General features: G+C 44.5%; 3 protein-coding genes, 1 non-coding gene and 1 pseudogene across 5 annotated transcripts; 1 reads left to right on the top strand and 4 right to left on the bottom strand.

Annotated features, from left to right (window-relative positions):
• Window positions 1-5,405: 5,405 nt before the first annotated feature.
• On the bottom strand, window positions 5,406-5,924 carry LOC140221160 (uncharacterized). Its single transcript, XM_072290484.1, has one exon. It carries the CDS (start codon window positions 5,922-5,924, stop codon window positions 5,406-5,408), a length of 519 nt encoding a protein of 172 aa, XP_072146585.1.
• Window positions 5,925-32,411: 26,487 nt separating this feature from the next.
• LOC117835485 (subtilisin-like protease SBT5.1) lies at window positions 32,412-34,456 on the top strand (annotated as a pseudogene).
• Window positions 34,457-38,328: 3,872 nt separating this feature from the next.
• Window positions 38,329-38,467, bottom strand: LOC117841140 (small nucleolar RNA Z247). Its single transcript, XR_004637171.1, has one exon. It is a non-coding gene; the product is annotated as a small nucleolar RNA Z247 (small nucleolar RNA).
• Window positions 38,468-39,554: 1,087 nt separating this feature from the next.
• On the bottom strand, window positions 39,555-40,794 carry LOC117838985 (uncharacterized). Its single transcript, XM_034719205.2, has 2 exons — window positions 40,521-40,794; window positions 39,555-40,430 (listed from the first exon to the last, which is right to left on the bottom strand). Exons 1-2 carry the CDS (start codon window positions 40,648-40,650, stop codon window positions 39,679-39,681), a joined length of 882 nt encoding a protein of 293 aa, XP_034575096.1. The 5' UTR covers window positions 40,651-40,794; the 3' UTR covers window positions 39,555-39,678.
• Window positions 40,795-45,110: 4,316 nt separating this feature from the next.
• On the bottom strand, window positions 45,111-48,460 carry LOC117838986 (uncharacterized). Of its 2 annotated transcripts, none has more exons than XM_034719207.2 (4): window positions 47,956-48,460; window positions 47,638-47,838; window positions 45,972-46,808; window positions 45,111-45,325 (listed from the first exon to the last, which is right to left on the bottom strand). In XM_034719207.2, exons 2-3 carry the CDS (start codon window positions 47,776-47,778, stop codon window positions 46,293-46,295), a joined length of 657 nt encoding a protein of 218 aa, XP_034575098.1. In that variant the 5' UTR covers window positions 47,779-47,838; window positions 47,956-48,460; the 3' UTR covers window positions 45,111-45,325; window positions 45,972-46,292. The 2 variants fall into 2 exon arrangements, with proteins under 2 accessions (XP_034575098.1, XP_034575099.1); XM_034719208.2 differs by having other exon boundaries at window positions 45,111-45,300.
• Between the last annotated feature and the right edge of the window lie 23,629 nt (window positions 48,461-72,089).

Here is a 72,089-nt window from a genome sequence, read left to right as displayed (position 1 = left end):
TACGCTTTGTCCTTAGACCTGAGATTGTCGCATGTATTCTAGATGTGGATCGACCTACTTAGGGGCTATCAAACGCTACGCCGTAACAGGGTAGTTATAAAGGTAGCTTTCGGGTTTGTCAAGAAGCATGCTATGAGACATGGTCAATCAAGAAGGGATTTGCCCCTCTCTGATTGAGAGTGATATCTCTGGGCCCCTCGAGTGATCGGATCCGAAAATGCATGGCCATGCTACGTACGGTTAAGAGTTAACCTACAAAGGGATTCCGAATCACAGGATCGAGAAAGAGCGGTCGGCTTGAAGCTAGACCAAATATCGTGAGGCAAAGGGAATAGCATGTATATTATGTTGTGATGGTTCGTCTGATATGATCTTCGTGTGCGTATAGGAGTTGGCACGTCTTGCTAGAGGCCGCTACCGACTATTGGGCCGAGTAGGAGTACTCGGGCCATGTCTATACGTATCCGAACCCATAGGGTCACACACTTAAGGGGCTGGAAGCCCAATTCGGATCTGATCCGAGTTGGATTAGGTTTAGGAGTACTAATGGGCCTCGGATCCAGAGGCCCATCAGGAACCTCTATAAATAGAGGGGTGGGGGCGCCCTAGGGTTTACACCTTTTGGCGAAACACACCTGCCGCGCCTCCCACGCCCTCGCCTATTGCAATGAGCCACGACGAGCCGACGACGAGCCGCGGTACCGGAGGCGATCTTGCTGTGCACGTGGACGAGCTGCTGAGGAGCTGCTGGACGTGATCGACTACGTACGACTACGTTGATCGACTACGTACGACTACGTGATCGTCTTCACTGCATCGACGCATATCTACATCTTCCGCACCAGTAGTGCGTCGAGTGGTAATCCCGTGATCCTTATACGGCAGTTCTTCCTGGTTATACGTGGTAGAAATTTTGATTTGCGCTAGTGTAGCCTACCTCGTATTCCTACAGTAGTTAGATTCCATGCATATTTACTTCAGTGTAAACAATTAGGTAATTTTGAAATTTGTTACGAGTACATGCCTCTTGGATTGGATAGCTTCTTGGCACGTTAAACTAATTACTACCTCAATTGGGCCATTGGGCCGAAGGAAAAGATGATTCTATTCACAGATAATTTTGCACCGTTAAGTAACATGACATTGTATTTTATTGGGTACAGAATTGCGATTTTGTTGGATCCAGATCTAAACCACTTTAGTATTTACTAGATGGCATCTAAAACAGGCTCAATAATTGTGTGGCCCGCAAGCTACCTAAGCTCAGAGAAAATTAGATCTTCTATGCTACAGCTAATGAGATTGTCACCTTGAATTTTACTATTGCATTAGCATCTTATTTTATGGTTTTGTAATATCTGTAGGATCTTTGCAAAGTAACCTACATAGTGGTACAACACATATTAACAATTGACAAATCATAATGACTAATTAATTCATATACCACATGGAATTAATCAACATGAAACAATGTAAAATAAAATCGAACAACACACGATGCCCACATTTTTATTACACGATTGGGCTTAAGTATACTCGGATTTATTAGAATATCCAAACTACATATATTGTTGGGTCCTAGCTTCTTGCAAAGGCAGGACGCAGCGAGGTTGGTGGAGCAGAAAAGAATGCGAGCCGTCCTTTCCATAAATGTAGAACGTAAAAAATTACAACGGGGTGAGGTCCCCCTTTTATACTGTCCGGAGTGCCTCTGCACTTTACACATTTACCCTCACTTAACTCCTACATCCTCAGTATATTCTTTACATTTAGGTCACTTGTAAGTCACATTTTTCAAGCCACCCGACAACTCCGTGATTCCCGCTCTCACAGGACTCCGTGATTTGCGCTTCCATGCCATTCACGGGCATCCGAGCTGCCTTGAGTTTGTGTGCACCTTCTGTTTGTACTTCAAGCCTTCTCTGGTGCCTTCGTCCTCGGGGCAGGAGGTTCTGGTGAGCTTCGGGCATCACGTCATCCCCAACCACTTGCCCCGAGCTCGCTCAGCTTCGGTCGTGCTTGCTTCATTATTGTACAGAATGACAGTAGGGAAAAGGTTACCGGGTTAGGGAAACATCAAGGACTCACCTTACCTTCGGCCTCGACCCTGTCTTTGGGATGCTTGCTCTTTGTGGTGTAGCCGAAGCCGGGAACTTACCCCCGAAGGTTGGTACCCTGCAGGAACTTGAGGCATGGTTCGATCCGAGCGACCTCGAGGGTAATCGTATTATTAGGCGATCCCCAACGTATCCCCTCGCGGGCGAGGTTAGGCACCGGTGACCGAACCCGCAGAGTTAGAGATCTTTGCCCAAAAAATGTCACCCTTGAGCGTCGGTGCGAATCGAGCTAATGGTCAGAATTTCTTCATGCTCACTGTTTCTGTTCCCAAAGCCCTGTTCTTTGAATGTTAGCTTTGCTATTTTTTTGGGGTAACGCACCTTGCACAGAGATTTTTAACTTAGTTTTTTGTTTGTTGTATTAATGAGGTGTGTTTTGTTTGTCTAGTGAAGCTGTCTCACATCATGTAGACTGCTCGACCCAAGACCGCGGAGGAGCTTGCAGCGAAAATTGAACCTCGCGTCGAAGCTGGTCCATCCCACGTGACCGAGGACATCGACATTGAGGCAGTTTTTGAGGAAGGTGAGGTGAAGAGATTTGCTCCCGAGGTAGTGGATCTCACTGCTGGTGACGGGGGCTCATCGAGCAGCGATTTGCTGGTGATGACAAGGTTGGTGAAGATGATAGTGGTGAGGACCTTGGTGGTGTGGATGCGGAAGTAAAAAAAACTTGTGCCGAGCAAGACGGTATGCATTCCCACGATGCACCACGGGCAGTCACTAGTGACCAACAAGTGCATAGAGTTGTATGTTGAAAAAGGGGGGGTTCCGAAGATGAGGCTATCTCGATGCCAAAATATGGTGAGGCTGTGGTTTTCAGACCTTTTCACTGTTAGTTTGAGATTCCCTTACGGTCCGTCCTTGCCAGACATTTTGGATCGGTATAGGGCAAAGCCCGAAGATGAGGGTGGGTGTGAAGATGATGCGGGAACTTTGGTGGGATCTTAGAGTGGTTGAGGTGGGATGGCTTTTTGCAAAAGCACTTTTTGATGTAAGTCTTTGACTATTCTGTGGGCAAGTTGCTTGTACAGTATGCTTGGTGCTTGATTTGGACTAGTTTTGCTTTTTTAGGAAAGATTAATGGTTCCTTTCATTTTTGTTTGTTGCTTCATTCTTTATTTCTGCGAGGTTAGATCGGAGCAGTTAACTTCGTTATGGGTTACAACTGCTTCGTTACTTTGCTCTAAGACTAAAATAGATAAGTCAACGTAAAACTTAGGCTCGAGTTTTGTTGACTTAGAGAGATGACGAAAGTTTTGGTTAATATCGCAACTTATAGTTCCTTCAACCTTGAACTTTTGAAGATTGGTGCTGGGGTGATACTGAAGATTCTAAGTGAAGCCCTTCATGTAGAAGTGTCGCTTGGCTCATAATCCCAAAGCTAGACTTCCTTTTTGCGAAACACGCTAGATGAAGAATTGTTTTTGAAAAAAACGTCACCCCCCCTGCACTGTCTTTCATATTATGGAAAATGATGTTAAGTAGTTGGAGGTTTGCAGGTTTTTGCAAAAACATCACTTTCCTTTGGGGAAAATGTCGGTGGAGCGGACCAAGGTTTTGATCCTCCCCGCGGAAGGCAGATAAGAACTTGTTTTCTTAAAAAAATGACACCCCCCACTACCTATCGTGGGAAGGAGAGAAGACCAGTTTCGAAGTGAGGGAGTTTAGCCGGAGCCGTACTGCGAGACTGCCACAACTTTGAACCTGTTACGCTAGGCCGAAGCCCCGAACTTTGCTCGCGACGGTCAGACAAAAGGGGTGTTTCTGTTGCAAAAATGTCACCCCCTCTCTATCTTTCGCGAGGGAGGAGAGGGTGATGCACCGGAGCTGCGACTCTTGGTCAAAGAATTGTTGTGCTCAGTATGTTGTTTTTTTGCTGCCAAGGTCCTACTGCAAGCGGGAGAAAAGAAAAAAGGACAGAGAGAAAAAGAAGATGCTTTGACTGAAGATGAGAATTTTAGTAAGTTTTGATTGGATTGGGGGAGGAGGCGAGAAATGCACACATTCGCGCTCGTAGTGCGCTTTGCAGCGTTCTACTTAGTATTATTAGGCTTCGTAAGGGCTTCTATTGTTCCTGTGTAAGAACAAGAGGTTACGTAGTCTAGTATATAGGCTTATATTGTTGCCTTCCGTATAAGAGTTCGTAGCTACGCGATTTGTAGCTACGCTCTTACGGAAACCGCGAGGCCTCTCTGATCATAGGGGGAACTTCGTTTTATTATGTAACAAAAATTTTACATGGATCTACGTCATTAAAAACCTTACCTCTAGAGTAGAGCCCCCCTATCAAGGAAAAGAGTACAGTCCCGACTCAATGACATGAAAAGTAAATGATGAGAAAGTAAAACTGTCACTCTCGGCATTGTTTATAGTTCCACAAGCCGAAGATGACAGGGACTTTTATGGATAGTACTTTCACAGGCTATCTATGTTCCAAGAATGCGGAAACTCCACACCAACTTGGTCCGCGAGGTGAAATGACCCTGGTCTGCTGCTTCTTGTAACAATGTATGGACCTTCCCATGCTTCTTGTAATTTGCTGGGGTTCTCCCAATTCTTTTTTCTCTTTATGACAAGGTCACCTACATTAATCTCCCTTTGTACCACCTTCTTATCTCTCCACTTTCTGGTTTCCTTTTGGTATTTGTTGAGATTGTCCGAAGCTCGAATTACTTCGAGTTCGATCATGTCTTTCTCAACCTTAATGGCATCTTGGATATCTTCGGAACACAGCACCCTTAGACTACCATTCCTGATTTCCTCTGGTGTGACGGCTTCGGAGCCAAAGAGCAGTTTGAAAGGTGTGATGCCTGTGGCTCGAGACTCAGTAGTGTTATATGACCAAATTACCTTCGACAGTTCGTCAACCCATTTTCCTTTTTTCTGATCGAACAGGCATTTCTTGATTGCTGAGAAAATCAGGCCATTCGCTCTCTCCACTGCACCTTTGATTGCGGGTGGTAGACCGAGGAGAATGTGACCTTCGTGCCAAGGCTGGCATAGAATTCTTTGAAATCAAAATCAAACTACTTGCCATTATCAATAGTTAACTCTCTTGGTACTCCGAACCTACACATGATGTTCTGCCAATAAAACTTTTGGACCAAAGCCGAAGTTATCATTGCTAAGGGCTTAAGCTTCGATCCACTTTGTAAAGTAATCCACAACAATAGCCGTGAACTTGCAATTGCCCTGGGCTGTTGGAAGTGGGCCCACCAGATCCATTCCCCACCTTTGCAGAGGCCATGATGGTGGTATGAGCTGGATTGGTAGAGACGGCGAGTGTCCCTAGTTTGCTATTTTTTGACAGGCTTCGCAGCCTCGGATGAGGTCTTGGGCGTCGCCTATGGCCCAAGGCCAATAGAATCCCTGCCTGATGGCCTTGCTTATGAGGGCCTTGGAACCAATGTGAGACCCGCAAAAGCCCCTATGAATCTCGACCAGAAGCTCTTTGCCGGTCTCAGCATCTACACAACGAAGCCAGGGTGTTGAAATTCCAGCCTTGTACAGTTCTCCCTCTATGATTGCATATCCTGTGGCTTTTTGCTTGAGTCTGGTAAGCTCTACTTCATCATATGGCTCGAAGTATCCTCTCATGTATGCCATGATTTCAGCTCGCCAGTCAAAATGCCAGATAGCATTTACGAACTTTGAGACTGCCTCTTTTGTTGACGGGGTCTCAATGACTTCGTAAAAGGTGTCCGGGGGGATTGGTTCATTATGAGCTGCCTTTGCAAGCTTGTCCGCTTCGTCATTTTCTAACCTCGGGATGTGCTTGACGGTGAAGCCTCTGAAGTGCTTTTCCATCAGTCTTACTGCTGATAGATATTTTACTAGCTCAGGCTCTCTGGCTTCGCTCTCCTTCTCAATGTGTTCGTTGATTACCTTCGAGTTTGTCTTTACTATGATGTCTTATTGCCCTAGCACTTTCATTTTTCTTAATGCCAGAAGCAATGCCTCGTACTCAGTGGTGTTGTTTGTTGACCTCGTTCCATCAGGGAATTTTAGCCTAACGGCGTAGCTTATTTTTACACCGGTTGGCGAGGTGACAATTGCTGCCACATCGGCCCCTGTATCGCATCAAGCACCGTCGCAGTAGATGACCCAAGGTGCTTCAACTTCGTTATGATCCAGACTTGGAGATGTCCAGTCAACGATGAAGTCAGCCAAGACATGGGACTTTATGGCACTTCTTCTTTAGAAATCAACTATGAACTCTGATAAACCGGATGCCCACTTATCAATTCTACCCGAAACTTCCCTATTGTAGAAAAGGTCTTGAAGGGGTTGGTTTGTGACGGCCACAATTCTATGTCCTTCAAAGTAATGTTCCAGCTTGCGCGCTGCCATTACCACTACATAAGCGATCTTCTCCAGCTCTGACTAGTGTATCCTTGAGCCGTTAAGAGCCTCAAACGTGAAGTAGACTGGTATTTGCTTTAATTTGCCTTCAATTTCTTTCTCTTGGATAAGAGCAGCACTAACTGTCGTGCTCGAAGCTGAGACATACAGCAGCAGTTGTGACTTGGGCTCTGGGGGACATAACTTGGTCATAGACTGCAAGTAGTCCTTGAGCTCTTGGAATGCTTTACTCTACTCCTCCCCCCATTCAAAGGTTCTGGAGCTTTGCAAGACCTTAAAGAAGTGTAGGCTTCACTCTGCAACACGAGCAATGAATCTGTTGTGAGCAGCTACTCTCCGAGTCAACCACTGAACGCCCTTGACCGAAACTGGTTCCTTCATATCAAGAAGTGCCTGAATTTTGTCAGGGCTAGCCTGAATACCCTTCGTTGTGACTAAGCATCCCAATACTTTACCTCTATGCACCCCGAATACACATTTCTCGGGGTTTAATTTCAAATTTGCTGCTCCGAGGTTAGCAAAAGTTTCCGTGAGATCACGGATGTGATCAGCCCTTTTGTCGCTTTTGACGACTATGTCGTCAATGTAAGCAAGTATATTCCTGCAAGGATAGCAATCATTCTTGAAAATGTTTGGCCTGCGTTCTTTAGCCCCTTCGGCATTCTTACATAATAGAATGTTCCAAAAGGGGTTACAAAGCTCATCTTTCCTTCATCCTCTTTTTTTATTCTGATTTGGTGGTAGCCCGAGAACAAGTCCAACAATGAGACCATTTCACTATTAGCAGCATCATCCACGACTTTGTCTATTCTTTCTAGTGGGTAGTCATCTTTGGGACAGGCCTTGTTCAAATCTATGAAGTCAATGCACATTCTCCATCTAGTGTTCTTTTTCTTGATCGGGACAGTATTTGCTAACCACTCTGGATAGAGGATAGGCCTGATTACATTGGCTTCGAGCAACCTGTCTACTTCTACCTTCACGACTTGGGCTTTTTCGTTGGATATTTTTCTCAATTTTTGCTTCTTTGGCTTCATGCCAGGCCTGATGTCTAGATTATGTTCAATTATTTCTCTATCTACCCCTTGTAGGTCACTTGCAGACTAGGAAAAGACATCCTTGTTTTTATTCCAAAACTTGATTAGTTCGTATTCTTCTTCGGGCTCGAGGTTGGCCCCGATGGTGATATATCTGTCCATGGCGTATCCGTCCAGCAAGACCCTTTTGGTTTCGCCGTCATATGACAGCTTGAGTAATTAAGAACCTAAATCAAATAATCAATAGGGTGATTAAGAAGCAAATCAAAGCTAACTCCAATTTGCTGAGGGTTAAGGTCCAAAAATACCTAAGATTTTGAACCAAGTGTTAAAACTCCCTCCTATTGAGAATCACTTGTGAAGCAAATAAAAATAAATTTTATATAAGAACTTAAGTTTTGACCAATATACAAGTGGTAGCCCTTTTCAAATGGAACACCTTCCACTCATAGTACTTCCTCTGATTTTGAGCAAAGAGTGTTCCAAAAATTGAGTAGACGATCGGTCAAATTTCAAATCCAACTACAAAACAGCTTGCCAATGCTCTACCAAAGATCCCACAATCCTAATTCCAAGTCCATCGAGTTCCTCATATGTCGGTCTTTATAAAAGTTATAGCCCACACCTTGAACTCCAACTTTTATTTTTGAAAATGCAAGCACAAAGATCAAACTTGGTGAGAAAACACACGTTAAACACGACAACTTTGCACGACATGCATCACAAGCATCTTTGTGCATAATTGAGCATCATGAACATCGATTTGTGTATAGTTGAGCATCATTTGTGCATAAATGAATGTTTTGGCCATGCATTGTTAAGTGCCTTGAATTTTATTATTTATAGGTGAAAAATCAAATTTGTGAAGGAACCCCGATTTCTTCCATACAACTATGCCCCTGAATATTTTATTTAAATACTAGAAACCATTTAGTGATTTTACAATATTTTTACCAAATTTTTCAGAGATGTTTTCTTGTGCCAAAAAATCATTTAAATTTCAAGTTTAGCTGTTTTGCTTTGTCAATTGTGTGCAAACCATAGCAGATTTTGAGTTTATTCTTGCGAAAATAGATTCTTTGTGATTTTATCTTTCCAATGAGTATTTTTGGGGAATTTTTGGACATCTGTAGCTAGGTTGTTTAAGGGAGCAAAGTTTAATGGCTGAAAAATCCGCGGGCCCACATGGCAGTCGCCTCATCTTCGACCTCACGCCACCTGCACGCCTGTCACTGGTACGCAGCACGAGGATCGTCAGATTGGCCCCTCCCTAGTGCTTGCAGGGCTCCTCCACCCATAGGCCACCAGAGCATCCTCCCACGTGCCTCCCCCGCCGCGCCACGCCTCTCCTCGCGCCTGGTTGGGCAGGAGCCCGCCCGAATGGCATGGGCACCAGGTGGCCGTCGAACTCGGGCGCCGCCCCTCACCACCAATGCCCGTGCCCGGTGCTATGTCACCTTGCCATCATAACTCCTCGCCTCGCCCAGGCTATAAAACGACCCCTCGCCAAGCCTCCTGCCCCTCCAAACCGATCTTCTCCTCCATTAATGAGCTCCCGAGCTCCTCTCGGTTCGTCATCGATTACTCCCATCTCCCTCCATCTCCCTTCGATTCCTCTCACCCAAAGTTGTGCCACTTCCCCAGCTACACCCTCAGCCCCTCCTCTCCCTCAATTGTCCATCGAATCAACGGGAATCGAAGTTCCCCCAAACTTCCAGGAACTTTTCACCCGCCACCACTACCTCTACATGGCACCCCATCTCCCGGCTGTCCTCGTCCTCAACCAAGTGCTCAAATGGAACCTAGGTGAGCTCCTAACCATGATGCTTGCGCCCATTTTCCGTTTGCCTTAAGTTTCCTCGCCCATTCCCAGCGATGTCGAAGACGTTCGCCGCCACCGCGCAGAGCCATGTGCGTTGCCCCCTTTCTCCCCTACCTGTGCCACGCCGAGGAAGCCCCTTGGCCTGGGCATGGCGCCGCTGCCCTCTCCCTGCAGCCCCGCTTCCTTCCCTCTATCCCATGGCCGGCCCAAGTGCCGTGGGTGCTAAGTCCCTGCCTGTCTATGCGTGTGGTGCTTGTTCTGTCTATGCATGTGGTGCTTGTTCTAGAGGTTGAAGAAGCATAGGGACCCGATTGCTTGGGAAATAAAAGATCTAGGGGGTTATCCATAAAGGGTTGGTTTTATGTTTGAAGGTGGAATCTTTCTAGGGGCTAGAGCATAAAAACACAGGGGGTAGATTGTTAATAAAAGGGTAGAACCATGAGAGAGAAGGTTTTTTCTAGGGGTAGCTTGCAAAGTATTTTCGGGTTGGATTTGTTTGCTGAAGTTAAAATGTTGCAAACTTTGAAAATGCATAGAAACTAGTAGAAAAATGCTAAAAATGTGATTCTTGTTGAGTTGGATTCCTTGTGAAGTCTAGTTTATTTTAGAGCTGAGTTTCTGCATGTTTATTTTTGATATTTTGTGCTATGATTTTTATTTGGTGTGAGAGCCATTAGATGCATTATAAATCACCTAGTGCTCCAAAAATGGTGAAACCGCTTTTGTTAGTTCACTTGTGACATGCATGTTCAAGATATGAAAGTTTTGCTACTAGATTAGATGGTTTTGATACTGTTTTAGATTTAAAATGCTTGTTGCCATCTTCATATTGCTAAGGGCATGATAAATAGTGAAAAATTGGTAAAATGATGAAACCACTTTTGTTAACCTTTGCGTTACATCTAAAATCTAGGGAAAATGATGTGGGTACCTTTATGGTTGATTTACATTCCTTTTTAGATTTAATATGTTAAGTCGTAGTTTAACTTGTTTAAGCTATATCTACACATTAAAAATTCATTTTGGAATGAATCCACCTCACATAGTTTTGTGTTTGTCTTCTGCTAGTGAGATTTATTTCATGTTTACTTGTCAACAAAAGACTTGAATCTTACAAATTCATGCTTTTTTAGCTTATTGTGCAAAATGGTTTATTTCGTTGTTCTTATGTGATTTCGTATTGTTGTTAGCAAGATTATTTTGTTACTCAGTGATTTCTTACTGTTTCTTTTATCATTCCATACATTTTGTGAGCATTTGCACTCATAGCATCATCCCTAATGCATGCATGCATTTCATTCAGTTAGAGAGCATATTGTCGGAGAACGTAAACCTTGAGCCAAGGCCAGCATAAAAAAATCGAGCTTGAACCTAAAAAGAATTAAGGCCAACCACTTAGCTTATAGTCGCTTACTGTTTAAAATATGAAAGCGTCACTAGGCGTCACTATCGGTTCCTTTTAAGTTATCTTAGCACTTTAGTAGAACCTATGTTTTACTGTGAGGACCTTCCTAGCCTTGTTGCCATAACTCATCACTCAAGTAGTGTGAGTTAGTAACTTAATCTTGCAAATTTACTTAGTCCTGGTTAGTCATAAAATGACCACTGGATAAAGGAAATGGCAGCAGGATAATCAACACTTTTTCTAATAAGGTTCTTCCTTAATGTGGTTTAATAAACTTAAAATATGATAAATAGTTAAAATGCTCAATAAATGTTGGAAATTTTACAGTAGCCTCTGTTAAGACTTCGGAACCTTCTGTAAAATCTGTAGATTCAGATTGTCCCTAAAACTTGAGTTAAAAATAGATCCCTACAATCTGCCATAGGGTACTGTTTTAATTTTAATTAATTTTGTAGAAGTTCAATGTATCCCAAAATTTTACAGTAGGTCACTAATGTGATTAGGAAGCCTCTGTAAGATTTTTAGAACCATACCTTATCAGGAGCAACCAAAAACATTAGGAAAATTTAATCCCAAAAAGGAAATAAATAAAAACCATTAGGTAATACTAAGGGTAAAATGGAAATTTTAGAAGAGGTACAGAAAAACATTCAAAAACAGGATAAGTTTCCAAATGAATCTTGCGCAACCCTAAAGTGAGCCCACCTTCCTTGTGAAGATCTAAGTTGTAAGAACCTTATATATGTACACAATCACCATCACATACACTTAAAACACGAAACTACTTATCTAGCATATAAAGTTTAATGTTTACCAAAGTGTAGTGGTCGTTGCATTTAATACGTCTGTTTAACTTGAAATGCATCTTGCTCACAAACTCGTGAAAACTTGAACATTTTATATGCATCTCGTGTAGAAGCGAACCTCGCAAATGGAACCTACGAGTTGACGCCTGCTGCCAAGGAAGGATCTAAAGAGCTGCACCACGTCCAGGCTGAGCAGGAGATCCCAGAAGCTGCCAGCAACTCCCCCACTAACATAGTATAGGAAGGCAAGCCCCGGAGCATATCCCAGTTTTCTAAAATTATGCACTACTTGAGCTAGGTATGTTTGTGCATTAAAGTTCATAGGAGTTGTTTGAAACCCTAGTTGCATGATCCTAGGTACCTTTGTTCTAAATACTAGCATGATAGGTCATGTAGTTGCTATGCTAAATAGGAACTCAGTAGAAGTCGAGTGATTTCCTGTCACTCGCGAGTTATAGGAGTTGCCTATTTAATTATGCTGAAACCATAAGGATGATGGGCGGGGCTGGGCAATTGGTTTTGAATTGGTGGATTGCCCCGTCTGTCTAGATGAAAACTGCTAAGGTCGAGATTTGTTAGAACAGTGGTCAAGTGTTTGAAAGTACTAATCTCATACCTAGTATGGGATGGGGAAGCCTAGTACCTGATTGGTCCGGGACGTGGGCATACCTACCCACTCTCTCTGGAACTAGGTTCCCCTGCTGCAACATGTGGGTACAAGTGTAGCCACAGTATGGCCTCATTCCGGGACCGTTGGGGCATTGTATGCCAAGGGATGTGGGACCTGGCCACGTGTCGGGGATTGATAGGGACGGTTGACAAGTGAAGCGAACCTGTCGGGTACGCGGATGTCATGGGGTTAGGTTCACCTTGCAAGGTTTAAAAAATCAATTCGAATTGTCTACCTCTCATAGTTTGAGACTACTTGACTGCACTTCTGCATTGATTAAGAAGAGGAACAAAGGATGATGAATATATTGATGCTTGAATTAAATTGCTTGATTACATGCTTGCTTAGAATAGGTGCTTACCTAGAATGGATAATCAACTAGAACCTACTGCTAAAACTTGAAAGTAAGGACCTACTTTAGAAGCTTTTGGAAAAACAAACCCCTCAGCCTAAAAGTCTTGCATGTCTAGGAGTCGGTGGAGTAGTTACCACTTGATGGGTAAGCCTTGTTGAGTATTAGTATACTCAGCCTTGCTTGTGGCTATGTTTTCAGGTAGTGTTGATTTCGAGGAAATGGTTGCTAGTTTGACTTGGCCGACCTCACCCCTTCGGGTTGGACGGTCAAGTGGAAACCGTCCTCAGACAACGTGGATCATGGAAATTGATATGATGGTCAGCTTTGCCATGGTATTATGTATCAACGTTTAGACTTTCTCTGAGCTTTACCTTCGTTGTTTGAAACCGTGCAAACTTTGTCTGAATTTTTCAAACTCTGAGGTAATAATTGTGAACTATGTTAATGATATGGGAATGTTGTAATCTCTTTAACCACTCACCTTCATGTGAGCAATGCTTCTCGATCCTGAGTATGTGGTTTCTCGGATGAAATCCGACGGATGACTAAGTTGACTTGTTTAAGGGCATGATCGCGTGTTAGGCGACTTAAGTGCGCTTTAGCTAGGTTAATTTAGGCGGTTCCGCCACACGTCAGCACTAATTTTGATCTTTTCTTTGTCCTCTTGGGCTCAACATAAGGCTTCTTTTTCTCCTATTGTTTAGCTTCGCTTTGGTTGGATAGGTGGTGGACATTTTTCTAGCCCGGGGTTGCACCCTTCTCAATGTTTCTTGCTGTCTATTGATCTCGATACACGGTGATGACCCCCTTGAGAGCTGGTATCTTCATACAAAGGAAAAGTTGTCTGATGGTTGTATCAAATTTGTTGATGAAGCCCCGACTGAGGATAGCAAAGTAGGTGTAATGCATTTCAACTACATCAAAGGTGATGTGCTCTGTCCTTGCATTGTCGAGATTTCCAAATGATACTGGCAGTGAAATTTTTCTAAGGGCTTTGACTAGTCTTCCTCCAAAGCCAAGCAATGGGACTTCGGCCAACTAGAGGAGATGAGGGTTGATTTTCATTTCTCTGAAAGTGTTGGTGAATATGATATCCGCAGAGCTGCCGGTATCAACCAAGATTTTTCCTATCTTCCAGATGGCGATGATTGCCTCTATTACCATCGCGTCATTGTGCGAGGCTATTTTTAACTTGAAATCCTCCTCAGTGAAGGTGATTGGCATGTGTGCCCATTCCGGCTTCACGAGGGGGCCCATCGGGTATGATAGCATTCACTTGTCTCAAGTAGTCTCGCTTCTGCGTCTTGTTCCCAAACTCGAGAGTGGATCCACCCGTGATTGGCATTATCATGCCGAAGGTTGGTATGGCATTGGACCTATCTTCCCGAAGTCCAGATTGCAAAGATCCTCCGGAGATTGGCATTATCATGCCATAGGTTGTGATGGCATTAGGGTTGTTGCCTGGTGGGTTTGGTTTAGCTTTTGGAGCTTTGTTTGGTAAAATTGGTGGCAGTAGTTGTATTTCATGGCAAAGTTGACGGGGCAAGTTTGTGCTTTGAGGGGAAATTTGAGGCTAGAAAGTGGGTGAAGATTGCCAGGCTATTGTTGGTGGGAAGTTTGCGAGGTTAGTTGGACATGGGTAGTATGCTGGGTGAGTTAAAAAGGTGGTGTGATGAATAGTTTTGGGTGCTTGAGCTGCTGCTTGTGCTGCTTCTTCGGCTGCATTTTTCTCCGCCTCTCTTTTGGCCTTGACATCAAGTGAGATTGGACACCAGTCTATCCTATGATGGTGTTGCTTTCCATGAAAGGTGCAGTAAAATGGTTATTTGGCTTCGGGGGGCCATTGGTGCGCCCTCTCCCTCTTCTGGAATGGCCACCTATCTGGCCATTGTCGAAGGTTGGTTGGTTTTGGTCGTACTACTGGTGCGTGTTGTTGCGATTTTGCCCCTAATGTGAGTGTTGGTTATCTCCGATTGCCATTACATGGTTGGCTTGATGTTGATTGTGATTCTCATTATGGTTGTAGGGCGAAGGTTGCCAATTTATGTTCTTTTCTGATTCCCTTTGATTGTTTGTTTCGGCCACTCTTCTTTTGTGGTCTTCATCTGATCTGATACACCTTTCTAGCTCCGTGAATAGGGCTTCCATAGTCGTAGGATTCTTCCTTGTCAGCTTTGAAGCTATCGGGCCCCGATTGAGCCCCAAGATACAGGCTCAAATCGCGACACTATCAGCCACGTGTGGTGTTTCTGAGCGAAGCTGAACAAATCTTTTAACATAACTGGCTAGGGGCTCCTTACCTTTTTGCTTGTAGTGAAAAAGGTCAGCTTCGTCATTTAGGGCCCGGTAGAAACCTTAGAAGTTTTGAGTTAGCTTCGTTTTCAGGTCTATCCAACTGTATACTGAGTGTGGAGGACGCAACGAGTACCAGTTCAAGGCTGCCCCTTCGCAGGCAATGATGAACGATTTTGCTAGGACAACATCGTCTCCTCCGGCCGAGGCTACTGCAGCTTCGTAACTCATCAAGAACTGGTGTGGGTCTGTCTAGCCGTTGAACTTAGGCAAGGTAACTGATTTGTAGATGGCAGGCCATGGGGCAGTTTGAAGTCTGATCAACAGCGGGGAGCTCTTGTCAATGACCACGCATACATTCATTGTAGGCGGGGGGTCATGGGGGCCGAAGCTGGGGTTGGAGAATGTGACCCGTGCGGAACCAGTGTTGAAGGCTTGGGTAAGTGGTGGTACTGGCTGCTGCGGTGTGCCCTGGAGGTACTTGAGTTCTTTTAATTATCATTGTAACGCTTCCAATTGCCTTTGGCCTCGTTCAGCATTGCTAGCTTGTTGGCTGCTTCTCTTTGAGCTTGTAACTATTGCGCAAACTGTTCCTTTTGCCTTCTCATTTCCTTGAGCTGGCTCAGGACCTGTCGGTGTTTTAGACCGGCTTCCTACCTAGGGGGTACCCTAGGTGGTCTTTTGTGCGGTAATGGGCCATCAAGAATCAAGGAGTCAATGGTGACGCAAGGGACACGATTTAGATAGGTTTGGGCCGCTAGATCGTGTAATACCCTAAGTCCTGTGAGTTAACTGTATTGAACTTGGATGTGTTGAAAGAGTTGTCTTTGAGGGGGTCCCTGCCCGCCCTTATATACTCAGGAGGGCAAGGTTACAAGTTTGATTCCTAGTCGGGTACGACTATAGAGTTCTACTCGGTGTAGGCCGAGTAGTTTCCATATGCACACCTAACTAGTCTGAGTAGGATACGCTTCTTGCCGCGTAGCCCCCTAGTCTTGATTATGTCTGAGTACGCTCCTTAGTGGGCTGCACAGGGCCTACTTGTGGGCCTGGCATGTATGCCCGACAAGCCCCCGAGTACTTTGTAGTCGAGCGTCATAGTTCCGAGTACTTCGAGACCACCCCCGAGTATGGCGTGGTAACAGGTCTCGAAGTCGGCGACTTCAAATCTAATGTACTTGGTTCGGTAGTGTTCCTTAGTTCTGAAAGTAACTGGCAGGACGACTTGTCCTAGTGGTATGGCTGCATTTCCTGGTACGATTCCGTAGAAGGGTGAGTCTATTGGAGTGAGCATGTCCATGACATCAAGATACATTTTCCTTAGTGTCTTGGTGAAAATGACGTTGAGTCTGCTTCCACCGTCGATGAGTACTTTTGTCAGTTTTGAGCCTGCAACGACAGGATCGAGTACTAGGGGAAATCGGCCTGGTTCTGAGAAGTTTGTCCATTGGTCCTTCTGCTGAAGGTTATGGGTACCTCTAACCATTTTAGTGGTGTTGGGTCTGTTGGTTCGATAGCCATGATTTCCCTGAGTACCAGTTTACTGGATCGCTTGGATGCGGTACCCGGGATTCCGCCAAAGATGACTTTGACTATTTTGGAGGTGGTCTGGAAGTCGCCTTCTCCTCCTTCATCATTATGGACTTTGTTTTTGCCTTTATCTTTTTTCTTGTTGTACTCCTCGGGAGGTGGTGGTGCGGGCAAATCTTACATTACTCGGCACATGCTGTAGCAATCTATTGCTGAGTGTTTGCTGGTTGGGTGCCATGAACACTATTTTTTGAGTAGTTCGGTGAAGCTTGGTCCGTCATCGTTTTTGCGGGATCCCTGCTCCCCTGAGTTAGTCATGGAAGCATTGGTGTTGTCAGGTTTCCGTTTGCGATTTTGGTTACTCGAAAAGTTGTTTCGAGTATCGCTATGTCGGTTCCTATCCTGGTCATGGTTGTTGTCGCGCCTATGGTTGCGATGAGAGCCGAACCATTCTTGTTCTTTGTCTTCTTCATCTGCTCATTGTTGCACCATGACTTTGAGATCTTTGACAGTAGTTGGTCGTCGTCTGCCGAAGTCTTGGTATGTTCGTCGATCATAGAGGCCATTTTGGAAGCACTCGATGACGTCTGCTTCTGAAATGTTGACTATAGTAGCCTTCTTTTTGAAGAATCGTCATAAGTAGTCACGTAGTGTTTCGCCTTCTTTCTACTTTACTTGATGTAGGTCGATCTTGTTGCCTGGTCTAGTCATGGAGTGATATGCACACGCCTATGCAACGCGTGTAGCAAGTTGTGTGGCCCGATCTTCTCGTAGGATCCGCGAACTTGATAACTTGTCGCTGCGTGACCTGGTGAAGAGGCAGTGCACCACGAGGCTGTCCACGCGACGAACTACCGAGACAATCACCCTTCCACGTACCGACGAAACAGCCCACGCAATCACGCCCTATAGACGTGAAGGCACGAACTGGATGAACCGCAGTTCGGCGTTCTACAACTCCCTCAGGAATCGAAAGAACAAGTGTTGCAAGCCTCTCAAGACTCACGCATAAACAAAACTCCACGAGTTTGTGTATTCTGAATTTAGTCAATCAAGATCTGACCTTTCATTGTCTAGTACAAGTTACATATAGAGATAGGGGCGTTCAGCTTGGAGTAAATGGGAGCATGCGCATGCACTAGTGGATTTCGTGGCTGGTTCGCGCGTCTTTCAGCTTCTGGCAGCAGTTACTAAAATGAGCATAACTCTTTATTGGGAAGTCCAAATAATGAACCGTTTGATGGAGTGGAAAATATACTTGAAGATGCTTCCATCCACATATAGACCACCATCTAACTCCTTGTATTCTGTCCACGGTGATGCTTGGAATTCGTACCATGTGTCAGTCATCTAGCTTCTGGTTGCATTCCCATGCAAAGGTGATGAACCACCATTTTATTCATGCACACCATAGGCTTCTTGGTTCAAATGTCCAGAGGCTTGAATCCATCTTCATCCCATGCTGGTTCATACACTCCATCATTCCTAAGGACATTGGAACAAGAACTCAAAAGCATAGGCTCATTCAACATAAACTGATTATTAAACATAAGGTTAGTGTTCACCTGAGAATGAATTTCCTTCTCCAATTGTTTAGCTCTACTTCTTGTAATTGGACCAGCTATATCAAGTGGAGTTTCATGTGAAGATGAGTGAATGCTAGGAATGTCCTCATTAGCCTCCCCCTCTTGAGAAGGAGTCGTCCTCGACTCTGGCTCACCAACAAATGGAAGCAAGTCTTTGACATTGAATGTTGTACTCACATTGGAATATTCAGGTGGCAGCTCAATTTTGTAAGCATTATCATTTATCTTTTGGAGAACCTTGAACGGACCATCACCCCTAGGAGATAACTTAGTCTTGCGATGTTGGGGAAAACGATCCTTGCGTAGATGTAACCACAGAAGGTCCCCCGGCTGGAATGTAACCTTCTTCTTACCTTTGTTCGCCTACTTTGCATATTGTGCTGATTTCTTCTCAATATTTTTCCTTATCTCATCATGTAGTTTCTTGATAAAGTCTGATCTCTTTGATGCATCCATGTTAACTTGTTCCTGCAATGGTAAAGACAAAAGATCCATGGGAGTATGCGGTTTAAACCCATAAACAATTTTAAATGGACAAAAGTTTGTTGTGGAATGGACTGCCCTGTTATAAGCAAATTCAACATGTGGAAGGCAGTCTTCCCACTGCTTCAAATTCTTTTTCAACACAGCACGCAACATGGTGGACAAGGTACGGTTGACAACTTCAGTTTGCCCATCGGTTTGCGGATGACAAGTGGTGGAAAATAATAACTTCGTACCAAGCTTAGCCCATAATGTCTTCCAAAAATAGCTTAGAAATTTTGTATCCCGGTCTGAAACAATAGTCCTTGGCACTCCATGTAAACGAACGATCTCCCTGAAAAACAAATCAGCAACGTGTGAAGCATCGTCGTTCTTATGACATGGAATAAAATGTGCCATTTTAGAAAATCGGTCAACAACAACAAAGATAGGATCCCTTCCCCTCTGAGACCGAGGTAACCCCAAAATAAAATCCATGGATATATCTTCCCAAGGTACATTTGGAACTGGTAATGGAGTATAAAGACCATGGGGATTAAGGCAGGACTTAGCTTTCAAGCAAATTATGCAACGTGCAACATGTCGCTGGACATCACGTCGCATATGTGGCCAAAAGAAATGATCGGAGAGCATGTCCAATGTCTTTTTGATGCCAAAATGACCAGCTAAGCCACCAGCATGTGCTTCCTGCAAAAGAACTTGACGAATCGAGCAGGTTGGAATGCATAGTTTGTTAGTCCGAAATAAAAAACCATCATGCACATAATACTTGTCCCAGCCTTTTCCAGCAATGCAATGAGAGAAAGGTTCTTTAAAATCAGAATCAGCTGCATAGAGTGTTTTAATGGATTCCAAACCAAGCACTTTTGTATCTAATTGTGTAACCAAACCACATCTCCGTGATAAAGCATCGGCAAAAATGTTATCTTTTCCACGCTTATGTTTTACAACATAGGGAAATGTTTCAATGAACTCAATCCATTTAGCATGTCTACGGTTCAGTTTGCCTTGACTTTTTAGATATTTCAAAGCTTCATGATCAGAATGTATGACAAATTCTTTAGGTAACAAATAATGTTGCCAAACTTCCAAAACTCGAACTAAGGCATAAAGCTCTTTATCATAGACAGAATAATTCAGATGTGGACCATTCAACTTTTCAGAAAAGTAGGCAACAGGTTTACCTTCTTGAAGTAGTACACCTCCTATGCCAATACCACTTGCATCACATTCGATCTCAAATGTCTTACCAAAATCAGGAAGTTGTAGCAGCGGTGCTTCACAAAGCTTTGCTTTCAGCTCATTGAAGGCTTGATCTTGTTCATCACCCCACTTGAATGGAACATCCTTCTTTGTCAAATTGTTGAGGGGTGTAGCGATGGTGCTGAAATCTTTAACAAAACGCCTGTAAAAACCTGCAAGACCATGAAAACTTCTAACTTGACTCACATTTGTAGGTGTAGGCCAATCCTTTATTGCTTTAATCTTTTCTTCATCAACTTGAATTCCATCTGCAGAAACAAAAATCCAAGAAAAACAACATGGTCTGTGCAAAATGTGCACTTAGCAATGTTTCCATACAATTTGTCATCTCTCAAAATAGAAAGAACTTGACGGATATGATCAAGGTGTTCATCAAATGATTTGCTATAGATCAGGATATCATCAAAATAAACAACAACAAATTTGCCAATGAAAGCTCTTAACACATGATTCATCAAACGCATAAAAGTTGAAGGAGCATTCGTCAAACCAAAGGGCATCACAAGCCATTCATAGAGACCAAATTTAGTTTTAAATGCTGTTTTCCATTCATCACCTATTTTCATTCGAATTTGATGATAACCACTACGTAAATCAATCTTGGTGAAAATAGTTGAACCACTCAGTTCATCTAACATGTCATCAAGCCTTGGAATGGGATGTCGATATCGAACAGTTATAGCATTGATAGCACGACAATCAACACACATACGCCAAGAGCCATCTTTCTTTGGAACTAACAAAACAGGAACAACACATGGTGATAAGGATTCACGAACATACCCTTTGTCCAAAAGCTCTTTTACCTGTTGCTGAATTTCCTTTGTCTCTTCGGGATTGGTGCGGTAGGCTGGACGATTTGGAAGAGAAGCACCTGGTACCAAATCAATTTGATGCTCAATTCCGCGAAGTGGAGGAAGTCCAGCTGGTACCTCATCGGGAAAAACATCTTTGAAGTCCTGTAAGAGATCAAGAACAACACTAGGCAGCGATGAAGGTAAATTGGTAGTTGAAAGTAGGACCTCCTTGTGTAAGAGCACAAAGAATGGGGCTGTGGTGTTCTTCACTTCTCTCAAAGCACTCCTGCTCACAAATAAGCACGCATTTTGGCGTAGCTGTTTTGAAGTGGAATGAGGCTTTATATGACTGGATGGCGTAGGAGTCTCTCCCTTACTAGTGTTGGGGGCCTCACTCAATTTTCTTTTCTCAGATTCTTCTCTTTTCATGTGAGCCACATCTAAAGCATGTATCTCCTCTGGAGATAAAGGAACAAGAACCACCTTCTTGTCATTGGCAATGAAAGTGTATTTGTTAGACCGTCCAAAATGCACCGAATCCACATCAAATTGCCAAGGCCGACCAAGCAGCAAATGGCATGCTTGCATGGGGACAATATCACAATCAACCTCTCCATGATAATCACCGATGGAAAATGACAAACGAATCATGGCTGAAACCTTAACTGTCCCGGAATTATTCAACCATTGCATATGGTATGGATGTGGATGGCGACGTGGCTGCAAACCAAGCTTCTCAACAAGCAAAGCACTAACAATATTATTGCAGCTCCCACCATCTATGATGAAACGGCACACTTGTCCTTTCACTTTGCATCGGGACTGAAATAAATTATGGCGTTGTCCTTGTTCAGCAGCAACAAACTGAGTGGAAAGAACTCTCCTAGCCACCAAAGAAGGAGATGGTGTATTCATTGTAGAAGGCTCCAAATCAGGAAAATCAGCAAGCAACTCATCAAAATCAGCACTAGTAATCTCATCAGAAGATGGAGAAATAACATCTTGTAACATGTCATTGTGAGCAAAAGTTGGAATAGTTTGAATGGCTAAACAATTCAGACCTAGCTCAAATGTACCATCCTCAGCTGAATACTCACAAGTATCAAGATTTAGGTCTGCAAATACATTGTTAAACTCTTCATCCTCTTCACTTTGAGAATCATAAGAACCATCAGCAAGTGCAATAATGGTACGCCGATTGGGACATTCAGCTTTCACATCCAATTGTTTGGAAGAAGTTCAGATCTAGTATCTCCACGAAAGGAAGATTTGGACGTCGCAGCCCCTTGCTGCTGTGATTGAGGCCATGAAGTAGAATTTTTAGGAGAAAAGGAAGCCTTATGTTTGTAAGACATAGCAAGTTGCCTTTCAGCCCTCTTTGCAAAATGAACCAATTCTGTGAGAGTTGTGTAATTGGTCATATCCACCTTATCAGCAATGGGCTTATTGAGACCAACCAAAAACCTAGCCATAGTTGATTCCTCATCCTCAGTTATCCCTGTACGAAGTAAGCACATTTCCAATTCTTGAAAATATTCATCAACACTGCGAGTACCTTGCACAAGACGTTTCAGCTTCAAATGTAGATCACGAGAATAATATGCAGGAACAAAATGACGTCTCATTTCCCTCTTCATGTCTTCCCAAGTTATACGGTCATGCCCAACTCTATGATATTCAGTACGGATCTGATTCCACCAAGTTATGGCATAGCCTTTGAACTCAATAGCTGCAAGCTTTGCCTTCTTTTCAGCAGGGTATTCATACAAATCAAATATTTTCTCCACTTTGGTTTCCCATTCAAAATAATCATCAGCATTCTCCTTGCCACTGAATGGAGGAATGGACACTGTAACCTTGCTCAAACCATCATCATTGTGATGTCGTTCATGATGACGCCGACGGTGATCACCATAACGACCACGGGCTCCAAAACGGCCAAAGTTGTCACCACCATGATCATCATATCCACCACGGCGACCATAAGGAGCACCTCCATGTTCAGCACTATAATTTGAAAGCGTTTCAGCATCAAAATTAGTAGGATCACCAACAGGAACACGTCGTGCACGACCAAAACCAGCAGCAAATTCTCGGCCACGGCCACCTGCAAAGTTATCAAAACCAGCAGCAAATCCTCGGCCACGGCCACCACCACGGCCACCAGCATCACCACCGCCATGGTGATCATCATCCTCATTATCATGAGGTGGAGGTTCCCCACGCTGTTGCTGAATGGATTGCTGAAGTTGTTGCATTCCTTGCATCAATTGACGCATTTGTTCACGCACCTCCTGAAGCTCTTGAGCAGAAACAGTATGGGAAAAAGAGTCTTTATTACCAGCCATGTTAGTAACAAGGAGACAAAAAATAATAGGACAATGAATATGTGGAATCACTCCCTCACCACTTACAAAACAAGTTCTTTCTCTCCCTGAAAAGAGCAAGAACCGTGGCTGCAATCTGTAGTGGAAGAGTGATTGTAACAGCGATGCTGGTGCAACAACTCACGGTGCTTTTAAGTGGATCTTGGTAGGGTAATATGTAAGTGGAATGCGCTGAAATGTAGTGATGCAAAACCGAATAATAATCCAAGAACACATGTCTAAGTTGCTGAATATAAAAGAAAAGATGCACAAAGAAAGGAACAAGATGGAGGAAGTGGATAGATGAACTGGTTGCACCAACCAAAACTTGTTGCTGCCCAAACCCCTTTTGCTGTGCTGAACCCAATTCTCTTTTATTTCTTTTCTTTCCTTTTTTTTAAAACAAGAACTTGTTGTTTTCAGTCCTTCTTTTGACCCATATACATCTTTTCTTTTAACCTTTGTGACAAACGCAGCACAACTTTCAACTAAAGGGGCGCATAAGGATCAATTAAGATGGATGGCGCAGCACAAAAACAAGAAACTCGGGTGGGGAATTTGTGGCGGGTAGAAAACAAGGGTGGGACGGGTGGGTTTGTTTTTTTTTTATATGCAGCAAGCAATGACGATCAGAACAAGGGTGGGATGGGTGGGTACATGCAGCAAGCGATTTGATGATTAGAACAATGATAACAACTAGAACGATGTGGGAAAAAAAAATTCAGCAACTAGACAAGTCTTAAAGGATTAAAACTCGATAAAGCAAACTACAAAATCAGTAGCACGTATGAATTTGGGCTGTAGGTTTTCTTTTTGGCTATTAGTGGACAGTAGGTATATGAACTCTATCCTACCAAAAACAAGAACAATCCTACTGAGGAAACGGAGGCTCTGTTACTAGATGATATGCACACGCCTATGCAACGCGTGTAGCAAGTTGTGTGGCCCGATCTTCTCGTAGGATCCGTGAACTTGATAACTTGTCGTTGCGTGACCTGGTGAAGAGGCAGTGCACCACGAGGCTGTCCACGCGACGAACTACCGAGACAATCACCCTTCCACGTACCGACAAAACAGCCCACGCAATCATGCCCTATAGACGTGAAGGCACGAACTGGATGAACCGCAGTTCGGCGTTCTACAACTCCCTCAGGAATCGAAAGAACAAGTGTTGCAAGCCTCTCAAGACTCACGCATAAACAAAACTCCACGAGTTTGTGTATTCTGAATTTAGTCAATCAAGATCTGACCTTTCATTGTCTAGTACAAGTTACATATAGAGATAGGGGCGTTCAGCTTGGAGTAAATGGCAGCATGCGCATGCACTAGTGGATTTTGTGGCTGGTTCGCGCGTCTTTCAGCTTCTGGCAGCAGTTACTAAAATGAGCATAACTCTTTATTGGGAAGTCCAAATAATGAACCGTTTGATGGAATGGAAAATAAACTTGAAGACGCTTCCATCCACATATAGAACACCGTCTAACTCCTTGTATTCTGTCCACGGTGATGCTTGGAATTCGTACCATGTGTCAGTCATCTAGCTTCTGGTTGCATTCCCATGCAAAGGTGATGAACCACCATTTTATTCATGCACACCATAGGCTTCTTGGTTCAAATGTCCAGAGGCTTGAATCCATCTTCATCCCATGCTGGTTCATACACTCCATCATTCCTAAGGACATTGGAACAAGAACTCAAAAGCATAGGCTCATTCAACATAAACTGATTATTAAACATAAGGTTAATGTTCACCTGAGAATGAATTTCCTTCTCCAATTGTTTAGCTCTACTTCTTGTAATTGGACCAGCTATATCAATTGGAGTTTCATGTGAAGATGAGTGAATGCTAGGAATGTCCTCATTATGGAGCCGGCATAGTTATTGGTGAAAGCTTTTGTCAAGTCTTCCCAAGAGTCAATTGTTCTAGGCTTGAGTGACTCAAGCCATGTTAGAGGCACGGGTTCCATACATATGGGAAAATGGATGACTTTGGTGTTGTTATTGCCTCCGGCTGCCTGGACTGCCAACGAGTAACATCGGAGCCATTGAATTGGGTCTTGCTTGCCATCATATTTGGTGATTCCTGTTGGCTTGAATGTTTCCGGTAGTCTTGTCCTCATTACCCGAGTTGTGAAGGCAGGAAACTGATTGTAGTTGTCGACTTCTCGCACGTGTCGACTATTAATTATTTCCCGTAGATCGTTGAAATTTGATACTTCATGATTTTTCCTGATGTGGTGAGAACTTTTTGCGAAATTGGTGTAGCTGACCTCTCTAACATCTTTTTATCGTACTGGAGCTTCATGTTTGCTCAGTCCTTGGCTATGTTGCCTTGGTTGGTTGACTACTTCATTGTTATTCCTTTGTGCTTCGTGGAAGCCATTGTTGACTACAGCACCCCTATTGCCCTCTCGATGAGCCGAATTGCGAGGAACAGATGGGATCGGTGATTCCATATCGAGTAGCTTGTAAGCTTGTTCTGCGAGTTGTGCAATTAGTCCGTTGCCTCGCTGTGCAAGTTGAGCTGTCATTTCGTTGTCTCTGTCTCGAGGTATGAGAGTTGATATAAGGTTGATTGAGGCAATTGCTGCAAGTAGAGTGTTGTGCTCTTGAGCTTGTATTGCGTCAAATGCTCTTTCAAGATTTGTGATGTGGATGTTTGTAGCCAGCATTTGTCGGTGTTCAGCCCGAGTAATATTTTGCATCCTTCTCTAGTTTCTTTCATCAGAAGTTTCATCTTATGGGGCATTAGCTGATGACTCGTCCTTTGAGATGTTGTCGAGTTGTGCTATCCGTCGAGGAGTTCTCTGTTGGCTAGTACCTACGTTGTTATTTTGAGTAATGACAAAGACTTCTCTGTCTGGGTAGTATCTTCCAGAGCTTGATGTTGTGATTTCTGTGGAACTTTCCTCGCGGCTTGAAGTGAGTGGGACACCTTCCTGGTATGGAAGGTTGTCTATATGAGCGATGAGGCATGACTCGTAGTCGCGGGCGAGGAGAGATGGTCTCATTCCTAGCCAGTGAATGAATTTGCCTTGCAGTGTTGAAGTTATTACCAGACCTTGGGCTGGTCCTGATAGCGGGATCTCTGGGACGTAGTTCGAGTTGGAGTCGTCATCCTTTTCTTCCCTGTATCCGATTTGAGTTTGAGTGAGGAGACCTTGATAGACTTCGGCTGTGTTGCGGAGTCCGTATGGGAACCGCTTTCGAGTCAAAGTCGAATTGTGAAGTGACTGTGATCGACTAGTCCGAACTGGGGTCGAGTCTCAGCGTAGTCGAACTCGGTGTTGTTGATTTTGAAGTTTTGGTTTTTCCTGACCGAATCCTATGTTTTCGGCTGAGAAAAGCTTTCGTCGAGAGGTTTCTTCTCCTGGATGTTGATGATTTGGCGCTAAAACAATCCAGCACCGTTGGTGATGCAGAGCCAAGATCCGAAAATGAAAGTTGCGCCTGCCTCAAAGGTGAAAGCAGGCTTGATAATGACAGGTGCCATTGAACTCGCGTAGAGAAACTCGACGACTTCCCCTACCTGGCGCGCCAGCTGTCGGTGTTTTAGACCGGCAACCCGCCTAGGGGTTACCCTAGGTGGTCTTTTGTGCGGTAATGGGCCGTCGAGAATCAAGGAGTCAATGGTGACGCAAGGGACATGATTTAGACAGGTTCGGGCTGCTAGATCACGTAATACCCTACGTCCTGTGAGTTGACTGTATTGAACTTGGATGTGTTGAAAGAGTTGTCTTTGAGGGGGTCCCTGCCCGCCCTTATATACTCGGGAGGGTAGGGTTACAAGTTTGATTCCTAGTCGGGTATGACTACAGAGTTCTACTCGGTGTAGGCCGAGTAGTTTCCATATGCACACCTAACTAGTCCGAGTGGGATACGCTTCTTGCCGCGTAGCCCCCTAGTCTTGATTATGTCCGAGTACGCCCCTTAGTGGGCTGCACAGGGCCTACTCGTGGGCCTTGGATGTATGCCCGACAGGACCGAAGCTAACTCGTTGTCTGAGTCACTTGCGGGTTGCGACTGATCTTTATTAGGGGCATCCTGCATGGTGTTTGCTTTTAGTGCCTTTGCTCTTAGGACCCTTTTGACTCTACTGTATTTTTCCTCCTTGTCCATCTTGATTTGTTGTGTTGGCTCAGACGAAACAAGCTGCCCTTCCTCTATGGCTTCGGTCTCTGTGGTGGCTCTCTTCTTTTCCTATGGTGGCATCGTGGGTTCGTTGGTGGCTTAGACCGCGGTTGGCGCCAAATGTTGGGTCCTAGCTCTCTTCTTTTCTCTCGAAGCTTGCCTAGCTTTGGGCATCCCAGCTGCCTTGAGTTTGTGTGCACCTTTTGTTTGTACTTAGAGCCTTCTCTGGTGCCTTCGTCCTCGGGGCAGGAGGTTCTGGTGAGCTTCGGGCATCACGTCGTCCCCAGCCACTTGCCCCGAGCTCACTCAGCTTCGGTCGTGCTTGCTTCATTATTGTACAGAATGACAGTAGGGAAAAGGTTACCGGGTTAGGGAAACATCAAGGACTCACCTTACCTTCGGCCTCGACCCTGTCTTTGGGATGCTTGCTCTTTGTGGTGTAGCCGAAGCCGGGAACTTACCCCCGAAGCTTGGTACCCTGCAGGAACTCACGGTATGGTTCGATCCGAGCAACCTCGAGGATGACCGTATTATTGGGCGATCCCCAACATATATAATTTGAAACCACATATGATTGTAGAGAATGCGGCTTTGATCAGATACCGTCACTTGTCAAAACTGGATAATTCCAATACACATTCTCCATGACCATAGCAACCTTTGCTCTCGTGATTTCCTGATTTATCTCCAATGTTGTTTTCGCTGTTTGAAACCACTGAGTATAGATACTACCAAATTCACTATGATTAACAAGCATGCTATTACTACACTCATTCATGCTAACTAGAGAACCTTTTTGATGAAGATCCCCATCAACATCGTTGCAGATACTAGCAATTAAGGTTAAGATATTTTCCATATACTTCACACAACCAAACATCATCGAATAATAGCTATAGGTCATGTCCTGTATGACCACATGGAACTCCATTTCTAATAGAAGTAATGCATCGTAGATAGCATTGTATTGGGAATCTCTGCGTGAAGTACTTACCCCAATTCATTTCAGCACTACTTCATTTGCACCTTTTCTTTTTATGATCACGGTTGCCACGTAGTTATATGATTGATGGTTACCATCTACTGTGACGATAGGCTTTCAAAACTTCATCCAAGATTGCTTTCAGAGCATGTTTAATCTCAGTTCTGTGAACCTGCACCGAAGAATACTTGCATTACACTGATAATCAAATGGTACATTGTAAAGCAACTTTCTATTATATTACCACACCATTCATAATTATAAAAGGAATACCCAGTATAATGGATACCTGTTCGACACCACTAATTGCGCTGGATGATTAATTTTCTGTGTCATGAGTTGGAAATGATGAATTTTCTGCATCACAATTCGGGAACACGCGCATGTTGAGTACATCCATATGCTTCATACTAGCATCATGGATTCTTTGAAACTCTTTGGAACAAGATATGAGTGCATCTCCATATTTTTTATTTACTTTGGAATGATCCAAACTGCATGCTATAGCGCCGAACATATCGGGCACTATTCTAAGTTGTCCCATTACATTCAGATAGTTATCCTTGATTTCCTAATATTTGGTCTTGCTTTCATCTACCTTATAAATGAAATCCCAGTACCTTAGCCTACATATGTTGCCTTGGATAGAACTATAGTCCTCTACTATATATCCATATTCTTCATACAATTTCATAAAAACATTTTGAACAGTGCTATCTTCAGCATCATGTCTATTAAAGAATAGATTGCCACTAGCAGCATCTCTTACCAGTTCATTTGTTTCTGCAGAGGTTGGAAGATCAAATAAAATGGAATACTTGATTTTATCTATGCATGTAGACATATTTGTAAATACAGGGTCAGATCCGTTGAATCCGTTGACTGCTTCGCATAAAATGACACGAGGATGAATGACTACCACTTTGCTTGCGTTGATCTTCAATGATCAGTATAAAGAAGAAACTTCGTCACCTCGTTCATAAATACAGTATGCACAACGAAACACTTGCACCATGCTAAAATTGCATAGAGAAAGTACAAAAACATATTTATTGCAAATTGTAATACTCGTACTCATTAGATGCTTACAGATATCTTGGAACTGATCGTGGAAGATACTAGCGTCATCAAGTAACTTTTAGATGTGTCATTCCGAGGCTCCGAGCAATCAGGCTTGTTTGGGACACCAAACTTGGAAAACAATAGAGTCGGCTAAATTGGAGAACCAACGCTATCTTATTCTGAAAGTAAAGAGCAGGGTCTTATTTATAGCTGCATTCGCTCTTAAGAACACCTTGACACGATGTAGCTTCCCAGCTGATCAAATGAAGCCACGTATCACCAGGTGGCCTTGTTTTACGACTTCAGCTGTCCTGTATTTTCTTTTAGTTACTTCACATACTGACGTACATCAAATTTGTGAAGGTTCATCGGAAAGAGGTGATACATGCATAAATTCGTAGATTGATATCGTTCCAGACATCACATCATGAGGCGAATAGTTGATTACCGTTAGTATATAATGCACTATAACTTATAAGTAAACATATATCTCGCAAATATAATTCAGTACAGCTAATTCTTTACCACAACAAAATGAATGACGCTTAGATGAGCATACAATTGCAAAACTTACACTTACACCAAGTACGCCTACAATGTTTTATACATACAGATTCAGTCTTACATTCTACTCAAATAGATGCTGCTTCAAATGTACGCATATTAAGTTCTAATCCATATGAGCTCCTTGCGAGTAGATCAGCAACATTGTTTACTATTTCTGATGCTATTTCATGTTTACCTATGATACTTCGACATTGGGCCACTTGATTATGAGCTTCACTCCAAACTGTATGAATGTATTGTATTGCTGCAACCATGGACTTTCACTTCGAAATCATCTTGGATCCAAATTCCACCATTTCATTTTTCAATTTATTTCCATTTATTTTGTCCTCCATAGCAATAGCATTAATCGATAATTATGTCCAAAATAAACACCATTCCTCACATTTTCGACGGATGCAATGCCTTCTTTATACACATCTTCTTCTGCAGTTGCAAAGTCGTATTTCGTTTCAGTTTCCAACGTTCTCTTGCATAGAACATCTTCTTTGCTATTTCATGTTCTACTACATGTAGTACCATCTCACCAGCAAATGCATGATTTCCCATTTGTATTATCTCTACTTTTGCCTTTTCATTTCAAGATCCATCAATTATATTATCGAAGATGAATTTATTTGAAATAGAAACAATCCTTCTCCACTTCTGCATGTATTAGCAACTGTAAGTACAATGACAAAATCTGTCATATTCAAAGATGCTCGAGATGCTCCACTACTTTGTTATACAAAGATGCTTTCGCATCCTCAATATTGTCATGTAAATCACTACGAATATACACATCTATCATATTCTTGAACATGTTGCCATTTCTTGGAAACTGAAAAGAAAGACTTATTTGTTAATTATTGCTCTCTATGCAAGTACAGCTAAAATGTAGTTGTGTGTTGTTTAACAGGCAACCCAACTCTCACACTACTAACTCTCCATTAGTCCTAGTTGTTTCCTGAAATATAAAAACCCATGTTCTAGAAAATTAGATATTAGTATATTATCAATTAATGATGATTAGCCAATAGTATTGTACCTTCCCAGTAATATTGGTACTAATCTTTCCGCACCAATCATCGTATCACTGGAATATCTTTCCAATATCACTCATAGGGCACAATTCTTCTGTTGTCATTCTCCACGGTTCAATATAAAAAAGATGAATTATAGTCGTAATCTAATCAATTTGAGCATCAACAAACTAGAGTTGTAATGAATAAATATAGTCGTATAAAATACAGAGTACAAACACTAATATTGTGTACATAACCATCTGATCTATACTTTACCACGGCTATGTTGTACACTACAATGCTACTAACACAACTCAGATTATGTCTTCAATTTAACTTAGTAACATAACAGCAAATACATAGTTATTTGACATCAACAATTTATTGACAACATCAACATACTATAACCACGTTAAGTCTCACAAAAAGTGTGGTCATGATTTATAATCCTCAATTATTTATACACCTAATCTATGGGAGAACTTCATATATCTAGGACATGATTTATAATCCTCAATTATTTATACACCTAATCTATGGCAGAACTTCATATATCTATGACTCCTTCAGTTCAAATAATGACATTTCCTACTTAGTCAACTGCTTTTCCATTTCTTTACAGTGAATATTCGTGTCTGTTTGTATAGAGTAAGAAAAATTATATAAATCTACTCCCATCTTTGTATGCAGAAATACTAATGAACTAACCTATGAATCACTTGGGTTCCAGCAATAATCCTACCACAGTGCCAGCAAATGATTCACTTTACTACGAGAATCGGAAGAGAGCCACGTACCTTTCTTCCTCGTCCTCCTTACTTCGATTTGTTCGAAACGAAACATGGATCAGTTAGTCGAATCAAATCCAACAATCATCATTCGATATCTTTTAGCTATCCACTACATACTAACCAACTTCCTCTCTCTTATTGACTGCCACTGTGCACCTACCCCTCGGGCGTTGTCCAGATCGATGCTCCCCTTCTAGACATATGTTTTGAGGATGTTGAGTGCCATCAATGCTCGATTCCACACGGAGTGAGTAGCCAAACACACAAAAGAAGGCACGGGAAGTCAGGCGCCCATAGTGGAAGCTACTGGTGACCTCGTATTTCCTTGCTACACCAACTGCTGGGCTTTTCAGAACGAATGGGCCAGTCCCGGCCCAATACGTGGAAACCATATTGTCGATTGAAGGATCTCACACATATACATGACATAGACATACGGATAAACACAACTTTCACGCGCAGCACTTGCATGACACGACGAATACACGACAAGAAGATTAGCTGCCATGATATTTCATGTCCACCTTTGCCTACAGGTATTTGTAACTAGAAATATCTTATATAAATAGCTATCCAAGATACAACGTACTTTCATCTCTTCAAGCTATGACCTTTTCACATGGTAAGTAAACACGAAGGTGTTATCGCAACCAAGAGCGCAGGTATAAATTTTCCATTGTTTAAATCATTTATTCCTTTGTACAATGCATCAAATCTATACTACTCCAACATGAAAGCTGAGGAACTACTTTAAAATGTCGCAGAACTATGTCGTCTGTTTAGATACAAAAAAGCTATTTTTCGATCAAATTGCGCAAGACCTAGGCCTTAATGTATCTAGAACAGATGTGAGAGAAATGAGTCATTCTATCTTTTCTACCTCCATTACTATTATGCCAACACAGCGACTGTTGAAGACTTAGAAAGAGAAAAAATCAGCTATGTTTTGGGCATCGATTTTTGAGGACACATGTGTCGCTAAGATGAAACGCTTGAAAAAGATAGAAAATCAACATCGCAACTTCATCATTGAGATCGCTGAGCTATCCACCGACTACAGCAATGTACTTCCTCTTGCAATTTCTCTAAATACAGGCAATGCTACTGCTTCGAACGCCGCCACACTTACATACATAGGAAATACTCCTCCACAATCTACTCTTGAGATGTTTACTGACCAGTTTGTCTATTTAGTCAACAAGCACTGTTGTTAGATGTATTTAGTTATTTTAATACTCGCCTTCTATCACTACTATGTAATTATGAACTATGTTACTATATCACTTATTTCAGTAACAGCTGGTTTACTTTTCCATACGAGCAAAGACAACGTGAATGTGATTATTATGCAGTTATCCTACTCGACTCCCATTCCAATCTCTTACCTCCGGCACTGATGAATATGTAGAATTAATTACGCACCTCCTTCAAAGTTAATGCTTATACTATCGCAGGCAGACATTAATCGTCATTATTAAAACCATAATTTCTACCGTCACGTCAAAATATGAAGATCTAAACAGAAGCACATGCAGCTGCCTGATTAGTACTATTAATTTTATTTTTCCCAAGACATATCACGCTCTTGACGCTAATACATGAATATCAATTCTTTTAATGAAAATTTGGTCAGAAAATTGACTCTAGTGCTATAGGTCGGGACTGTTAGCACGGGTCATCAGGTCGTATCAGGAGCTAGAATAAACTTCTTGAACTAGAGCCTCAGCGCAGGCCAATACCCACCAGTGCTTGGGCACTAGGTAGCCCACTGCCCGCAGGCACGTGTCGGTGTTCGACGCAAGGTCAGGCAGGCTAGCTAGAACGAACTACAATTTCTCACAGTTGCAAATTTACCACTGCCATAGTGCCATCTCTGATTACTAACGTTACCATTGCGCGGAAGGTGGCCGGGAAGATAGTGGCGTGCGTCGGCACGGACAGGACGGTGCTGCGGCGGTTGAAGACCATGACCGTCGAGCGGGCGGGGGCGAGAGGGCTGGTACTCATCAATGATTCGACGCTCGACGCGCAGGTGGATTTGCCGTTCGTAACCGGCACCCGGCGCAGATCCTTGAGTACATCAAGTCCACAAAGTAAGCAGCGAAACAAAAAAAAATCAGTGTCAGCCGTCAAGTCGCGGTTTGTCTCCAGTTGAATGAGCGTGCCTGAGTAAGCGATCTTGTGCTGCTGATTCAGGAACCCAACGGCCTCCCGCACCCCCCCCCCCCCCGAGGCCGTCATGGGGTTCAAGACTGCACCGGTCGTGGCATCCTTCTCGGCTCACGGCCCCGACAGCCTCACCGAGTCCATATCCTCAAGGTCGGCTTGTGTTCTGTAGTTTCCAGATGCATTTTTGTCGGTTCTGACATGTTATCCCGTAATTCTAATCTTGAGGGGCAGCCTGATGTGATGGCACCTAGCGTCGGCATACTCGCCACGGGATCCCATCCATGGACAGTGGCAACGTCCCCGCGGGCAAGAGACCCTCAAGCTTCCTAATCAGCTCGGCACCACTATGGCCTGCCCGCATGTCGCTGGCGCCACCACCTTCCTCAAGTCGGCCCACCCGGGCTGGACCCCGGCCATGATCAGATCAGCCCTCATCCTCATGACTCCAGGTCTGTGATGTAAAATGTCAGGAACAGATCCAGCCTCCAGAAGACCGGTAGCAGAGCCCACCTGCCTTCACGTTTATAACAAAACCCGTTGCAATCCAGCGACGACGGCAAACAACCTCGGCGAGCCGGTGGCGACCAGCACCGGTGCGGCAGTAACCGGGCACGACATGGGCGCCGGGGAGATCAGCCTGCTGCGGGCGCTCAGCCCGGGCCTGATGTTCGACACCACCACGCATGACTACCTCAACTTCCTCTGCTACTACGGGTACACGGAGAAGGTCGTCCGCAAGGTCTCCTGCGCTGTGCGCTTCGCCTGCCCTGCCGACGCACCCTCTGATGATTCCATCGCGGCGGGCGTCAACTACCCGTCCATCTCCGTGGCAAGGCTCCGCGCCGGTGAAGCGGTCTAAAAGATAATGAGGTTAACTATGATTCCCTATCTCGGCTAATCATAGGTTGCATGTTTATATATAGAAGCAATGTTACAGATATAGGTGGTTAAGCTAGACTCTCGTGTTGGAAATTACAAGGACTCTATATTTAACTATCCTATTTATGAGAGTCACAACCGAACCAGCCTATGTATGTCTTGTGTACAAATCTATTTTTAGCTTATCTCTAAATATATCTCTAACACCCCCTCTCAATCGAAACTTTCAGCCCCTTGAAAGATTGAGATTGTGTATAAACTCATTGAACTTAGCAACCGGCAACGCCTTTGTGAAACCATCAGCTACCTGATCTTTCGTGGAGATGAGTCGAACCTGCAATTGTTTCTTGAGTACTCTTTCTCTGATAAAGTGAAAATCAATCTCTATATGTTTTGCTCTGGCATGAAACACTGGATTGGCAGACAAATAGGTTGCACCTAAGTTATCACACCATAGAATTGATGTGCGACTCATCTTGACACCGAGCTCAGCTAGCAATTGCTCGAGCCAAATGATTTCTGCTGTTGCATTTGCCATGGCTTTATACTCTGCTTCAGTACTTGATCGAGAGACTGTGGGCTGTTTTCTGGCACTCCATGAGATCAAATTAGTACCAAAGAATACAACAAACCCGCCTGTAGAACGTCTGTCATCCACATCACCTGCCCAGTCGGCATCTGAAAAGGCACTGAGAAAAGGACGTATTGTTTTCTGAATGTGCAAACCTAAGTTGATCGTATGCTTTATGTATCTTAATATCCTTTTGACCGTTGCCCAGTGCGTAGACATTGGAGCGTGTAGAAATTGACAGACTCGATTTACAGCATATGATAAATCAGGTCGGGTGAGTGTAAGATATTGGAGAGCACCCACAATACTTCTATAGCGAGTACTATCTTCGGAACTCAAGGGTGTACCTTCGTAACTTGATAATTTTTCTGAAGCCGACAATGGAGTAGTGCATGGTTTGCAACCGACCATGCCAACCCGTGTTAATAAGTCTTGTGCATATTTTCCTTGAGAAAGTGTTATACCCGCATTTTCTTCCTTGACTTCAATACCTAGAAAATAATGTAGCTTTCCAAGATCTTTCAAGGCAAAATCTTCACGAAGATCAGCGAGTAGAGCTGTCACAGCTTCAGGTGCATTACTTGTGACAATGATGTCATCAACATAAATAAGCATATAGATTATTATGTCACCTTTATTATAAATAAATAAGGATGTATCTGATTTAGAGAACACAAAACCTAGGGAAATCAATTTGTTACTTAACCTGGAGTACCAAGCTCTGGGTGCCTGTTTAAGCCCATAGATAGCTTTGTCCAACTTGCATACATAATGAGGAGTTTCAGCGCTTTCAAATCCCGGTGGTTGTTTCATATACACTTCCTCTTCCAGAACGCCATGAAGAAACGCATTCTGTACATCCAACTATTTTAGGCACCAACCCCTGGAGACTGCAATAGAAAGTACCAGTCGTACAGTGGCTATTTTGACAACTGGACTAAAAGTATCTTCATAGTCAATGCCATATCGCTGCTTGAAGCCTTTCGCTACCAAACGAGCCTTATATCTATCAAGGCTCCCATCAGCTTTCCTTTTAATTTTGTACACCCACTTGCAGTCGATTATATTCTGCCCAGACTTGCTTGGCACTAGGCGCCATGTTTGGTTTTTCTTGAGTGCATCAAATTCAGCTTCCATAGCTTGCCTCCACTTGGAATTGGCTAATGCTTCTTGAACTGAATTGGGTTCCCCTGTTGCACTAAAGAAACTATATCGGATCATACCATCATACATGCGCTTAGGTTTCACAATCCCGCTCTGGAGTCGAGTCTGGTGACGTTGTGGTTCTGGATTTTCGTTGCCCGTGTCAGGTACATGCGGGGCGGAGGCGAGTGGAGATCCTGATGGAGATTCGCCCTCATGTGTGGGTACTGATTGCATTACTCCCGTCCTGGGCGCCGTGTCCAAATCAGCTTCGAGGGGAGTACTCGGACTGTCGATCGAATCTGCCTAGGATCGATTGCCCAGATCTTCGATTACAGGAGGCAGCTATGCATCTAGAAATAGGTGAACGCCGGGAATACCACCTGTACTTGGGATGCCATTTTCTTTCTGTAACACACTAGGATCACCAGGCACATTAGTAGGATTAGTAATGTTAGAATCATAGCAATCGTCATCCCCTGGATTACGGAGAGAAGAAGGAAGGAGGACAATTTCATTTCGAAGGAGAGCGCCAGAATTGGGATGAAGGGTGGCAAAAGGGAAAACAGCTTCATCAAAAATGACATCGCGTGATATGTAGATACGACCAGTGGAGATGTCGAGGCACTTAAAGCCTTTGTGCATAGAACTATAGCCAAGAAACGCACACTGCGTAGAGCGAAAAGATAATTTGCGTGAATTGTAAGGTCGAAGGTTGGGCCAACAAGCACAACCAAACACGCGTAGGTTATTGTAGTCAGGCATCTCACCAAGAAGCCGAGTAGCAGGCACCTCAAACTGAATTACTTTGCTGGGAAGAAGATTGATGAGATGTGTGGCGGTGAGGAAGGCCTGGTCCCAAAATTTTAAGGGCATGGAGGCGTTTGCAAGAAGGGTAAGCCCGACCTCTACTATGTGACGGTGCTTGCGCTCGGCAGCTCCGTTTTGTTGGTGAGCATAAGGACAAGAGACACGGTGACTAATACCAATTTTCTGAAGGAAGGAATTTAACTTCTCATATTCTCCACCCCAATCGGATTGAATACATAAAATTTTTCGGGAAAGTTTGCGTTCTATGAAATTTTGGAAGTCTTGAAAAACTCTAAACACATCAGATTTGTGTCGAAGGAGATAGATCCAGGTGTATTTGGAGTAGTCATCAATGAAGCTAACATAGTAGTTGTGGCGTCCAACAGAGGTAGGTGCAGGTCCCCACACATCAGAATAAATTAGCTCAAGAGGAGCACTTGAGATTTTATTAGACACAGGATACGGAAGCTGACGGCTCTTGGCCCGCTGACATGAATCACAGACTGACTCCACACTTTTATTACTAGTGCAAGGTAAACTATTTGAGCTAATGACCTTCTGAACTATCGGAATAGCAGGATGACCAAGGCGGCTATGCCATAGGGATGTGGATGGCGTATGAGCAGCAAGGGCTTCTGGATTCGGCCTCTGTCCTCTAGAAGATGCACTGGATGAAAGCGGATAGAGACCGCCTCGACACCTACCGTGGTACAGGATCTTTTTCGTGTCCTTGTCCTTGATAACAAAAAAATCCGAGTGAAATTCAAGATAGGCGTTATTGTCTTTAGCTATTTTATGAACGGAAGCAAGGCTTTTTGTTGCAGAGGGAACATGAAGAATATTGTTAAGAAAAAGATTGCTGGTAGGGGTATGAACAATTGTATGACCAACATTGCTAATTTGCATACCTGTGCCACTGGCAGTGTAGACTTGATCATGCCCACTGTAACAATCTCGAACTGTGAGCTTCTCCAATTCACCAGTCACATGATTTGTAGCCCCACTGTCAGCATACCAATTTGTGTCCACACCATAGGCTTCGGAGGGTCACCCACGGTATTTCTCATCTTCGTCATAGCGAAAGTAGCACTGCTTGGCTTCATGGTTTGTGTTCTTGCAGATTTGACACGGCGTCTTCCTGTTGCTTTGCTGGTTGCTGCCTTGGTTGTTGGAGAAGTTTTGGTTATTGTTGTTCGATGCCGGAAACCTTCGATTTGATCTGCCGCCACTATGGCGACCCCCAGAGCGTCCACGGTTTCCACGACCTCAAGATGCCACATTTGCCGAGGATTGATGCTGCTCAGTTCCTTGATACATCTCGAGTCGGAGATCATACTCCATTAGAAGTGAGTAGAGCTCAGAAAGAGAAAGATCCCCTGATCGGCCCATCATAGAAGAAACAAACGGGTGATAATCAAAATCTAAACCATTGAGTATATGAGCAACAACCTCGTCATCATTGACGGTGACGCCGGCTGAAGCAAGTTCATCCTTGATATTCTGCATCTTGTTGAAATAGGCAGCCGTCGTCAGGCTTCCCTTCTTGGCAGTGGCCAATTGCATGCGCAGGTTTGTAACCCGCACTCTTGATTGAGCTGCAAACATGACTCCTAGTACCTTCCATGCTTCAGCGGAAGTCGTTGCAGTTGCAATCCCAGCGAGGACCTCCTTGGAGACTGAGTTCACCAGGTAACTGAGTAGTTGTTGATCTTTTTCCACCCATGAGTCATGCTCTGGGTTGGGGATTTGCTTCTTCTTGCCGTCGACATCAGCTTCTATTACTGGTCGCGGTTCAGAAATAGTTCCGTCCAAGATGCCAAGCACCTTGGCGCCACGAACAGCCGGCAGGAACTGTGCTTTCCACAAGACGAAATTGTCCCGCGTAAGTTTGTCCGACACCGGGTGTCCAAAGTGCGAGGAGGGATGCGACGAGGAGGAGGACGCCATCTGTGCATCGCGAAGATTTCCTTCGTCGCGGCCTTTCCCTCACAGCGAGTTTTGTCGTAGATGTGTTTGATGGATGTATTAGGAAGAGGAGGCTCTGATTACCATAAAAGATAATGAGGTTAACTATGATTGCCTATCTCGGCTAATCATAGGTTGCATGTTTATATATAGAAGCAATGTTACAGATATAGGTGGTTAAGCTAGACTCTCGTGTTGGAAATTACAAGGACTCTATATTTAACTATCCTATTTATGAGAGTCACAACCGAACCAGCCTATGTATGTCTTGTGTACAAATCTATTTTTAGCTTATCTCTAAATATATCTCTAACACGGTCACCATTGCGCGCACGGTCACAAACAAGGTCGTTTAATGCGACATATGCAGCCACGGTGGAGGCGCCGCCGGGCCTGACGGCGCGCATAGCGCCGAAGCGGCTGGCGTTCTCGCACAGGGGGCCACTGCAAAGTTCGAGGTGAGCTTCCATGGAAGTGCCGGCGCTAGCAAAAGGGTACGCGCGCACGGCTCGGTCACCTGGACGGATGGCGCGCACAAGGTTCGAATATCATTCACTGTTAATGTCATCTGACTGATCTAACAGAAATCTTTCATCCCGAAGCATTGATTGATTAATTTACTTGCAAGTTAATTGATTAAATAATCACAAAGCGAGCTTTGGGACTTGGACGTCCACCGGCGCGCACACACGCCTCGCCTACCCATGACTAAGTCACCACACCCTCCTCTCCCTAACGAGTCCTCGCACCTCGTCCCAAAGGCCGCCCTTGACGACGCTGGCGAGCCCCAGCACGGCGGGACTGCACGCAGCGACGCGCCAGAGCCCCGCGCGCACCTCGTCGCGCAGCTGCTCCCGTTCCCACCCGCAGAAGCCGTCGAAGAAGCGGAAGTCCCGGACGCCCACCACGCCGCGCTTGGCCAGCTCCGCGGCGCACCGGACGCTCTCCCGCGTGCCGTAGTGCAGGCCCGGCATCACCTCCTCGAACAGCCCCGTCCGCGCCACTACGTCGCTGCCGGCGGCGGCCCGCGGTCCCAGGATGAAGAAGCACTCCTCCAGCGGCCCACCGAAGAAGAGCGGCCGGCCCGAGAAGGCGCCCGCGATGTCAGCGTCGTCTGCGAAGATGGACTCCGCCTCCTTGATGGACATGAGCGACGGGCGGTTCAGGATCACGCCTACAGGGCCCAGCACGCCGGCGGAGAGGAGCAGGATCACCGTGCGCTCGAAGATGTGCGACCCGTCCAGCTTCTCCGTGGCGATAAGGAGGCACCCCTTCTCGGGCTCCACCAGCGGGTGCGCCCACTTCTCGCCGATCTTCACCGCCTGCGGCGGCATCGCGGCCACGGCCGGGTTCACGCTTTTGGCGTACTGCTCGTTGAAGTAGAGCTGCGCGCGGAAGGACCGCCAGTCGGCATCGATCACCGGAACAGCGCCATCCTCGGAAGCCCGCGCGTTGAAGCTGCAACCTGCACGCATAACCAAGTTTGCATCGATCTGGTGAGCACAGCATTGAGCAAGAAAAAAAAACATCACGAGATGAGCCGGAGATCACTCACAAGTGACGGACGAGCTCGCACGCTTGTTGCTGAAGAGAAGATGCGGCTTGGGCTTGGCGACGCTGGCCGGCGATGGCATCGTCATGCTCTTGGGGGATGGTTTGGATGTCAAGAAGCAAGACGTCTCCATTGCTAGCTAGCGTGCTTCTCGGGGTCGAGGTCGATCGCAAGATCACTTAGAAGACTAGTGCTAGTGACAAGGTAGGAGAGAGTGGCAAGTAAATAGGAAGAACGGGTGGAGCCGGAGGCACTTGGTACTGAGCGCCACAAGATTTTGAGCCTGTGGATTAGGGGTATAGTTCGCTTTCTTTGCGCTCTGATCTGGACCAATGACGCCGGGCAACATGGCATGCCATGGCGACCGACATGTGGACCAGCCGTGGTATGTGGCTCAGGAAGTGCGGCCCAAGTACAAGCCACGTTGAGAACTCTTGGCTGGGGAGGCTCGGGGGATGAGAACACTGACGAACAGCAACTTGGAGCATGGCAGCGACTAGCGACGGGACCATGACGCTTGGAGTTTAGCAGCTGCCACTGCCAGTCACTATGCCACGCTCTTCTGTGAGACCGCTGATGGATTGGGGCATGTGTTGCTGGGAAGCTCTCGGCCAAGAGAAATTGCTGAGAGGCAAGGCTGAGCATCGCAGAGGCAATACAATTGCTGAGATCGTATTTCTCATGCGCAACGTTGGGGTTTGTTGCTGCATGGACCACGATGAGGGTGCGTCTATACGTAAATCCCGTAACGTCGCCTTCTATATTTATCACCGCACGTTTGATCGGAGAAACTGCGATTAGCAAGCCATAATTCAGCCCAACAAGACGGTTTTCTTCACGGATTGTCACTGAGCTGGTGCATGTATGCAGAAATAGATAAAAGTGATGATATCATCCCAAATACAAAACTGTTTGAAATATAAAAAATATAAATTTTACATCGAGAATCAAAATTAAATTCCAATTACAGTAAAATCTTCACAAAAAGATCCCACTTGACTATATTTCGATGGATTTATTTATTTGCATTTTTAATTAAGGTTGCATATTTTCTGTGAGACACATACACGTGGAACAAATTCTACAAACTCAAGGAATAAAATAATCATACACATTGAACAGATTATACGAACTCACGGAACAAAAACATATACCCACATGCACGCAGTTTTGAAATTAAAACAAAAACCAAAAATCATAAACCAAGCATCCAAATTAGATTCCGATTGCATCACTGTGTTTCTTTTGACAACATATTCAAAACAAAATCACACTTGACTATATTTTTGGATAAAAGTTTTAAAATCATTTTTAAATACGAAATATTAATTTTGATTTGATGAGGATATCACCTGCTCAGATACAACCACATTAGCAACTTTTGATTCAAAGGTGAAACAATTCTTTATCATGATTATATTTGATACATTTGATGAATTGATGTTACACCATGATGTGTGTTCATTGTCATTTTTAGAAATACATACGTGGATCAAAAAGAGTGCTAAACACAAATGGAAGGCATAGAGGTCCAAAGAAGTTGACTAGGGACCAAGTCCAAGAATTCCCAGCGTTCCCCACTAGGCCACCACATCAGTTTTGGCCCAAGGAAAGAAAGAGATCAAATCCAACACGTTTCGGGGCTGAATTCAGACTGCAGAACAACACCAACTTGTGACGGTCACCATGATCGCATATGAACTCGGATTGAGGCGTTCAAGTATTTCATGGAATCCTTATCAAGTCTATTTTCATATAAATCTGGACTCATGGTCATATCTTTTCTAAGACGGTCGCAATTGTCGATTTGTTCCAGGGACGTTTTCAACCTATGGTGCTGTGTCACCCTATTTTGGCCCGATGGACCTTGTATCAAGTCAGATCCAATAAAGACACGTCCTAGGGTTGGAGCACGACACCAAGACCCCTTGGTCATCCTCTTATGTATTAATAAGGATTAGAGCCGCCACGGACAGATAGGATTTTGTTTTGTTGAAAGTTTAGCCATTGCTACTTCCTTGTAGACACGTGTGTCGACTAGACTATCCGTTTTACTCGATTCAAAACCCTAACTTTGTGATTTCAGATTGGTTTTTATCTCCATATTTACAATTGAGTTCCTTGTTCTTGTTTCTCGATTGCTCGCAGAAATTACCCTAGTAGTTTGGTTGATCATACTTCACAAGATCGCGACGACCATTGGAGGTGGTGTATCGGTTGCTAAGCCGCAGCATCCTTGAATGGTTGTAATCGGGCCGTGAACGTCATCCCCATCCCCAGATCGAGTTATTCACCTTCTCTCATCGAAAAATCGAAAATCAACCCAACGGGTTCACATCATGATTACAGCGAACAAAATACTTGAATAAATAGAATAAATAATGGTCTAATGTAAACAAACAAAATAACATGATGAACAAATAATTATAAATAACGAATAAAATACTAAACATCAGTAAAATGATATAATGCAAATAAAAGAGACATACAAAGAACAATTTAATCAAACAAAAGATTTAAAAATTGATATTGTAAAATAAAATAGTAGAATATGAGCATTAAGTTGGAAAACTTTTTTGCATATATCAGGAACAAATTATACGAAGTTAAGGAAAAAATTATACTCATAGAACAAATGAACTCATAGAACAAAATAGTAGTACACATTGAACAAATTATATGAAGTAACGGAACAAAGAATCTATATATCTTGAACAAATTGTAGGAACTCACAGAACAAGCATTTATACACATCAAAAAATTATATAAACCTACCGAATAAAATATTGTACACTTGAAACAAATGCATTATGGACATATAACAATATTGTAATCCATGAATCTGCAAGTCTATAAAATGAACAAATAATTTAACATACGAATCTACATAGTTGACCAATTCATATCACAATAGGCAAACAAAAATATTTATACATGGCCAAAAATTTGTTATAGAAAGAATAAGAAAAAAGTTAGTATTTAACAATTAAACAAGTCTATATCCTTGACGAATTCAATCTATAAAAGGCAAATAAATGAGTCAGCTATGTGAAAGAATGAGCCTATAAATTGAATACATAATTTTACACTACGAACTAATAAGTCTATAGAGAACAACAAAATATACTAAGTGATCAAAATTATCTAGTAAATTACTTTAAAATATAATTTTGAATCTATCGCTAAAGAAATTACAGGCTCATAAAAAAATAAAAGAGAATGAGTAAAAATAAATAAAGGAATTGAGAAAGGAAAAAGGAAAGATAAATTACGTACCACAAAGGAATATATAGAAAAGAATCTAAATTAAAATAAAAACCAAAACAGGAATTAAGCTAATAAAAAGGAAAATGAAACAAAAAGAGAGAAAAAGGAAGAAAAAGGAATAAGAAAAAGTGTGTAATCAGAAAATGGTAAAGAAAAGAAAAGAAGAGAGAAGGAAAAAAGAAAGAAAAAGAGAACAAGAAAAAGAAGAAAGGATGAAAAGAAATAAATAAATAAAAGAGAAAGGAAAAAGTAAAAATAAAAGGAATAGTGATAGAAAAATAAAACAAGAGACAAGAAAAAAGAAAGAACGGAAGAAAATGAATGAAAGGAAAACAACAAGAGAAAAAAAAGCAACGGAAAACAGAGCAAATCCGCTTTACATGCGTGCATGCAAACCTACGTGAACACTCTCATACATTGTCCACTTGTACCTAATTGGTTACCTTTATTGGGCCAGGAATCTCCCCGCACGGCCTGCCTGGTACCCTTGAGATGATAGGTGCACTTGGAATACCTAATTGGTTACCTTTATTGGGCCAGGAATCTCCCAGCACGGCCTGCCTGATACCCTTGAGATGATAGGTGCAGAATCATCAAATATGCGATATATAGCTTTTCCCCTCGATGAGCCACTTTTGTTGGCCTCCATCGATTGTCGGATCAAGCGATCCACATATATCAGGCTCTTTCGACCGGCAGATCAAGAAATCTACCTCCATCGATCGTCGGATCAAGCGATCCACATAGATCAGGCTCTTTCGACCGGCAGATCAAGAAATCTACCGTTATTTTCTTTTAATAAGACAGACATTAGGATTGTATGGAATATCAAGAACCTGCATTAGTTGGGTCAATGGACAGGTTGCTGATGGAAAACTTCAGCTGGTTTGTGATGATTGAGACGCATGTTTTTTCAGTTAAAAGAATGTAACTTTGGCTTATTAGCAACACAACAATTAGTTTTTAAAACCGTTTCATAGAAGCAATCTGACCTCTTAAGAGACAAGAAAATAAAGCCACATTGACAAGCCCTTGTTTGAAATGATATATCTTTTTTCTCGTGACAATCACACAAGCACAACAGCTAGACTATTTATCTGCCAAACAGCAATAGAAACGCCCAGCATTTCTTCCGGAAGCTTAATTCCAGGATATGAAACTCATTTTTCACCTAAGAACTACATAACCTAGCGGCAATGTGCTGTCATGAGTGCAACAAAATAGGGGTAGGGAATAGAATGGCGACAAGCCTGACAACCAAACATCCCACTCTGATGTAACTCGCAAAGCAGCATGCTAGGTACGTTGAACAAAGGCAAAAAGATATGATGGTAAAACTCAGAAATTAGCAGCAAAAGTATGTCATAGTCATAGGTGAGGCCATTCAAATCAGAAAAAAAATTGAAGGATCAGCACAAGCTCGGACACCTCAGAGAGTCGAGGACAATGGTAATCATATTCAACAAGCTGGCATATACTGGTGCTTTTTTCCAACACTCCAATGCTAAAGAAACTTCTGTAAACAAAGGATTGCCATCAGACTGCATCACAAATCATAAAGAGGTAATTAGCTAAGCCGAATCTTTTTGGCTACATCAAGCAGTAAAGTATTGAAAGGACTGACAACATATTAAACAGAAACCTGGCTCATATTGTCAGAAAAAAACTATCGAGTTTTGAGAGAATGAACAATACCCTGCTATGCTACACTATGTTTAGTCAATCTTCAAATACTCTGTTTACTAATATACATAGAAGTGTTAGATATTAGTATTGAAATAGGAAGAACTTCAATATCACTATATTTTTAATAACTGTGTACTTTGATTGATTGTCAGAGAGAATAGTGCTGCAATATTTTAAAACTTAGTCATACTAATCCAGATTAGTGTACATAATTAGTTTTTTTCATATTGCTTTCCTAACCTACTAGTAAGAAAAGAAAGATAAGGTTAATAGTCGGAATCAGTGATCCAGTCCACATCGAATGGAATATAATTTACAGCGATACAGTGCCATCTGAGCAAGTTTATCCGCATTGAGTATTTTATGGAAATGTGAAAGTAAAATGTTCAGCTTGTGGTGTAGTGGGATATATTTAGCTAATATTATGGTTATTTGTCAGTTTACTGTTAATTTATACAGAATAGTAAATCAATAATCTGCAAATGCTATAACATGGCTCACCAGATTAGTAGCAGTCCGCATTATATATATTCTTGCCTTGAGTCAAAATGATAAAGTAATTTGTCAGCACTGGCTTCTGAGCTTTTACTTTGTAATCGAGAAGGAAGAAAACTGACTAGAATCATTCTTGCAGACAGATAGAATTCTCAATAGTTTACTTCTCTCAAATAGGGCACGGCAACGTTTTTCAAGTTATGTACTGATTACTGTTGCTTCTTACACCACCATCAGATGAAATTTCCAGAGTGGTCTGGCTGTCTGAGAACTAAACATGCTACTCTACTTTTCAGAGGAAAATGTACAAAGAGCATATTGTAGACATCAGATTGCAGTGAAATCCAAGCTGCTCATGGGAGGGTTAGTGCATCCGCTTTCTTCTGTTACATTAGTTCTGCTGTCAGAGGACAGATCAGCACAAACAATACCACTAGACACATTTGTTTCATTGTTTCTGCTTCCAGACACTGCATGGCTATTTTGTACAGGATTCCTGTTACCTGAACACTCACTGCCAGGTCTTCCAGTGTTCCTATTTCCAAGGATCTCCAGCTTTTTAGCCTTATGCTTTTTCCCTCCAATGTGGGCACCAAAATTGAATTCAGTAACACAATCAACCTTGCAAATTTTACACCAAAAGGAAGGCACCACGTTTGGTCTGGGACATTGCTGTATGTGGGAAGGTGGATGTGGAACTTTCACTTTTTTCTTCAAGGGGTACCAATTGCCTGGCTGTCTCTGTACAGCGGAACAACTGAAACTAGACTGCTGTTGAGGCACACTGTTCTCTGGGGCTAACTTTCTCTTAAAAGCAACAGTTACTGAATCTGTACCGACCTCCTGAAATTGAAATATTTTTATACAATCATAAATTAGTAATGAACATTATTTGCAATTAAAATTATTTATATGTGAAGTACCAAAAATAAAATACAAAGCAATGAATACCACATAAGCCAAATATCATGATTCCAGACAACAGTCTTCAGGAGAAACAAATGAATGACAACTATGGATTGGAGAAGATAAAAAATCTTATGATCTGAAGAAAATTGAATGTACAATGCTCAGAATTAGAAGGTGAAAGAAACAGTTAAGGAGTCATCAACCCAGCGTTAGTTAAGAAAATTCATAGCCAGTCTGCAAGGTCAGATGATATTGAAAGTTCTTGCAACTGTGCCTTTTAGTAATAATAAAAGTTTTGCCTTCGAACAAGTGGAGGTTCAAACAAAAACATTGTTATTTTGCATTGCTGGCTCAAACTGCACAAACAGAACAACGAACTGAAAAGTAATATGAAAGAGAAACTATAGAGCTAAATTTTTGATAAAGCGTATACCATCTGAGTTCTGTTAATGTGTTACAGTTTCAAGTGTCATGACTGAAGGAAGAAAAGAACAGAAAACAGAAGGTGGACATCTATGGTGAGCCTATCTTTGTATGCTATACAAGCTCTCATATTGACTGTTGGATCAGATTCAGGTATGTTGGCTCTACAACAGGAATTAATCTACTTCCAATTTAAAAAATATCAGATCAATGGGAAAAAATACTTTTAGCCAATTAAATTTTAACATTCTTCTATCATCACACATTTATAATTCCCTGATGAATATTTCATAGTGTTATACTGCATAACAGAGAGAGAGGTCATAACCAAAAACCATACTTTCTGCTGTTCAGGGGCTCCATTGAGGGCAGTCAGCAGATGAGGGTGAGTCCTATCTAATCTCTTACGATACTCCCTCTCTCTCCGAAGAGCTTCCTCGAATGTGATTGTAGGAAAAGCTGATGCACTAGATCTCTGCATGGCTGAAGGCCAGGGGCGGACCCAGTTTAGGACATGGGTATACACATGTACACCTGATAACTGCTTGAAAAAAAATTCGAAGTTTAGAAGAATATATGGTCAGATCCAAAAATAAATAGCATACGTATGGGGGTTCGATTTCGCACCGCAGGAAGGGAAGGGAATAGGTGGGCTTACCTGTCGGAGTTCGTCGCCGGCGCCCGACGAAGGCCAGATGGTCGACCGACAAAAGATCTGGCAGTGGCTGCTCGCCTTGTCGTCGCCGCTAGGAAATAAGGCCGAGAGGGTGGAGCGGAGAAAGGAAAAGGAAAGGGAAAATTGGCCGCTGGGAAACGAAAGCCGGAGTCGCGGGGAGGAGGGGGCACAGCTGCGAGGCGCACGCGGGCGCTAGGGAGGAGGGGGAGGGCTGCTCGGTCGGTCGGGGTTGGAGAAGACGGGACTGGGCGGTGGCAGTCCAGCAACGAATTCATCCGGTTGGAGTGGACCTGATCATCATCCGGGTCGGGCCAATGAAAACCCGGCGTCCTATTCGGCTGGCCCGTGCCCGACCCGACCTGAGCACCGGGCTCAAAATCGTGGCCCGTGCCCGCCCCGATGCGTGGCCGGACAGCCTTGGGTCAACCCGACGACCCGATGCCTCCTCGCGCTGACGGCGTTCCGCGACGTCGACACGACTAGCTGGGAGGACGACTCCCGTCGTCTCACGACCTCTCCATCTTCCGCGAAGGCGCTATTCGACAACCGGCGACCGAGATGAGAGTTGAGAGGGGGCAGTTGAGGTACACGAGACGCGGGACGCTGCGGGCCGTGCGGTTCTTGGCTCGGCGTCGACAGGAATCAGTGGCCGGGAGCTCATGACTCGGGAGTCCGGATTCCGGAATCGGGGTGAGGGAGGCGGATGGCGGCGGCACTCGGGCGGAAAAGGATTGGAGCGGCAGGGAGAGAGACCGACAGAATAGAGAAGATGCTAACTTGGGCTGCTTGTGCTCTAATTTTGGTGGCCTCGTGGGGATCTCGATTGGGCTGGTTTTCTACATGCAAAGTAATTTTGGTGGCCTCGTGAAGTATCTGTATGGCTTCCATTGTTTCATATTCGTGTAAAACAATTTTACCTCTTGGATGCACCAATCTTCCTTTAACCCTGACTTCCTCCTAGTCATGCCGCCACCGCTCCTGGCCCCGCTGCCATCTCCACCGGACCACGCACTGCTACCGCACCCGCCGCCATGGCTACCGCGCCTGCCGGCGCCACCACGACTGCCGCGCTCGCTGGCCCTGTTGTCATGCCCGCCGAACCTCCCCGGCTACTGCCCCTGCTGGCACCGGAGAAGAAGAAACAATGGACATTTTTTTAAAAAAAATGTTGATGTAGGTTTAGAAAAATGTTGAATATGTTTTTCAAGATGTTGAAATATGTGTTCCGAAATGTTGAATGTATCTTTTATAAAATGTTGAATCAAGTATTTTGCAAATGTTAATCCGATTTTAAACAAATGTTGAATCTAATATGCTAAAATATTGAATCTGATGTAAAATGTTGAATGTTCTAATTTGGGCCTAATGTGCTTGCCATGTTGCTTATCTAGCACATGGAAGCTATATAGGAGCCCCCGTGCTAGTGGGCTTGTTTTGTTGGTCTGAGTGCCAGACGCCTGGGCCATAATGCTGGGAAGGTAGCTAAATTGACGTTTTTCACTGTTTGATGTTACAATCGGGTCAGCCCGTGGGCTGAAAATTAGGCTTGCGCCCGACCCGAGTTTTGCTCCAGGTCAAAAAATTTGGCCCGTGCCCACCCAATGTGTTAATTAGGTTGGGTCGGATTGGATTTTTCTCGAGCGGGTTGGATCAGGCTCGTCGGGTCGGGTGGCCCATGATCAGGTCTAAGTTGGAGTCAAGTCGCGAGCAGGGAAAAGAAGGGTAGATTCGTGATTCCAGTAGCTTTCTATTAAAATTAAATATAATAATGAGTCCAGTGTTCTACACCAAATTGATATAAAATTTTAGACCCTCTTTAGCATAACTCGTGGAGGTGCTTCTTCACCAGTTTCCCCTGAAGCCCTACCAAACAGCAGGAGGGCAAACAGTTCCGGCGAAGAAGCCCCTAAATCCCGCTAAGAGGAGCCATCGCACGGAGGTGGAGCCGAAAAAGTAGCTCCCCGCATGCACAAGGATCTACTGTCCCTCAAATTCATAGATATCGCGACCAAAATGCCACTTACCAATCTGGAACGGGGCGGAGGGAGCGACGTGTTGGGACCGGCGTAGAGGTGGGCGGTGAGGGAGTGGTGCTCCGAAGCCGGAGCGAGGCAGCGAGGGAGCGGCGTCCCGAGCCCGGAGTGGGTCGGTGAGGTAGCAGGCCAGCGGCTCTGCCGACGGGGAGCGGGACGTGAGCTTGAAGCATGGTGGCGGATCGACGAGGGATCGCTACCACGAATGAGCCAATAAGGATGAAAAAGAACGGAGCATAAAAAGGAAAAATTTTGGGTGAAAAAAGGAAAAACATAAAAGGGCATCATACGTAAATAAAAGGTTATGTAATTTACTCCCTCCGTTCAAAGTGTAGGTTGTTTTGGTTTTTTGGTACATAGATTTTGCTATATATCTAGATATAAGCCTATATTTAGGTGCATAGCAAAAACTATGTACTAGAAAATCCAAAACGACCTACATTTTAGAATGGAGGGAGTATTCATTAGTCTATTTACTAATCTTTTTATTACATGTGAAATTGCATTATAGATTAAGAAAAAAAATTAAAACTTATTTGTGCAAACAAGTCAAATATGTAAGCCTGTAAGGGCACATTGGCCATTCAACATCTTATATCTATAAATGGAAAATAGGAGAAGTCATTCTGCCGAACGTTTTTCAAAATGACTTCAGCTCCACTAGAGAGTTGCTCTACCAGAGTAGCCATAGCTGGAGCTATTTTAGTCACAGTCAGAATCTTGCCAAACTAGCCCTTACTGCTTTCCAGCAAAGACATATTTTTTAGTGGTTCACAACTAGACTTCCAAGATGGCTCGGCTTAGCTTGTTAATAACACAAGAAAAAAAGTCTACTTCAGCTTAGATCGTTATCAGCTCAAGTCAACTCATTTGGCTCGTGAGCCACGCCCAAAAGGCAAGCAGAATATAATACAAACTCAAAGCAATTTGTAATTAGAAAATGTATTAAATTTCTAGAAGTTTTCAAAGGGAACCACGAGGAATACACACACGAACTCAAGGAACGGTAAGACCCTATAACTTAAGAAATTCTCAAAAATTCAAAATCATTGAACCCAAAAATCAAATTATGCATGTGTACGTACATTTTGGTGCCACGAGAGATCCCATCAAATTAGTATTCATGCGCTTGCGATGTTGGCAAATGTCGGAGAGCCGAATGGATCGGAGGAAGAGGAAAGTTTCTTTGGATTTAGGATTCTTGTCCATTTTTTGCTATTTCTATGAGCGATGGAAGCTGGCGAATGGCAGTGAATGAATGAGATTGGATGAATATCCATATGCAGCAATGATGACCTAAAGTGTACTGGAGGCGCACACAAGGTAGTATGCAATGCAGCATGCCACATAGTAGCAAGGTTGTATACAGAGAACATGTATATGAGAGAGCTCGTCGAGTACAATTGTAGTTGTGGAGCCATAATGCACACATCATCAACAACAACGATAGCATCAAGACGCTAAAGGTAACCGATCCGCACAGTCTTAACCCATCAACTTTGGGATTTAGGGTTTTAAGAAATTTGGGAAATTTTCTTGGTATAGGATTTTCAATTTTTTGGAAACATGTCCTATTGTTGGGTGTTGCCGGTGACACCTGGCAGACCAGGTGTAAACCAGTGCCCGAAGCAAGTGCGTAGTAGCTAAGTTTACCCTTCCTAGAATCTTTATCCTTAGACAACCACACAAACCAGACCAATCTGTCTCCTTTTCTTTGGGTAGAACTAGTTAGAGGATCTTTGCACATCCATTCCCTGAGAAATTTCGATACCCTGATTACACAGGGTTGAAGTGCTAAAATGGTATATCCGTGCACTTGCGGATTTATTCATGATTATAAGAAATACCAACATTCATGGCTTTTAATATGCAATATTGTGATACTTGCAATTAAAAAATATTTCTATCACATTTTTTAGGCGGATAGTTTTGGCTATGAATAATAACATCTATGAACTTAGAAAAGCTAAAATGACCTACAATTAGAAACGGAGGGAGTATTTATTATTCCTAAAAATTGCAGTCAAGAAATATTTATATACAAAAAAAATTTCTATACAATTTTGTACATACAAAGTTAATATTTTATCAACATGTTGTTAATATTTTTTCTACCACAAATCCAATCCTATAAACATAAATTTACCATTTTCTTTTCAATCATAATTTGCAATACAATAATTATAATTGCATGAAATAAGAAATAGAAAAAAACTAATAGCTTAGGGAGATGAGGAGGCACGGCGGCGCTCGGAGAGGAAGGCGTGGTGACGCTCGGAGAGGAAGGCGTGGTGACACTTGGGGAGGAGGCGGTGCTCGGGGGAGGAGCGGGCGGAGGGGCCGCGGAGGCGCTCGGGAAGGAGTGGCGGGGCTCGAGAAGGAGGCGTCGCATCGGTGCTCAGGTAGGTGTGGCTGCACTTGGGGAGGACTGGTGGCGTTCTAGTGCGAAAATTTTGCAAGCTGATAGTGTGTTTCAAGTTTTTGCGCCGGGAGTTGGAAATTTTTAGTGCCCCCCACGCCTTATGGCGAAGGCATCTGTGCTAGCGTGTCAAAGTTTTATCCCAGCAACCTACCAGGGGGAGTACCTGAGGTAGTAGATTGGTTGGTGGGGAATCACCGGATCTGGAACTCGAAGGTAAAAGTGAGGACACAAGACATAGATTTATACAGGTTCGGGCTGCCAGAGTAGCGTAATACCCTACATCCTGTTTGGGGTGTTGTATATTGCGCCCTACGCTTGGGTATTGTTTGCTGTTGAACCTCTTGGTGGTTCTGAGGGTTCTGAGCCCTCGATCTAGGTAGCCCTGCCCTCCTTTATATACTCCAGGGAATGGGATAATTAGTTTGATACAAGGATGAGTCCTAGTAGGATTACATGGTATGAGTCTTAGTAGGAGTCCATTTTTTTCCTTCCGTGCGAGTACTGAGGATCTATCCTAGACAAGCCCCCGAGCGCTTCATAGCCGAATGCAGCAGTCTTTGAGTACTTTTAAGATCCTCGTCGAGTAGTTTTGGTACTCTTCGAGTACTTTGTCTGGCTGAATCTTCAAAGTTTCTCAAAGCTGCAATGAGGCTATGGTGTGCTCAAAGCCTTGATCGTCTTAATATTGTAGTCTTCATATATGGAGGGTGGAGAAACTCGCACTCCATATGGAGTAGCCCCCAAGCCTTAGGTTGAATCGAAGAATCAGGCTGAGGGTTAATAAAATTTTGAATCTTCTTCTTTCATCTTGAAAAAATCAATTGTTGGGTGTAGCTTATCAGCCCCCGAGCCTTGGATAGCCTTGGATTGATTGCATAATCAATTCAAGGGTAGCTTAGTCTTAACGTAAGTCATCATCCGAGTAATTTTGTGGCGTCCAGCCCCTGAGCTTATGCGGCAGGTGTTGTAGGAGCCACATCGAGTAATATTAGCGCTTAGCCCCCGAGCTTATGCGGCAGGTGAGTTGTAGGAGCCACATCGAGTAATTATTAGCGCTTAGCCCCCGAGCTTGGAAGCTAGCGGAGCCACTGGAGGTATTCCGAGTAGTAATTGGCGCTTTAGCACTTGAGCTTGGAAGCTATCTGAGCTACTGGAGATATTCCGAGTAGTAATTGGCACTTAGCCACCGAGTTTGGGAACTAGCTGTGCCTTTGGAGGTATGCTGAGCGTCCTAGAGCATCGTCGCCGAAGCTTGACCTACGAGAAGACAAAAATGAGCAGTCGTCATTGCAACAAAGAAGACTGCGTGATTGCGCGCAAGAGTTTGTTGCCCTCCGATGAGTAGAGCGCGTCTTGCGCGCAAGAGTTTGCTACCCTCCGACGAGTAGAGCACGTATTGCCCACAAGATTTTGTTGCCTCCTTAAGGTGTAGCCACTATGAGTCTCCAATATTTAATGCATCAAATTTGTGGGTATTGCCTCCAAAATTCAATGTACCAAACCCGTGGCGGTGCCTCCAAAACTCAGTGCACCAAACCCATGGCCGTAGCCTCTGTAATTTGGTATACCAAGCCTATGGCTGTCGGTCAACATGCCCCAGGAATAGTTGGCAATGTGTTGCTTTGATTCATGGACAATTGTTGCTGAAGCCGTGGCGGTCATCGATGGAGCGATGACGGTTGTTGACAAAGCCAACTAGTCGGAGTTGATTCCGACTAGTTGTTGATCATGTGGAGCCCACCCTCAACTAGTTTTCTAGTTAAGACAGGGAGTCGAAGCACTCCATCCTTGACTAGTTTTCTAGTTGAGACCAATAGTCAAAGTAAACCGTCCTCGACTAGTCTTCTAGTCGAGGCAAGTAGTCGAAGTAGTTGATGAAATCTACCCTGACTAGTTTTCTTATCGTGATGAGCAATCGAAGTAGTCGAGATAGTCGTCGGCGGGTCGCCGAGCACCCTCACGAAGTTGAAGTAGTCTTCGACGAGTCAATGCAACTGGACGTTGGTGTAGTAATGCTAGCGTACGTCTTCTGTGTACGTTGAGCGAAGATCTTGGAATCTTGGAGTGATCTTTCGTGTGCGTGTAGCACAAACCAAGTTGATTTTTGTGCCATATGAATCGGGGGTCGTAGCTGGATTCTCTATTCCGTCTCAGTGTAAGTGCTGACACTCAATTTCACTTCCTGTATGTGGACTGACTGTGCGGTGCTGCAACTTTTGGAGATGGATGGATTTGTTGCGAAGTGTTGTGATTCTGCGATGGACTTTGACTTGGAATCGACGAGTCCTGAATTGCCTTGTTGGTGCGCCTCTATCTTGATCTGGAACAATGCGTGAAGTCTATCGCAACTAAATTTTCTAGTCGAGACGAGTAGTCGACGTAGTCTGTCCTCGACTAGTTTCTAGTCGAGATAAATAGTCGAACTAGTCATCGGCGAGTCGGCGTTGCCAATTGTTGGTGTTGCCGCTAAACACCCGAAGCCCTCTGGTGGTTCGTTGTGTGCGTGTAGCATTCTTCACCAATTGCTTCTCATGGGAAAACAAATAGATTACTTCTCACGGGAGAAAACAAGTCGCAAAAGGTAATCATTACTCCGTCTCACGTGTTGCAATAAGACTGGACTTTTTTCTCTCTACTGATCAGACAGCAGCAGCATGATTTTCTTTTTCCGCATCGGACTTGTATGTGGGAAAAGTTTTTGACTCCGCTTTGGGTTGGATGTGAGCGTCTGGTTACTTGCTATCGCCGGCAGCGGTAGGTGGCCACTTTGAGCGACTCTTTTTTGCCTCGGATCCGGACTCATCATTTTTGACTTGGATTCAGCAGAGGAACACGTCGAGCTGCTGTTCGGTTACCATGAATCGTAAACCACGCTGCGCCGGATTGATCTTTGATAATGAGGCCCTTCAAGCTCGCCCGATGATCTCGATGATCATCCCTACCTGGCGCGCCAGATGTCAGAGTTTTATCCCAGCAACCTACCAGGGGGAGTACCCGAGGTAGTAGATTGGATGGTGAGGAATCGCCGGATCTAAAACTCGAAGGTAAAAGCGAGAACACAAGACATGGATTTATACAGGTTCGGACCACCAGAGTAGCGTAATACCCTACATCCTGTTTGGGGTGTTGTATATTGTGCCCTGCACTTGGGTATTGTTTGCTGTTGAACCTCTTGGTAGTAGGGTAATGAGCCCTTGATCTAGGTAGCCCTACCCTCTTTTATATACTCCAGGGGACAGGATAACTAGTTGGATAGAAGGAGGAGTCCTAGTAGGATTACATGGGATGAGTCCTAGTAGGATTATGGTGGAATTCTAGTAGGATTCCGTATTTTTCCTTCCTTGCGGGTACTGGGGATCTATCCCCGACATGGTGAGCGCTAATAACGTCCGCCAGCACAGATCGTTTGTGCTGGCAGGTTGTATTAGAGCTCGCCAATAGAGACTTTTTCCCAAATTTCAAATATTTTTAAATACTTGCTAAATGAAATAAAAAATGGTTGAAACTCTACACCTGAACATACATTTTTCATAGTGCATGTAAAAATTATATTTCATATATAACACAAATGTTTTAACCAATTAGTTCACATGTTATTATAAGTTGAGACTCCTCTTGAGTTATATGGTTATTATGAGTTGGATGTCCATTTGGGAAGCATGTACAGTTCTACTATCTAAAAATGTGTTAATTTTTTTATGTCCACGTTGGGACACTAATAAAGTGATTACATGGCAATTAACTTGATTTTTTAAATCGAAATGTAAATATATTTTTATACTAAACATATGAAATATGTCAGTATTTCAACAGCTTCCATGATTTGAGATGAACTTGAACATGTTTCTGTATGTGGTGGAACCGCCCAACTTAAACTGGCTTAAGTGCATCTAATTGCTGTCAGAACAACAATTATCCAAAACGCACTTAAAACAGTGTAAGTCCGGTAGTCCGTCAAGGGTTCTGTTCATAGAACTCCTTGAATACCTCCACGGTGTATTCCATAGCCATACATCAGGATCGCTTCCACGATGGGATAGCATCAACAAACATTACATTTTTACATACATAACAGAGGTACGATTTATTACAAACTATAGATTGAAGAAATTTAACAGTGCAAGTTAAACCATTGCTAAGAGTTTAAAATATAAAACAGTCTGGGGTAAGTAATTAAACATCTAAGTTTGTTCTGGGGTATCATGAGACTCATATGATACCCTAGTTCTTCAGAGCTTCCTCCTCGGTGGGTCCCTGCTAGGCTTCTGAAAACAACAACAAAGGATCCCCTGAGTACGAAGTACTCAACAAGTCTGACCCGTCTAACCAATATAAATAATTTTGACACACTGTATGATAGCTTTATGGTGTACTGGCTGACTCACATTTTGCAGAAAGAGAGCTTACTATAAGTGAAACCTTAGTTTTATCTTTTATTTCAGATTGAGTTTGTTACCTGACCAGTCTAGATGATGAGAAAAAAATATTTTAGCAACCAGATGGAACTAAGTCATACAACATATTTATTCAAAGCAAACGGTTCCCTTCTCTTTGTTACACTACGATGCTTAAGCAATGATCAAGTGCATTCATATCCGAGAATTGTGGCGATCCGGACCGATTTACATCCTGCAGGAGATACCCGACCACCAGCTATGTACAATTGTCTGGTTGCACATAACGACCTTTCGATGAGATGTACCCAACAATTGGAAATATGACTACTCGAACCCAGGGCCGCACCCCCACATGGAACCCCACGTCTGGCGATCTGCACTGTGAGTTTCAGGCTACGCCCTGCCCTTCCACTGCACGCCAAGCACGGGTACAAAATATTTCCGATCAGAGAGCCAACCAACCTACCGGGCTTGCTGGTTCCCATATAGCAGTAAGCAACCTGGTAATATCACTTGATCACGGGTTAAAACAACGATTGGTCCTTAATCAAATTAATCGAGTAGACGGAACTACGGAACTCAAGACTCCTTTCTTGATTCCATCCAACCTTCCGTCCACTATCTTTCAAAACAGGTCATTTCTTTGATATACATATGTATGACAATGGTACCTTAGGTTGCTGAGTACCCTAGGTACTCAGGAATGGTAAAGGTAGCATGACTATGCTTTGCTAAGCTTGGGATACTTACTAATTATTGAACAAGTGGCAAAGATGTCCTTAATAACAAGGTTGGATTGTGCATAAAAGTAAGGTTTCAATCAACTCCTAGACTTAATGCATTCATAAAGAAATAAACAATAGTTGGACACATGAAATAATAACTCCAAAATAGATAGGCATAGATGCACCTTGATCTGTAAAAATGTTAGCGTTGCCCGACGGTCCGGCTTCACAAGGGATCAACTCAATAATTTCCTCAAATTCCGGAGGTTCTTCAGAAATTTCCAGAAATTCTGCTTCTGGAGCTTCAGTATCTACGATAAAGCATATGCATGAGTCAGAGATGCAACTTTTTAAGCACAGGACTCTACAACTTCTTTCATGACAAAGTTGCAAGCCAACAGTGGCTTAGACAACTTAACTTCATGATAAAGTTGCAAGCCAACAAAACTCTACCTATAACGTCTAACTCACGATTTAAACTCTCTTATTTAAATCCATTTTAGACTTTTCTTTTTATTTTTGAAAAGCATTTGAAATAATTTCTAAAGTAAAAGAAAATGCAAAACTATAGATTAACATTTGTTTGGAATTAATCAAAACATTATTAAGAATTTTATTTATTTATAAAGCTTAAGCATTTATTTAAATATTTTAAGGAAAAGCATTAAATAAATACTTAAATCTTTATCTTTTAAAAGTAAGCCTTTTCTTTTATTTTTGAAAAGCATCAAAAATATTTTCTAACCTTAAACTCCTAATTACTATAGATTATGGTTAATTTGTAATTGGAAAAGCATTAGTTCATATTTTATGTATTTCGGAATTATTATTTATTTAATACCTTTGATTAAAGGCAGTAAATAAATACCCAAAATGTTTCTATAAACAAATAAGTCTTAACGATTTTAATGTGTAAAGGAGATAAAAACAAAGCTATTAAAATTTATTTCACTATTTTTGGGCGCTCCTATGATTTTTGGTGAATAGTGCAGCAGATATTTAAATCTATTTAAAACCGAAAATTTAAACCTTCTCCGAACCTCTCCCCTGGAACTCTATTTCTCCTAGCCCCTAACCTATCCCTCCTCACTGGCGCATGGGGCCAACTGGCCAGACCTCCCCTGCCCGACGCCAAAGCAGGGCGCCGGGGCGGGCAAGGCTGGCGGCTTGCCGACGGTAGCCGTGCCGGCGACAGGGCCGGGCGGGGGAGCACCCCTAGGCCCCGGTGCACCTGCGGTTGGCGGTAGCCCACCCAGAGGCGGCCTGAGCTGGGCCCTCCACGGGCGGCGGTGGCCATGGCCGGTGGCCGGCCGGCTCTAGGTCCGGCGGCGGCACAAGAACGGCCGGCGGCGCACCCTACGGCTTCTACACGACCCAAGAAGCCCCTAAACCCGAGCACAAGAGTAGAAGGGGGGCGGCGTGGAGAGCTCACCGGAGGAGCAGTGGTGGCAGCGGGCGGACAGGAACGGCAGCGATTCGGGCTCGCCGGCGGAGAGCTGGGAAAAGGTAGGGTGTGGGGTGTCGGCGAGATGCTGGCGGGGCTTCGGGCGGGTGGAATTGCGGAGGAGAGCGGCGGAGCTGCAAGTTCGGCCGGCGGTGGTGGTGCTCGCTCGAGCTTGTGCTTGCGCGGCAAAAGAATGGCGGCCGGTGAAACGATAAGTGCGGGAGCAGTATATATTCAAGCGTTCACCGCGCGCATGGAGGCCACCTCGGCGACTCACGGGCGTGCGTGGCACGGATGAGGTTGTCGCACTGGCCGGCGGGCAGAAGTGCCGGCGGCGGCACGGCTCCTGCCGTGTCTGTTCTGTTCTTCCTTTTCTCCTTTTATCTCCTCCCAACTGACATGTTCAGGCCTCCCTTACTCAAAATTTTCTATCTTAACTTGTAAAACTCCTTTAAGTAAACTTGTAGAGTAATCCATGTACTCCATTTGTTATTTTTGCTTCACGTTGAAAGGATCGCTCTAAGACCATGAATTCGAGCTCCAAAGTTTCTGACAACCCAAGACTGTAACTGAATCAAACCATTCAGTTTCGTCAGACCTCTCGGCAGAGCCATTTGCTCCACTTTGGGTTCGATTCTAACTACCCAAACTCACTTTACCTTGCCCAACTTCCACTGATCTTAGTTCAACATACAACAAAGGTTCCATTTTGCACATAGAATCCATTTCTTACACACTGGATTTTTCTGAAATTGGCCCCAAATATTGCTAATCAATGCTGTTTTGCTGATTTTGGGCTTCATTTTAAATTCAAATCTTCCACTTTCTCTGGACAAAAACATTTCTTTTACCTTCTCCATAGTCTATATTTCACTAATGTCCAAAAACATCTGCTCACTTACAAGAGAAATTCTCCAGGAATTGGCTCCAAAGTCATGTACTCAATATCATTTTCAGATTCGCGCGTTTTCAGACGATGCACAGTAACTTCATCAATTTCATTTTCAATTGTATTTCTGAGAGATTTATGACTTGAATTAGACAACCAACTTCACCCTCTTGAGTTCCAAATACTCTCAAGTCTCCATTTCATATGTTTGCCACATTTATTCGAATTTGAAACTCCAAATTGCAACTTTGGTCGAATTCGGCCCAACTTCGATTTTGGCTCAAATTACCTTCCTTTAATCCAACTTCATCATTAGCTTCTTAATGTCATACTTAAGTTGTTATTAACACTGGGTGTTACACTGTATAAGTTGTCCTTTTGGAATTCATGATTATGATTTTTTATGAGTATAGTTTAATCATTTAAAATTTTCAACAATCATGTTTAAAATTACTTAAATCACCGCAAATCAAAAAATCAATTTGAGAAATTCCAAAAATCTATGATCCTTAAGGTAGTCTAATATGTTTTGGAAATGTATTTTAGTATGAAAATATATTTTAGTATATATTTCACATAATTTAAATTTTTACCTTAAATTTGTAGGACATACTAGGATCATGTCCATGCGTTGCTACGGGCAACGCAATCGCAAATATGCGATTGTGCACTCCAATCTTGTAATCTAAAAGTAATCTTTAGAATGCCCCAGCTAATCGTGAAAAAAGTGCTGAATTAGCATCACAATCTTGTAATATGAAAATAACATTTCAAGGCCCGAGCAGATTACATAAAAGAAATGTCTAAGACAACATTATTCAAGATGTGCATGGAAATGATGTTTAACTTGGAGGATGGCTACTGCTTGGCTTCTAACAGCTCGATATTAATTCTTAGTCCTTACTGAACATCTCTAAAATTCCAGCAAGTGATCACATGCTCCTGATAGATTAGGAAGGAGGCAGAAAACTAAAAAATCACAATTTAGTGTTCAAAATATTTAGCAAACAGTCTTGTTACTACAACATAATCCTGTTACACACATGAACTTTGCTTCACTTTGCATAGTGTTTTCGCCATCCCCTTACATAGCTTCCAGAACCAGAGGAGGTAGAACACGGTGGGAAGACCGATCCGACCAGGGAGCATGATAAAACACCAAAACTGAAGAAGGCAAGAGGGTGTGTTTGGTTGGGCTTTTCAACCTGCTTTTTCTTTTGCAAAATCCAAAAGACAACCAAAGGGCCTAAAAGCCACAAGTGTTTTAGGGCAAAAGCTGCTTTTGTTCTAGTACAAAACTAAAAGCACCTTCCTCCTTCTTTTAGCTGCTTTTGGGGTAAAAAAAATTACCCACCTACCACTGATTATGAGGATACCGATTCGTTCATTTTTTCCTTCGTTCTCTATCACGTGTAGGCTCTCGAGCAGCAGCAGAGTAAGCTGGCGAGCCCGAGCGAAAGCTCTGTCACGGCGACCACCGCCGCGCTGTACTACGTTTACACTTTACGGTCCTCTCCGCCCGATCCCAGCTGTAACTCCGGCCACCCCCCTTTGCGATATAAAAGGAGGAACTCAGGGCCGGAGGAGGGGATCAGCTTCTTCTTCCCCAAGCCATAGCACAATACCACGCTCCCTGGGGGCACAAGCGAAAAGAGACTTGGGACCAATCCCTCTCTTGTCGATCTGTAACCCCTACTACAGAACCCCGCGTGGGCAATACGAGCATCCACGATACTGGACGTAGGGCTTCCTTTGCCCGAACCAGTCTAACCCGTGTCTCCCACGCCACCACCTGAGGCCTTACGCGCATAAAAGAAATTTACTAGTCTAAGTCTTGATCCGCCAATCTTTACAACGACAGTTGGCGCGCCAGGTAGGGGACCTTTGCGCGTACATTCCCAGCCTCAGATGGCCAGTTACGATAGTAGCTTTGCTCTGGGCTCCCTGATCCGATTCGAGAGCCTGGACTTCCTCGCCACCGGGGAAGGGATCAAGCTGATCCCTGTCCTCATCCTGCCCGCTCGCCCGGCTGCCCCCGGCCCCGCCGCCGGGACAGCGGAGAGCGGCCGCTCGCATACCAGAAGGACCTCGCCAGGGGGACGGCCCTTCGGGCTGCGCAACGCCACAAGGGCTTACGGACGCCTCCTAGCGGGGTCCATAACCACGTCGCCCGCGAGCAACAAGCTCATAGGCGCGACAAGGACAATCTCCGACACCGGCTCCAGCAGCGGGAGCCTCCACCCCTCGCGCGAGTGCCTCGTGGTCGACGCGCACTCCGAGGGATCCAACGACAACGATGCCGAGGGGAGACAAAGGGCTCCCCCCTCGCGCGCCGCGGCTACAACTGGAGCCTTACCAAGGGCGCCGGAGTGCTCTCAGCAACCAGAGGCGCGCGCGGGCGCCCGCCGAGAAGTCGAGCACCCCCACCACGAGGGAGGAGCGCGACAACGGGCGCGCGACGTCCAGCAACGCATCTGCGTGGACGAAGAGCGTCCGCAGCTCTTCGCCCGCGCTAGCCAAAACGTCGCAGCCGCGGCAGTGTTGCTCCGACAGCTCCCCGAACCAGCGACGCTCGAGGAGCGACGGGCACTCCAAGAGATTCGCAACCTGCTCGAATGCGCCGCCGTCAACCAGGCGGAAAGCTCCGCGTCCCAGCGACGCGGGCAGAACGCCAGCAGGGCAACGCCCGACGCGCCCCCGGAAAGGTGGGGGGAATCTATCCATCAACCCCCTCCTGGGGCGAATCAGGCCGCGTCCGCCCGACGAACTCCACCACCCGCGGGAGGCGAGGCTCGATCCGTCCACCAGCGCGTCGGCCTCGTCCGCGACGCCCGCGACACCCTGAACGTGCGGAGACACTCCCGCGCGGACAGGGAGGACGGGGTAGATCGAGGCTACCACGTCCACCGTGGCGGGCGCTACGACAGCAGGGAAGACCGCAGTCCGAGCCCTGGTCCGGCTGGGCCCCGGGCCTTCTCTGCGCGCATCCTGAACGCGCCTTTTCCGCCGCGCTTCAGGCAACCCACGAGTATAGCCAAATACTCAGGGGAGACGAATCCTGGAGTGTGGCTCAGCGATTACCGGCTTGCATGTCAAGCCGGCGGGGCGGATGATGACCTGTTTATCATCCGCAACCTACCCCTCTTCCTAGCCGACTCAACGCGAGCTTGGCTAGAACATATCCCTTCGGGACGAGTTCGCAACTGGAATGACCTGAAGGAGGTTTTCATAGGGAACGTACACGCGCCCCGGCAATTCCTGGGACCTCCGGAGCTGTTGCCAGGGGGCGGACGAGTCCCTCCGGGATTATATCCGGCGCTTCTCCAGAAAGCGCACTGAGCTCTCCAACGTCGCGGACGCCGACGTCATAGGAGCTTTCCTAGCAGGAACCTCCTACCGGCCCCTCGTCCACGAGCTGGGGCGCCAAGGCCCGCGAACCACGGAGGAGCTCCTCAATATCGCCACTAGCTACGCATGCCTACAAAGACTGCAACCTCATGAAGAGATACTTCGTGGGCAATCCGGTGAAAGGCGAGCGAAAGCGGAAGCCCGATGAGGAAAAGAAGGGCGACGAAGAGAAGGAAGACGGCTTCCCCAAGGTGGACGGCTGCTTCATGATCTTCGGCGGCTCCGCGGCATACGACACCAAGCGCCAGCAGAAGCTGGAGCTCCGGGAGGTCTACGCGGCCGAGCCAGCGACTCCGGCCTTCCTGGACTGGTCAGGGCCGGCCATCACCTTCGACAGGTCCGACCACCCTGGACGCGTCCGGCATCCGGGGCGTTACCCTCTCGTCGTCGACCCCATCATCGGCACGACGCGCCTCACCAAGGTGCTCATGGATGGAGGCAGCGGCCTCAACATCCTCTACGCCGAGACCCTCGACGCTATGGGGATCGACCGTTCCCGCCTCCGTCCTAGCAAGGCGCCTTTCCATGGCGTCATGCCAGGGAAGCAGGCGATGCCTCTCGGGCAAATCGACCTGCCCGTTACGTTCGGGACCCCTTCCAACTACAGGAAGGAGGTCCTCACCTCCGAGGTGGTGGGGTTCCGCGGAACCTACCATGCCATCTTGGGACGACCATGCTACGCAAAGTTCATGGCTATCCCCAACTACACCTACCTCAAGCTCAAGCTGCCGGGGCCCAACGGGGTCATCACCGTCGGCACGACCTTTCAGAAGGCGTACGAGTGCGACGTAGAGTGCTGCGAATACGCCACGGCCATCACCGTCACGAGCGACTTGGCGGTCCAGCTTGCGGAGGCCACCGAGGACCGGCCCAACTCCAAGCAGCCGAACATCTCCTTCGAGCCCGCTGAAGGTATCAAGGAGGTCCCCCTCGATCCCGGCTGTTCCAACGGAGGAGTCGTGTGGATCAGCGCGGCCCTATCTCCCAAATAGGAAAGCGCGCTCGTCGACTTCCTCCGCGCGAACAGCGACGTCTTCGCGTGGAAGCCATCGGACATGCCAGGCATTCCGAGGGAAGTCGCCGAGCACTCCTTGAACATCAGGGCCGGCTCCAAGCCAGTGAAGCAAGGATTGCGCCGTTTCGACGAGGAAAGGCGCAAGGCCATCGGCGAAGAGCTCCAGAAGCTTCTGGCGGCCGGGTTCATCAAGGAAGTGCACCACCCCGAGTGGCTAGCTAATCCTGTCCTTGTACCAAAAAAGAATGGGAAATGGAGGTTGTGTGTCGATTATACCGGTCTCAACAATGCGTGTCCAAAGGACCCATTTCCTTTGCCACGCATAGATCAAATAGTCGACTCAACCGCCGGGTGCGAGACCCTCAGCTTCCTCGACGCATATTCCGGCTACCATCAGATCGCGATGAAAGAGGCCAACCAGCTCGCTACCTCCTTCATCACCCCCTTTGGTCCCTACTGCTACATTAAGATGCCATTCGGCCTCAAAAACGCGGGGGCTACTTTCCAGTGATGCATGCTGAAGTGCTTCGGAGACCTCATCGGGCGGACCATTGAGGCCTACGTTGACGACATCGTGGTTAAATCCAGGAGGGGCGACCAGCTCATTCCCGACCTTGAACTAGCCTTCGAAAGGCTGAGGGATAAGCGTATTAAGCTCAACCCCGAGAAATGTGTGTTCGGAGTCCCAAGGGGCATGCTATTAGGCTTCATCGTCTCCGTGCGTGGCATCGAAGCAAACCCGGAGAAGATAGCGGCCATCAGCGACATGGGGCCAATCCGGAACATAAAGGGAGTTCAGCGCGTCATGGGATGCTTGGCGGCTCTAAGCCGCTTCATCTCACACCTCGGCGAGCGAGGGCTTCCCCTCTATCGGCTCCTGAAGAAGACTGACCGCTTCGAATGGACCGGCGAGGCCCAGGAGGCACTTGACTGACTCAAGGACCTCCTGACGAAGGCCCCGATCCTAGTACCGCCTACCGACGGTGAATCCCTCCTGCTCTACATCGCGGTGACCACCTAGGTGGTTAGCGCGACCCTGGTGGTGGAGCGAGAAGAGGAGGGACACGCTCTCAAGGTGCAACGCCCGGTGTATTTCATCAGCGAAGTCCTGTCCGAATCCAAGACACGTTACCCACAGATCCAGAAGCTCGTCTACGCCATCCTTATCACGAAGAGGAAGCTGTGCCACTACTTCACCTCCCACCCGGTAACGGTCGTTTCATCATTCCCATTAGGTGAAGTAATCCGGAACCCAAACGCTACGGGGATGAGGCTTCATCGCAGTTGACTACCCTATAGGAGATGATTGCTGGGCTGAATCTCAACGAGCAGCAATTTGACGAGTGGACATATATTTGGGGCTCTACTATATTCACATCTAAAAAGGCAACAAACTTCATGGTTCATTGCTGGCATCACCACTCTTTAAATGGATGTGGAAATCCAAGGTACAAAATAAGCACAAATTCTTCTTTTCGCTATTCCTCTATGGCACCGCAAGAATATGTTCTTATCTCTGTGTCCAATGTATGGAAGGTGTGGAAGAATAAAGGTTTGATTTATTCTTTGACTGCCCCTTCAGTCAAGCATGCTAGATCTTTTTGGGAATTCATTGGAACACCTCTCTTGATCCGCTAGATATGATTATTCAGGCTAGGCAGCAGTTTGGAAACAAGATTTTCATGGAAGTGATCATTATAGCCTGCTGGTCTATATGGTGCCACAGCAATGCAATCATTTTCAATGGTGAAGTCCTCTCGTTTGCCAGATGGTGCCGCTCGTTTGAGAAGGAGATGAAGTTGGTCACCTTGGGGGTGAATCCAATGCTTAGAGATTCCATCCTGGTCTGGTTGAGTAGTCTCTAAAGTATGTTTCTTTTTGCTCTTAGGCTTAAAGCCTGTGTATCTCATGCCTGTACACATTCCATTTTTTTTATATAAAAAATATAAATAGGGGGCTCCCCTGCTGATTCCGTCAAAAAAGTACTTGAAGAGAGGCATGAAGGTGGAGAGGACCTGCAAGGGACGTCCAAGCCAAGTTGGAGGCCCAAACTATATAAAGTTCGAGTCCACCTTGGATTTCAGGAGTAGTCCGCCTTAGAATTGACGTCCAGATCACATACGGAGTCCGTTTTGGATGTTCTACATATGTATAGAAAGCTGAGAAGATACGCTTTCCAATGGCACTAGTCTCATGTCAAAATTCCATTGCAGTCAATGGAGATCGTTGAAACAAGTGGACATACAGAATCTGCCTATGTGTTGCATCACCTTTTGTCGCGCCTTAGGCCTGGTATGTTTGCTTGGGACTTAACCCCAAGTTGTCGAGCACCCCAACCAGGAGAAGAGCGCCCCAAGGGTGCTCTAGGTCATCCTTCCCCTTGGCCTTCATCTCTTGGATGTATAAAACTCAGTGGCCGCTGACCTAGACACTCGGGTTTTGCTTAGATTAATCTGTCACTGAACGGTTTTACAGTGTATCAGTTTGGAGAACCCCAAATTCTTGTGCTTAATTCAAGATTTTCTGCAATTGAGTTGAGTTCTTCCTTGGTCTTGCTTGTGTTCTTGGTTCACTTGTAGGAGGTGTTGGAGGTATGCCCTAGAGGCAATCATAGAGATGATGATATTCCATTTGTATCTATGATTTGTATATTGTGTTCATTGAATATCCATTAAAGGCTACTTGAATTGATTCGCAATTATGTGAATTGTATGTGAAACTCTTTACTTGTATGGTTATTCTAAAGTTGTCCCTAGTCGGAGTTCATGTGAGGACACACATGAATATTAGACTAGCACATGTATTAGTTGATGACTATGTTTCACAAGTCATGGACATGGAGATGTTAAACTAATAATGTGGACACATGTGGAGATATGTGCTAGGACTGACCCAACACGAGAAGTAGTTCTCTCTTTAAACAACATATACGCTTTGTCCTTAGACCTGAGATTGTCGCATGTATTCAAGATGTGGATCGACCTACTTAGGGGCTATCAAACGCTACGCCGTAACAGGGTAGTTATAAAGGTAGCTTTCGTGTTTGTCAAGAAGCATGCTATGAGACATGATCAATCAAGATGGGATTTGCCCCTCTCTGATTGAGAGTGATATCTCTGGGCCCCTCGAGTGATCGGATCCGAAAATGCATGGCCATGCTACGTACGGTTAAGAGTTAACCTACAAAGGGATTCCGAATCACAGGATCGAGAAAGAGCGGTTGGCTTGAAGCTAGACCAAATATCGTGAGGCAAAGGGAATAGCATGTATATTATGTTGTGATGGTTTGTCTGATATGATCTTCGTGTGCGTATTGGAGTTGGCACGTCTTGCTAGAGGCCGCTACCGACTATTGGGCCGAGTAGGAGTACTCGGGCCATGTCTATACGTATCCGAACCCATAGGGTCACACACTTAAGGGGCTGGAAGCCCAATTCGGATCTGATTCGAGTTGGATTAGGTTTAGAAGTACTAATGGGCCTCGGACCCAGAGGCCCATCAGGAACCTCTATAAATAGAGGGGTGGGGGCACCCTAGGGTTTACACCTTTTGGCGAAACACATCTGTCGCGCCTCCCACGCCCTCGCCTGTTGCAACTCGCGGATCTAGCAGTCCAGCTTGCGACGCTTCCTCCCTGCACGTGTGGATACCTTGGAGGTGTTGCGCCTGCAGCACTTGGATGAGCCGCCGACAAGCCACGACGAGCCACGACGAGCCGCTGACGAGCCACGATGAGCCGCCGACGAGCCGCGGCACGAGGGCGATCTTGCTGCACGTGGACGTGCTGCTGAGGAGCTGCTGGACGTTGACGTGATCGACTACGTACGACTACGTTGATCGACTACGTACGACTACGTTGATCGATACATGTGAGGCTTGCTTGCTAGGCAAGATGACCAAGACGCCTTTCATAGGATTTCCTGAGAGAGCAATAGACTTGTTGGAACTTGTACATAGTGATGTATGCAGAACAATGAGCACGACGGCTAGAGGAGGATTCCGATACTTCATAACTTTCACTGATGATTTTAGTAGATATGGCTATGTCTACTTGATGAGGCACAAGTCTGAAACCTTTGAAAAGTTCAAGGAATTTCAGAATGAAGTTGAAAATCAGCGTGGCAAGAAAATTAAGGCCTTACGATCTGATCGTGGAGGCGAGTATTTGAGCCACGAGTTTAGCAATCATCTAAAGAGTTGCAGAATTGTTCCACAACTTACGCCACCTGGAACACCTCAGAGAAACGGTGTATCCGAGCGACGTAATCGAACTTTGTTAGACATGGTTCGATCAATGATGAGCCAGTCGGACCTACCATTGTCATTTTGGGGATATGCTCTAGAAACAACAGCTTTCACACTTAATAGGGTACCATCTAAATCTGTAGTTAAGACACCATATGAGATGTGGACTGGAAAGGATCCTAGTTTGTCTTTTCTAAAGATTTGGGGATGTGAAGTGTTTGTCAAGCGACTTTAGTCGGACAAGATCATACCCAAGTCGGATAAGTGCATTTTCCTGGGATATCCAAAGGAAACTTTGGGATATTATTTCTACAACTGATCAGAAGGCAAAGTGTGCATATGGAGATATGCGAGTTTTCAGTTTGATCTATGTCCTGGTTTCGTGCTCTTGCTGCAATGGTAGTGTAACGACATACTCCTACTGGTCGGTTTCCGCCATCAGAGTTAAGTGATACACGTAAATCCAGTTGCAGTGAGCGAAGATCAATATGATTGGTCGAATCGAAATCCAGGGTCATACGCCAAGCGCATTAGATGTGCAAAAGTAGATGGGATCTACTACCGGGGTCGAGATTTTTGCTGTATGCGTATGCTTCGGTAAATCAGCCGTAACTTTTCGGTACGATCTCGGATCGGGGCGAATTTTATATGAAAATTGATCTACAGAAAAAGTTATACATCAAATTCAATTGCTTTGCCATTTTTGGTGAAATTAGATTTACCAAATTCGGCTTGGAAGATGGAGTTTCGGGCATCTGAAGTTTGGAACGTTAGGACGCTTAACTCTGTTTTGCAGGATGTATGTATCTTGTGATTAGTATGGCCCTTTGTGTATGTGATGCATGTGTGTAACTCATTCGTGACCTGCGTGTCGCGCGTACGGCAACACGGCGGGAGCCATATGTGTTGTCACTTTATTGTATTTAATGGTCTGCGTACCAATTTGTGATGATCCAAGCAACTATGTAATCTTCATTACTAGCTATTAGGCGTCATAGCATGTTATAGTTCTTGGAGGACTCATCACCAAGAGGATGGCGCACATGGAACATGGAGATGGAGATCACCATGGTGAACAGGTTCTATGGAGATGGAGATCACCATATGAAAACGGACCATACTGTGTCACAGCTGTGTGAATGCTATTCTGTTTACGTTTTACTTTTTGCATGCTGTGATGTTAGAAGTAGAACGATCCCTCACAAAGTTTAAGTTAGTATGCCCTCCCAACTAAAACTTGCACCGTCCCATGTCTTGTACAATTAGTGGTGGGTCTATGAAATTAGGGTGCCACTAGTTTTCCTTGACTAGACGGGTTTGTGTCGGACACTTACACGCATAAGGGTTGGTTTGCTTAACAAGGTTCAATGTGTCTAAGGCCTTTGTGGAGAGCAAGCTAGCAGAAGGCGCAGTAGGACCACACATAATCAAGATGGTTGGTTACATTCAATGGTTGGAGAAGCTGGGCTTCCCACTGGGCCAAGAGTTGGCCACTGATTTCATTCTTTCGTCTCTTCCGCCTAGCTATGGGAACTTCATCTCGAACTACCATATGCATGGGACGGAGAAGGGTCTGAATGAGCTGTGTGGAATGCTTAAAACAGCAGAGGCTGACATCAAGAAAAGCGCTAGTACCAGCCATGTGATGGCTATACAGAACAAGCCTAGCTTTAAGAAGAAGGGAAATTCTTGGAAGAAGAAGAGCAAGGCTGGAACGTCCAAGCCAAACCCAACGCCCAAGGTTAAAGCTGGACCTGGACCTGCTCCAGACAAAGAGTGCTTTTACTGTCATGAACTTCGTCACTGGAAGAGAAACTGCAAGCAGTACCTAGCTTCGTTGAAGAATGGCGGAAGTAAGAGTACTTCTACGTCAGGTACGCTTGTTGTTAATGTTATAGACAACATTTTTCTCGCTGATACAATTATTAATTCTTGGGTATTTGATACCGGATCGGTTGCTCATATTTGCAATTCGATGCAGGGAATGATAAGAAATAGAAGCGTGGAAAGAGGAGAAGTTGATTTCCGCGTGGGCAATAATGCAAGAGTTGCTGCGTTGACCGTCGGGATGATGCAACTCCACCTCTCGTCAGGATTTATTATGGAGTTGAATAATTGTTATTTCGTTCCTAGTTTAAGTCGAAACATTTTGTCTCCTTCATGCTTGATGAAGGATGGTTATTCATTTGCGAGCGAAAACAATGGTTGTGTGATCTCTAAGAATGATATGTTTATGGCTTTTGCACCCATTATGAAAGGATTATTTGTTTTAAATCTTGATGGTTCACCTGTCTGTAATGTAAGTGCTAAAAGGCCTCGGCCTAATGATTTGAGTCCTACCTACTTGTGGCATTGTCGTTTGGGTCATATAAGTGAAAAGCGCATGAAGAAGCTCCATTCTGATGGACTTCTAACTTCGTTTGATTTTGAAACATACGAGACATGTGAGGCTTGCTTGCTAGGCAAGATGACCAAGACGCCTTTCATAGGATTTCCTGAGAGAGCAATAGACTTGTTGGAACTTGTACATAGTGATGTATGCAGAACAATGAGCACGACGGCTAGAGGAGGATTCCGATACTTCATAACTTTCACTGATGATTTTAGTAGATATGGCTATGTCTACTTGATGAGGCACAAGTCTGAAACCTTTGAAAAGTTCAAGGAATTTCAGAATGAAGTTGAAAATCAGCGTGGCAAGAAAATTAAGGCCTTACGATCTGATCGTGGAGGCGAGTATTTGAGCCACGAGTTTAGCAATCATCTAAAGAGTTGCAGAATTGTTCCACAACTTACGCCACCTGGAACACCTCAGAGAAACGGTGTATCCGAGCGACGTAATCGAACTTTGTTAGACATGGTTCGATCAATGATGAGCCAGTCGGACCTACCATTGTCATTTTGGGGATATGCTCTAGAAACAACAGCTTTCACACTTAATAGGGTACCATCTAAATCTGTAGTTAAGACACCATATGAGATGTGGACTGGAAAGGATCCTAGTTTGTCTTTTCTAAAGATTTGGGGATGTGAAGTGTTTGTCAAGCGACTTTAGTCGGACAAGATCATACCCAAGTCGGATAAGTGCATTTTCCTGGGATATCCAAAGGAAACTTTGGGATATTATTTCTACAACTGATCAGAAGGCAAAGTGTGCATATGGAGATATGCGAGTTTTCAGTTTGATCTATGTCCTGGTTTCGTGCTCTTGCTGCAATGGTAGTGTAACGACATACTCCTACTGGTCGGTTTCCGCCATCAGAGTTAAGTGATACACGTAAATCCAGTTGCAGTGAGCGAAGATCAATATGATTGGTCGAATCGAAATCCAGGGTCATACGCCAAGCGCATTAGATGTGCAAAAGTAGATGGGATCTACTACCGGGGTCGAGATTTTTGCTGTATGCGTATGCTTCGGTAAATCAGCCGTAACTTTTCGGTACGATCTCGGATCGGGGCGAATTTTATATGAAAATTGATCTACAGAAAAAGTTATACATCAAATTCAATTGCTTTGCCATTTTTGGTGAAATTAGAT

Source organism: Setaria viridis, chromosome 9 (assembly GCF_005286985.2).
Source record: "Setaria viridis chromosome 9, Setaria_viridis_v4.0, whole genome shotgun sequence".
Lineage (NCBI taxonomy): Eukaryota > Viridiplantae > Streptophyta > Magnoliopsida > Poales > Poaceae > Setaria > Setaria viridis.
Note: the sequence above shows the minus strand (reverse complement) of the source record. Positions and strands in the feature narration are given on the sequence as shown.

Coding starts and splice junctions, on each gene's coding strand:
- LOC117838986 (XM_034719207.2), bottom strand. CDS start 47,778: ATGCAGAGATCTAGTGCATCAGCTTTTCCTACAATCACATTCGAGGAA. Junction 46,809..47,637: donor GAGCCCCTGAACAGCAGAAA/GTATGGTTTTTG, acceptor TTTCAATTTCAG/GAGGTCGGTACAGATTCAGT.
- LOC117838985 (XM_034719205.2), bottom strand. CDS start 40,650: ATGGAGACGTCTTGCTTCTTGACATCCAAACCATCCCCCAAGAGCATG. Junction 40,431..40,520: donor TGCGAGCTCGTCCGTCACTT/GTGAGTGATCTC, acceptor TTATGCGTGCAG/GTTGCAGCTTCAACGCGCGG.
- LOC140221160 (XM_072290484.1), bottom strand. CDS start 5,924: ATGGAAAAGCACTTCAGAGGCTTCACCGTCAAGCACATCCCGAGGTTA.